The following is a 72,089-nucleotide window of genomic DNA, read 5'->3' on the forward strand; positions in this document are numbered from 1 at the left end:
CTGTTGCATTAGGGTCTTACACTTATGACCACATTTAACATTAATCATTTCATTAAAATTCAAATGGAGATCCTTTGAATTTAAGACTTCAGCATATGAATTTCAAAGAGGGAACAATTCAATTGATGACACAAATCAAGAGATGGTGAGAGTATTAGAATATATATTTTTTAATCACTAAGGAATAATGGGCCATGCAGGAACTTGTAGGAAAGTTCCTAGTAATCGGTGAAACTTCAATTGTAAGAGGAAAATGTGCCTTCCTCATTCTTTTCTGGCAGAAGAATGTGAGGAAGCAGAACCACAGATATCAAAGAAAGAGGAGCCCTGGGGACAGCTGAGGTGCTGGTGAGGAGGGAGAGCACTGAGCAGATGAGGAAGCCCCGGCCCTCCCTGCACCTGCTCCTGACCCGGCCTCGGCTCTGTGGTCCCCGCGCGCCCCCTGCTGGTCCTGAGCGGCACCTGCGCCCGCCCCCTCCGCCTCCCTGCAGGGAGGTTTGTGTCTGGGCTCACACTCACCTCCCCTCACTGTGTCTCTCGCACAGTAATACACGGCCGTGTCCGCGGCGGTCACAGAGCTCAGCTTCAGGGAGAACTGGTTCTTGGACGTGTCTATTGAAATGGTGACTCGACTCTTGAGGGAGGGGTTGTAGTAGGTGTTCCCACTACTACCATAGATATGCCCAATCCACTCCAGTCCCTTCCCTGGAGGCTGGCGGATCCAGCCCCAGCCATAACCACTGCTGATGGAGTAACCAGAGACAGCGCAGGTGAGGGACAGGGTCTCCGAAGGCTTCACCAGTCCTGGGCCCGACTCCTGCAGCTGCACCTGGGACAGGACCCCTGTGAACAGAGAGACCCACAGTGAGCCCTGGGATCAGAGACAGCCTCCCATATCGTCATATCTGCATCCCCGAGACACTCACATCTGGGAGCTGCCACCAGGAGGAGGAAGAACCACAGGTGCTTCATGTTCTTACACAGGAGGTCCATGACTCTCAGAGAGCATTTCCCATGTGAGCTGGACCCTGAATTTAAGGAAATGTGTGGTGGTTTCCTGTGGGTGCCTAAGTGAGGATTTGCATGTGGGTGGTGCCTTTGTATGGAGAGGTGAAAAGGGATGAGAGAGGTCCCAGTCTTTGGGGCTCACCCTGAGAGGAGGATGCTGGCTGTGCCCTCTGAGAACTCAGTTCTCTTCCTGGGGCCTCCCCTCACCAAGCCCAGAGTCCTCTTCTTCCAGGTAGGGAGATGTGCTGAAGGAGCTGGTCTGGGAGATGAGTGTGATCATGGATCAGGGACAGATTTTGGAATAGGTTCAATGTTGTTCTACCCGTGAAGATTTATATGAAACCAACCAAACATCCAGGTTATCTAAAGTGTCAAATCTCCATTCAAAAACATTAGGGCAGCAGCTAAATATATTCGTCACAGTGAACTTATATAAACCTTCATCCATGCAATGTTTATGGTAATTCAGAATATCCATTGTGGTTAGAGGGAATATGTCTGTCCCAGAGAGTGTGTCATTTAAAACAAAAACAAAGCAAAAAAAAAAAAAAACAACAACAAAAAAAAACAAACAAAAAAAAACACCTGAGACCTTCCCTTTTGTGACCATTTGAAGTTTGGGATTCTGTCTGCAGTCTCAGGAGAAGGTAGTGGGACATATCTCCAACCATCTCAATGTGTGATGCTGAGAATATGGCCTGACCATTATACACTTCTGTGTGAATAGATGTAGATTGGGGATCACAGTGACAATTTCAGTCAAACACTATAATAGGTCAGCACAGGAGCATAGTCTCATCATCATGACTAGTGCAATTGCCTTTCCTGAGAACAAGAGAGGACATCTGTGAGCCCTCCCCTCTGAGAGCACAAGGAACTCTGGTTCTTCCCTGACAGGTCACACTTCTGAAACTTGGCTGGAAAATGGCAGTCAAGCCCAGAGTCCTCACCCATATATTTATCATTTCAGGTACACCTGTGTCTGAAAGACTTTCTCCTTCATTGAATTGCATGAACATACCTTAGAGTTTGTGGTATTGAATCTTGGGCATTTGACATTAGTTTGGTGAATTATATAATAAATCTATCTCCATGGATGTGGGTAACAGGAGAGTCATCAGAGGTAGGGTGTGTTTTAACATCAGGACAAACCTGGGCTGTCTTGTTAGGACTGAACAAGTGAGCTGACCTGTGGGACCACAGAGGGAAAGAGACAAAGCCAACATCCAGAGCCAGGTGAGCTCCTGACCTACCAGGTGGTCTCTGGACATTTTGTTTAAACAGATCCAAAAAGACCTTCCTCACCTTCAGGAGAATTATGGACATTGAGGGAAATTGAGATAAATTTTTATTTACAGACAATTATTCATAGGCTTGTAGACATCTATGTGGGTGTGTGCAGGATTGCTAGGATATGCTCATACACAGAACAGAAGAAATAATTCTATTTCATGGAAAGAAAACCAAAGAGCTTCTGAATCGGTAGGTATTTTTTGCCACAAATGTGTCAGGTCACTAGATCATGTGACAATGCTGGAGGTAACACTTCCCAACCTTGTCCTGGAGACAAAATGCAAAACAGTAAAGATTCAAGTGAGATTCCTTTGAAAAATATCAGTAATGAACAGGTCAAAGGAAAGGAACCATTATGGAAAGAGTGCTAATGAAATGAAACAATACATTCCATGTGGAAGTGGCAGGGAAGTTCCATCTGACAGCTCATTTTCACCTCTGCGGGTACCGAGTGCCCCCTGCAGTCCAGTTCCCACCGTGAAGGGAGGTTTCTGTCTGAGCTCTGAGTGAGCTGGAGTCCTCGTGAGCCATTCAGAAAAGCAGCAGTGTTCCAGGGTGTATGGAGTCTCCTGAGTGAAGAGGTGCTGAATATACACACGTTTCACTGCCCTCACTTGTGTTTTATTCTCCAGACTCTCTTGATGTCCAGATTTGAACACGTGGAGTATTGATGCAACTGGTCATGACTGGGAACTTTTCAGTGAAGATGTAGGTAACATATTTGTGTAACTAAATTTGGATTGTGAAAATATTATTATCCAAAATGTCAAAGTCAGTACCTATTAATTTTTTCTTTTTTATATTTTACAGATGAAGGGTTCTTTGGTTTCCCAGGCTGGAGTGCAGTGTCATCTATTAATTTTATAGCATAAAAATGATCAGCCCAATTTATGTAGTCCTGTTATCTCCATCAGGGATTTAGGTCCATGTGGCCTGTGACATAGCTCTAATCACAGAGGGAAGAGCAGTGATTTGTTGAGTTGATGCTACTTTTTCAGAGGGTAATTTAAACAATCAACTCCTCACCTTACCCAGTCTATTTTCAAAACTGTGCAAGACCCTTGGAAATACAGTCACCATTTCTTACATAATGGGAGTTAACTGTGCCATGAAGGTAACAAGAAGACGTGTAAATTTCAAGTCTGGGTAATAAACTGTTCAATTACAAAGCCTGGAGCCAATCACACTCTAGCATCCTGTTTAATTAGTTGTGAATTTGTTTTCAGTTGTTTAGTTCAAGTTCCCATAACTCACTTTTTGTTAAAATAGTTACATATGATAATCTTGAGATATTAAAATGAAATAATTTCAAAATGAACTCAGCTTCCAGGAGAGATGAAAATTCCTTTGTGGTGAAGGGTGTGGAGGGTGGAGACATGGTTGTATACTGAGGTTGTGTTCACAATTGTATTATTTTAATTAGGGAACTTCTGTACATCCCTTATATTTATTAGAAATTCTCTTTGAGAACCTTGATCTAACGTAATTCGTTGATGGATCATACAAAAACAACGAAGCTGAAGGTTATTGAGCAGGAATTGCTATTACAACTTTAGCTTTCCTTTAGAACACATTCCTCTACCTGATGTGAAATTAGCCCAGGTGCACTGATGAGAGCTTATCAATTAATCAAAGACCAGGAAATGGGCACACACGTGTCTGGAACAGGGCATGGCTTTGGGATGTTTTGCAAACAAACTGGCTTTTGACATCTTCTAGAAAGCCCATCAAGTTAAGAATCTCTTAGGAGCACCCACCTACCCCACGCTCTTAGCTAATATAAAGTGGAAGTTGATGCAAAATGAGATAAGATGGAAATTAAAGAAACTGCTGCACCACTGTCTGAGCTCAGCACAGCCGCCTCCTCCCTCAGGGTTTCTGACACTCTCAGGATGTGGATTTCCACACTGTGTCTCTCATATAGTAATGCATGGCCATGTCCTCAGCCTTTAGGCTGCTGATCTGCAGATATGTGGTGCTGACAGAGGTGTCCATGGAGAAGACAAATCGTCCTGTGAAGCCCTGGGCATACGTTGGGCTCCCAGTGTAGGTGAAGATCCATCCCATCCACTCAAGCCCCTGTCCAGGGGCCTGTCATACCCAATTCACACCATAGGTGGTGAAGGTATAACCAGAAGCCTTGTGGGAGACCTTCACCGAGGACCCAGGCTTCTTCTCCTCAGGCCCAGACTGCACCAGCTGCACCGGGAGTGGGCACCTGTGGAGAGGAGACAGGAGTGGATGAGTCTCACATGACTGGCCTGGTTTCCTCCTCAGCCCGGGGACTGGGGAGCCCCTTACCTGTTGCTGCTGCCACCAAGAAGAGGAGCCCCCAGGTCCAGTCCATGGGGAGGAGCTGTGATGTAGGGGCTTCTCCCAAGGAGGGGTGTGGTTGTTGGGTGATGCTCTCAGGGCACAGAGATACTATATTCACCTCAGTGATTTGCATATTCATGAAGGATGCTATTTAATAGCCCAATTCATGACCCAGTATTAGAAAGAGTAAATAGATGACACATGGACGACACAATTGTAGAAGCTGAGGGTTCAAGCCGAAATCCTGTTAGAGGCCATGCGTTCCCTACACATCCCTGAACTCTGTGTTGACAGAGCTTCCCCCATGGGGGAACAAGCTTCCCCAGGACACGCACCTCACTTTGAACCCACATTTGAATGAACCATTTGTAGACCTTAATATCTGAATGCGTTATTTGGGAATGAGTGTGTTTGTCCAATAATTGCACTTATCTGTAAGAAAGGATCTCTTCCCTGACCTTCAGCTGCTTACCATTAAGATATCTTTCAGAGTTTGAAACCACCATTGTAAAAGTGGTTATCGTTACAACATCCAGTTTGATAAATGTTCACAATTGAATGGGATATTTATATAAACATCAGCAGTCCTTGTGAACATTGAAGCCATTAGGTAATTTTTTAACCATTACTTTCCTCTCACCTTGCCCTCTTTTGCAGTCACCAATGTCTATTACTTTTATCTGCGTACATGTGTATGCATTGTTTACATTACAAGACAGAAAATGTATTTTATCTTTATTCTGAGTTATTTTATTTAGGATAATGTCCTTCAACTCTATTCATGTTGCTATGAAAGGCACAATTTCACTTTTTGTGGCTGCCTACTATTCCATGATTTACATATATCATATTTTATCTAATCATCCATTGATTGACACTTAGATAGATTACTTGATTTTTCTGTTGAAAATGGTGTTGCAATAAACATAGGAGAGCAGGCAACATTTTCTGATATAAAAGTTTGCTTTTGGGAGGAATATGCCACTGGGAGGGGTTACTGGGACAAATGGTAATACTAATTTCAGTTCTTTGAGAAATCTCTGTATTGTTTTTCATAGAGGTTGTACTAATTTACATTCTCACCAAGCATGTATAAAGCATTATTTTTTATATGCTTCTCTGCCAGCACCTGCTGTTTTTTATTTGTAACAACAGCCATTCTGACTGGTGGAAGATGCCATATCATGTTGTTTCTAATTTACATTTATCGGATGATTGGTGATGCAGAGTATATTTTCTTATTTGTGTCGGCCACTCTGTGTCTTGTTTTGATAAATGTCTGTTTTTGTCTATTCTTTAATGAAGTTATTTGTCATTTTTAGTTGACTTATTTGAGTTACTTATAGATTTTATATATTAGCCTTTTGCAAGATGAATAGATTCCAAATATTTTTTACCATTTGCAGGTTGTCTGGTCACCATGTTTTCTGTGCAGAAGACCTTTAGTGCAATTAAATCCTGTTTGTCTGCTTCTGTTTTTATTGCATTTGCTTTTGAAGTCAAGTCATATTTTATTTGCTTAGACCAATGTCCAGAGGACTGTTTTTAGATTTTATTCAAGTATTTTTATAGTTTTAGTTTACAAATTTAAACACTGAATCCATATTCAGTTAATTTGTGTCCATGGTGACATGGAAGTCTCGGTTTATTCCTCCACATAAGGCCATCTAATTTTCTCGGCACCACTTATTGAATAGAGGGTTGTTTCTCCAGTGTATATTTTTGTCAGTTTTTTCAAAGAGCAGTTGGTCTTAGATATTTGGTTTTCTTTCTGGACTCTCTATTTTTTTCTACCAGTATCATGCTGTCTTTCTTATTACATTCATGTAGCATAATTTGAGGTCAGTGAATGCGGTGCTTCTAGCTTTGGTCATTTTGCTATTATTTTGCTATTCAGACTCTTTTCTGATTCTGTATGAATTTTAGTATTGTTTTCTAAATATGTCATCAAATATACTGGTCATTTGATAAACGTAGTGTTGAATCTGTACCATGTTTTGGACGGTGTGTTTGTCTCTTTTGCATTCCTATAAATTAATACCTGAGGCCAAGTGATTTACAAGGAGGCTTATTTGGCTTACAGTTCTCAAGGCTGCGTGAGAAGCATGGCACCGGGATCTGCTTTACAATCATGGTGGAAGGCAAAGGGGGAGCAGGCTACGTCACATGGTGAGAGCTGGGACGTGAGTGGGGAGAAGGGTTGCCAGGCTCTTTTTAACAATCAGATCTCATAGTAGCTAATACAGCAAGAATTCACTAAGTGCCATGGGGTGGTTCCCAAGGCATTCCTGAAGGATCTTTCTCCATGACCCAAAACCTCCCAGTCGGTCCCACCTCCAACATTGAGTATCACACTTGACAATGACATTTGGAAGGGAGAACATCTAAACTATATCATTGCAGTCTCGGGCCCAAAATTCTCATGTCCTTGCACTGCAGAATATAATAATATTTTTTCAATAATTCCCAAAAGTCTTAACTTGGTCAGCCTCCAACTCAAATGTCTCAAGTCTCCTCTGAGCCTGAAGGCGACTTCCTTCCATCTGTGAGCTTGCAAATTAAGAAAATGTGAAGTTGTGTATTCCAAGATGCCGTGACGGTGCAGGTGTTGGGTCAATTATTCCAAAAGAGATAAATTGGCCAGAGGAATGGCCAACAGGCCCCCTACACACATGAAACCCAGGAGGGCAGATATTAAATCTTAAAGCTACAAAATCATCTCTCTTAAATTCATGTAATTCAACCAGGGCAGGCAGGGACAGGGGTTGGCTCCCCAAAACCTCAGTCAGCCCATCGCGGTCGCTTTGCTGGGCGCAGTCCTTGGAGCTCCCTTCACGAGTGAGAGCCAAGTGCTGTAAGCTTTTCTAGGCTAAGGGTGCAGGGTGCACGATAAATCAGTTCTGAATCAAGGACAGGAAGTTGTTTTTCCATGTTGTCTATGAGTTTCTGGTTTCAGGCATTATGTTCATTTGTAGTTGATTTTTATGCGGTGTTAGAGAAGACCTGACTGTATTTCTTTTTATGCGGATGCCCAGTTTTCACGCCATTATTGAAAAGATTGTCCTTTCTCTACTGTGTGTCCTTGGCGCACACCATTGGGAAGAGACGTAATGGAGAAAATATATAAGATAAATGCTCCTGATTAACATCAATCTAAAAGTCCTCAACAAAATCTAGCAAATAGAATCCAGAAACACTTTTAAATGTAATACATCATGATCAAGTAGGCTTTACCCCTGGAAGGTAAGGTTCATTCCACATCCACAATTCAGTAACGGTGATTCACCATGTGAGCAGAATAAAAGCAAAAAACAGGATGATCTCAACAGATCCTGAGAAAGTGTTCCATAGGATCCAACATCCACTCATGATAAAAACCCTCAACAGACTAGGCATCAAAAATACCTCAAAATAATAAAAGCCATCTATGACAAACTCAGTCAACATCATGCTAAATGAGCAAAAAGCTCAAACACCTTGAGAACTGGAACAAGAGACGGATGCTGTCTCTCACTACTCCTATTCAATATAACACTAGAAATCCTAGTCAGAGCCATCAGGCCAGAGCAAAAATGAAAGACAGCTGATGTGGTTTGGATTTGTGTCTCCACCCAAATCTCACGTCAAACTGTAATTCCCAGTGTTGGAAGTGGGGCCTGGTGAAAGGTGATTCGATCATGAGGATGTGTTTTCCTCTCTCAAGCTGTTCTGGTGACAGAGCTCTCAGGAGATCTGGTTCCAAAGTGTGTGGCACTTCCACCTTGTCTCTTCCTCTGCCATCCAAATAATGCACAAATAAATTACACTTAAAAGTTTCCTTGTGTTCCTCCGCAATTCCTCCTTCCCAATTATTTTCTTCCCCCATCATATTCTGAGTTGCTCATTCACATTTAATACTTTAGTTTTGAGTTTCATTAATTGATTATACAGGAATTACATAGTATGTGTTTTATTTGTGTGTCTTCTCGCTTGTCATAACTACTTGTGATGCAAACATGTTGAGCATCAACAATGTATTGATTCTAACGACGGATGTTATTACAATAAATTAGCATGCCATTACTGTTAATCATCAGCATTGCTCATTCATCCTCTGTGCCTACATTTCAGAGAGGGCAGGGTCAAAGGATTCCTGGGTCTGGATGCACAGAGTTAATCTGCCCATCACTCTTTCTCAGTCTCTAATGTGGACACTGTCCAGGTATCTTCATTGCAGAAAACATTATTGACAAATAAAACCAGTAAGAACATAAGAAATACATTTCCAGAGAAAACAGACATCTGTCTGTAATCAGTACATTTAGAGCTGCAAACCACTGTTCCTGACAATGAGTCAAAGTTAAGTTAAAATGAAAAAAAAAATGCCTATCTACACCTTGTCAGGAAGGAGTTTTATAATTATCATTGTATTGATATCATTTTGCCACAAAATTATTCAACATTGGATATATGTTCTTGTGTCAGGAAACAGTCAATGTGGAAATGTGTGTACTTATCGGAGTGAAGAGTTCTCATGGAGACATGTTTGTTTGTCTGAGACGAGTCCACATGAGGAAAGGCCTGTTTTCTGAGGAAAGTGTAAATGTAAGGACATATGTGGTGGTCTGAGGGAAGAGTCCGTGTGGGGACCTGTGTGTTTGTCTGAGGGAAGAATCCACATGAGGAAAGGTGTGTTTGTCTGACAGAAGAGCCCACATGCTGACAGGTGTGTGGACCCATCTGAGGGTAAATGCCCACTCAGGGACAGTGTATGTCTGAACTGAGCTGAAGTTTGGGGAAAACTTTTCTCAAACAAGGAAAGAAAAGAATGTTTTGGGTTGTTTGCTTGTAAGGAAGAAAAAACCTGGGTTGTTTCCTTGTCAGGAAGAAAAAGCCTGGGCCACATAGAAAATTGATTTTGTCTTAATTAAAGGTCTTCATGGAATGGAAACATCATATATGCAAGTCAGGAAAATTACTTCATTCTTTGCTGCGTGTATCTCATAACATTCCCACACTCCCAAATACGTTATTAGATAATTTTATAGAGTGTGTGTTTAATCAAGGGGTTAATGAATTGCTAAATATATTTTAATTGTATATATTTAGGTTTATATTTTCCATTACAAAATTATGAGCTTAGACAAATTAATTGTGTCACGTCTCAACCATTGCATATCACTAGAATATTCTTACTCTTCTTAAACTGAGCCTGTTTTACTTATTTTACACCCACCCTCTAAATTCCTAGAATATCCTGTTTACTTGACTATAGTTTTGGCTTTTACAGAATTTCAAACAAATGAAACGATACCGTGTAATTGAAATGACTTCACAGAAGAAAGTGGAAAATGAAGTTGTTAACATAAGAAACTTTGAAAGTGAGGAGATTCTGTAAGTTTTAATTGTAAACAAACCACACATAAGCACTGCATTGTAGTAGATAAACATGTTTCTTACAAGGGTACAACTTCACATTTCTGATGCCACTCTGCATGTATCCTGAAATTGTGCAGCTAAGTAATAAAATGGCATATGGTGGGATGGGGTTCCTCACTTTGCTGTGGGTGGTTATAGACAGTCAAGGAAGGAAGACTAGAAAGGTCCATGTGGTAGCATAGTTGGGTGGAGAGTCCAATGTCTTCTCATTTTTAATGTAATCAAGTTACAGAAGATTAGATACATAAACAGTTTTGAAGTGTCCATAAACATGGTTCATATAAACATGCACATTTACTAGGCCAATTCATTGAGAGGTCCCAGAAGTACTTACACCTCATTAACAACACACATACCCAGTATCACAATATTTTATTTTAATATTATTCTTTAAAATCAGAATCAAGCAATCTTTATAAAAATGGCTAATTCTATGTATGAAAAAGGTAATATAGAAAATGAACTTAGAATTTATTATAATATCCAGGAAACAGGGAAGTGTTCAAAAACAAAAGGATGAGCTGTGCTGTAAAGATGCAGGATCCAAACTAAATGAGCGCCCAGCACCTAATAAAGCTGTGGCAATTTGAACAATAAAAATGAATACTGTAGCATGGATCTTTTTCAGACTATGAAATAGACATCCATAAACCAATACGGATATTAATAGATGATTAAATAAATAAACAATGGGAAGAAGAACACATCTCCTTACAGAAGTGTTCCAAATATCTCAGGAGGATTGTCCTCCAATCAGTAGGTGAAAGGTTAAACACTCACTGAGCTGATTGTGGCCTGAGATTAGAGACATGGGAAAAAAAATCAGTAATAGTGTATTATATAGTAAGACTTCACATATAATGGCAAATACATGATCTATGAATGAAATTTTTTAATTTTTTTGGTCTAAATTTGTGCAAACACACACAGACACACATTTTTCCGCAATACCCACTGACAAAGGCAACCACAGACTGGGAGAAAATACTTCCAAGTCACATACTTGTTAAATCATTTCATTTGTTTTGTTTGTTTTTGTTTTATGTTTGGTTGTTTGTTTGGAGATGGAGTCTCGCTCAGTCGCGCAGGCTGGAGTGCAGTGGTGCGATCTCGGTTCATTGCAAGCTCCCTCTCCCAGGTTCACGCGATTCACCTGCCTCATCCTCTGGAGTAGCTGGGACTACAGGCGCCGCCACTACACCTGGCTACTTTTTTTTTTTTCGTATTTTTAGCAGAGACAGGGTTTCACGGTGTTAGTCAGTTTGGTTTTGATCTCCTAACCTCGTGATCCTCCTGTCTTGGCCTCCCAAACTGCTGGGATTACAGCTGTGAGCCACAGACCGCAGCCAATTCTTTTAATTTGTTAAATGACTTTTATAATCAATATGCAAGTAAACTTACAACTAATCAAAAGAAAACAATGCAGTTAAAAATGAACCAAATGTCAGGAGAGGCATCTCACCAAAAATTATATAAAAATTGTTAAATACGAATTTTTTATTAAGAACATGTGCATTTAAATAAAAATTAGATACCATTACTCGCCTATTAGCATGGTTAAAACTCACAATTCTCATGATAATAAATGGCAATATGAATGTGGAAAAACAAGAAATATCATGCATTGATGGTAGGAATTCAAAATGTCACATGCACAAAAGTGAGATTTGTTGGCATTTTTTAAATAGAGACAAAAATAGAGTTAAAATGTGAATTTGTGTTTGGGTTCCAAAATATTTACAACATTGATTCAGAAATTGATGTTTACAAAGATCGATTCAGAGGAAGTTCTGTATCAGATTTCTTAATTTGATTCATTCTACAATCCCTGAAATTTGCTTATGGAATAAATGTTATATGAAACATCTCTCAGATAACTAAAATCCCCTCCACTCAAGCCCTTGTCCAAGGTTCTGTCGCACCCAGTGCATAATGTAGCTGGTAAAGGTGTATCTGGAAGCCTTCCAGGAGACCTTCACTGAGGACCCAGGCTTCTTCACCTCAGCCCCAGACTGCACCAGCTGCACCTGGGAGTGGGAACCTGTAGGGGAGGACACAGGAGTGGATGAAAGCCCACTTGACTGAACTCAATCCCCTTCTCATCACTGGGACCTTGGGAACCCCTTACCTGTAGGCTGCTGCCACCAAGAAGAGGATCCTCCAGGTCCGGTCCATACTGAGGAGCTGTGCTCTCAGGGGCTTCTCTGGGGGAGGGATGTGGTTATTGGGTGATGCTCTCAGGGCCCAGACATGTCCATATTTACCTCTGTGGATCTCAGGTTATTTGTATATTCATGAGACAGAGCATTTCATAGCTCAAGACCTGATCTGGGATAAGAAACTGGAGATGAATGACACATCAGCCTTACGTGAGTGGGATGCTGATGGTCCAAGCCCTAATCCTGCTTGAAGAAATGGATGCCCTTCTCCGTTTACAAAATTTTGTGGCCAGACATCCTTTCACTGAAAAACAAGCACCCAGAGGACATGCTCCTCACTGTGAACCCGCATTTCATTAGCATGGAGACTACATGGATGATTTCTGGAACCATCACTCTTCATGACACTGACCAGGTGCTGTGACCCCATCCTGGTCCCGTCAGGCACCAGCCACAGCTCATTGGTGACTCTGAGAAAGTGAGTGCTGATGTCCCACGTGAGCGTCCAGCAGGTCCTTCTGAGATCTGCTGGGCGCTCCTGAGACAGTGTCTCCAGCACCTGCCTGGCTTCCTGATCCATCCGGATCTTCAACAGAACCACCATTGGTTTACAGATTTGCCCTGTGATTCATAATTAGAGTTGATTTTCTCATCTCATGGACAATAGGAACCAAAAGATGGAAGAGAACTTTGGAGTTCTTTGTGAATTCACTACTCCAAAAATAACTGGCAAGGAATTTGTGTTTTGAATAAGTCTGGGTTTCATTTCCTACTCCATTTAAGAGAATTTCATGAAGTTTTTATGTACTTTCAGCTCATATCCATAGATCCTCATCTTCACATACTGGTTTCTGACTCACTGGGTCTGTGTACCTGCCACACTCTCAGATCCATCACTGCCCTGTCAAATGCACAATGTAGGCAACATTACCTAACACTGAAATCTGGCATTTTTATTCATAGGAATACAGTGGCTCCCACAATTCTGTATCCATTCAATTAGTAGAACTATTCCTATCCTTTGTATCATCACTATTAAGATATTTATAGTCCTGGAAATTCACTTTAGAAAATAGTTCCTGTTGCCTTAAATTATATGAATGGTTCTGATATAACAGAATATTCAAAGGCACATCAGCAACTTGTTGAACACATAGTTTTTGTTGTTGTTGTTGACAAAGGAAGATACCTGAGAGGAAACTTCCTCCCCATCCTTCTGTACACCTGCTCTGGGGTTGGAACCTGTGCTCGGTGGCTCCGGAGTGCCCCCTCCAGCCCAGCCTTTCCTTGCAATGAGGTTTCTGCAGTGGCTGTGACCTTGACCAGGCGTCTCCAGGGGAGAAGCTCAACTTTCGTCTTTACTGCCTTTTGTGATTTCAGTGTCCCTGGACTATTTACTTACATCTTCCCTAGACTATCTGCCTGGATTTGCTTACATCTTACCTGGATTAACTATTTGTTTACCTCTTACCTAGGCTATTTACTTACATCTTACCTGGATTATTTGCTTACATCTTACCTGGACTATTTGCTTATATCTTACTTGGACTATTTGCTTACATCTTACCTGTCTATGGACTATTTGCTTACATCTTCATACACTCATGGAAGAATGGGGGAGGGATCTGGAATGGCAGATTTGTCTTTCTTCACATAGGACAAGGTACTGGAAAAGTTCTTCCCTGTAGGATCTTTTGGAGAAGGCTCTCGGCATATTTTTCAGTAATTATAACTCCCCTACGTCTGACCCATAGGAAACATATTTGGATTGTATTTTTTCGAAACCGGAGGTTTCTGGAGGGAAAGTCCAGAAGACTGAGGAGTGTACAGCCCTCTGGAACTTTCACTTCACCCCAGTCCACATCTGTCTTGCAGAAGTCTATAGTGCTTACCATGTAAGTGCCCTCAACAACTTGTTTTATATATATATATATATATATATATATATATATATATATATATATATATATATATATGTGTGTGTGTGTGTGTGTGTGTGTGTGTGTGTATTTATGTACATATATCTGTGTGTGTGTGTATATATATACACACAGAAGTGTGTGTGTGTGTGTATATATATACACACACGCTTCTGCGGTTTTTGTTACAGTAAAACAAGTGTCAACTGCCATTCTGGACACACTTGTCTCTCCAGTTTTGGGAGTGGGCAATTTTTGATTGGAATTTCATTCCTTTGATGAATTCCCAGAGGTACTGAAGATCAGATTGTACAGATGCCTCTTGACATAGGAATGAGGTGATGACTTTTGTAATCTTTACATTCTGGAGCAAAGATCAAAAGTACAACCAAAGGTCATCTTCATGTGTTACTGGAGGCAGGATTCTAACCTGATTACATAGATGTGGCACCTGGTCTGACATAAATGAACAGGCAAGGAAACAGAAAAAGGACATGGCACAACTTTTACGAAAAAGTTTCAGCAATTTTAATTTTCTTCTGAGGAAGCTGAAATTGTGAAAGTAAAACAGTGTGACTGGACATGTCTCAGGTGAAGTTGTGTTCCGGAAAGTGTCTCCTGTCCTGGGCCGGATCCAGTAGGTGCACTCAGGCTCCAAATCCTAAAGCAGCGACTTGTATTCCTTAAACAGATGATATTCCAATGAGAAAGCTGTTCTCAGGTGAGCTGCAGAGCAGGGAGCAGGAGACGGAGGTGACCTTGGCTTCCCAGAATTGCTGAAACTTGAAGACCAAGGCCACCTCCTCATAGATGGAGCAGAGATCCACCTATGAGTACATCACATCAGCTTTATCTTCAGGAATCTTGGGCTGTGGGGGAGGTGAAGGAATGTGATTTATTCCTTTCTGCTAACCCAGTGTGCTTCAGAGAAAATGAATTGAAAATTTAATAAACATGCTTTTTGCCATAATGGGGAGAGAATGTGAATAATTCATGGCAATGCCAGTGGTCACTTCAGAGCTGGCAGAAGGAGCAAGTGCACAGCTGAGAGAAGGAAGCGCCCTGCCCCAGGAAGCAGGTGCGCTAAGACCATCCCCTGAAAACTGCCCTCCAGATGCCACGTGTCAGTGGAACCTGGGCCCGTGCCCGGGATTTTGTGCATAGTGTGGAGAGCAGAGCACAGCTCCATTCCTCCTCACTGTGTGACCTAGGATGGGACCTCTTCCTCTGAGATTCATTCTAACTAGGTGTTAAAATCAAATAACAGCAGTAACTTTACTTGTAAATTTTCTGGTAAGAGCCAGTGATGATCAGAATTGTTATCACCGTTGTTGTCCAAACCCTTAAATATCATAAAAACACCTGTGTGACCCCTCGTCTCAGACCTCAGAGGACCACCTCGCAGAGAGCACACTTGCTTTGTTCCTATTACAAGCATGGTATTAGAACTGGAAAGTATGTGTACCTTCTTATAGAGTTTATCTTAGTTATGTTACATTGGATGAAGTCAGAATCTGTGAGAGTTAGAAATTTGGCTGATGGGATATATAACCAAACTGTCGATGGTGTGTCTTCATTTCTCCCTGCTTATTATAGATAATGTGAGAGGACAGAGAAAAATTAAAGAGGAAACTATGGACCAATAGTCAGGTGTTTGATAAACAAAGGAGGTTTTCACATCTTCTGGAAACCCCATTAAATTAAATAAATTAAGGAACTTTAAGACATTTTTCCACATTCTGAATGCATGTATAATACAGACTTAGATTTAAATGCAAAAAGAGATAACACAGAAAATGGAAATTCGGCAGCAGATCATTTTGCCAATAGGCAGATTTAAACTAGTTTGTAATTTTACCTAAATATTCAAAGAATAAACCCCAGATTCAAATAAGAAATGATAAAATTTCAATGATTAATGACTGGTTGAGAGAAGCTTGAACTAACATTATTTTGATGAATCATACATCAATAACAAAATTTTATCCAGTGGTCCAAATTTTCAAGGGGCTGCATGAGTAAATAGTTTCTACCTCTCCTACCTGTGATTTCTGGCAGCATCTATCATCCTCTAAAACCCAGGGACCATTAAGAACAGAGACAGAAGTTTGAATACTATGAAGTTTTGAGAGACCCAAATTACTGCCTGGACTGATTGGTGAGGATGATCTCTATAAGCCTCGTCTTTGAAGAGTGTATGGTGGCTTTTGTTATAATGAACAGGTAGCAACAAAGACAGTCAAGGAAAATGAAGGAGGAGGGGAACATGGTCCAGACAGAAGAACAACATACAGATCTAGAAACTGGTATCAATGAAAAGGAAGCATATGGATTACCTGGAAGAAAATTTAAAGTAAATGTTAGAAACATGTTCAATGAGCTAGTGGCAACATGCAAGAACAATGTGAGAATTTTAATAGAGATAAAACATTTAAAAGATGACTAGGCAAAAATATTGATACCGAAGAACACGATAAGTCAGAGAAAATTTTTAAGAGGATTTTAGACCAGACTAGATTAAGTAATAGAAGAAACAGTAAACTCAAAGAAAGATCATTTGAAATAGTAGAGACAGAGAAGAAAAACTTAAATGAAAGAAATAAAAAAGAGTTAAAGACATATGAGTCAGGAAGCACAGTGAAAATGAAATTATGCATTGAGGAGTTATGCAAAGATAAGACAAAAGGGGTAGTGAAGGAAGAGGGTGAGAGAGAGACAGAGAGAGAGAGAGACAGAGCAGAGAGACAGAGAGAGACAGAGAGAGACAGAGCAAGAGAGGCAGAAGGGTTTTTAAAGAAGTAATAGCTTAGAAACTTTCTAAATCTGGAGAAGCAAATATTCGTCCACGTCCATGAAGCTCTACACATTTTAAATAAGGTAAACCAAATGAGAAAAATCAGAGATAGTTTGAAACCACATTGCTAAAGGAAAGGTTTTTGAAAACGGAAAGTAAAAGAGCAGAGGTAGCAGATTTTTTTCAGTTCAGAATGGAGAGGAATTATGTTCGATAATGTATGGTTTATTGATAGAGATTATGTCTGAGAATTGTATTTCTAGTCAATGTCCTCATTGTGAAAGCATCATAGGAAGAACTTATACAAACCTACAAGGAATATCCTACTACACATAGACTATGTGGAATAGTACAATGTTTCCAGACAACTAACCTGTACAGCGTGTTACTGCACCGAACACCGCAGGGAACTGAAACGTTGTGGTAAGTATCTCTCTATCCAAACACATGTAAATATGGAACATCCTTAGTGAAAATATGGTATTACAATGTTATGTGGCCACAAACATATATGTGGCCTATTGTTGACTGAAACATTGTTAGATGGCCCATGACTGTATTCAAATTGCTGAAAAACAAAGAAAACTCTGCCAACCAAGAAACTTTACCATGTAAATCTTTTTGTAAAATAAAGGATAGGTAAGACCTTTCCCAGAGAAGCAAAAACTAAAGGAATTCTTCAACACTGGGCCTACCTTAAACACCAAAGTGTCTCAACTAGGTCTGCAGAAAAATGACGTAGCTGCATCAGCTCCGTTCTGGCCTCTGCCGTGTGACGGTTTTGTGTGAATTTTCTTTCTGCTCTTTCAGAACCTTTTTTTCTCAACTTCTAACTCCATTCTCCTTTTAATTCTCAGTTTGTTGAAATGATTCATATTTAACTAAGAACACTAAAACCCTTGGGAAAAAAATTCATCTTAAACTCAACAAATTTAATTACCTGTCTTCACTGATGCCCATCTGTTCTTTTCTTGTTTTCCTATGGGATGTGGCCCTTGTTTCTACTTCAGTCCAGTCCTTAATTCCATATGCATGAGGCATCCAACCATCACACACCCAGGAACATCCTGGAGGAAGGGACCCTACCATCTGCCTCATCCGCCTTCAGGTGCACAGTGGCCATTCCTTCAGCTGTTGTATGTGCTTTAGGGCTTTCCATTTAAAAGTGTATTTCACTATCCCCCAAATAAAGTTCGTGGACCTTAAAAAGTGATGTGGTGCTGGGGGCATTGACAGCCAAATTTCATTGTAAGTCTCTTCTGCCCTTGGTAATTGAGGAAGACTGGGAAGAAGGGAACAAAACTCAGATCTCATGTAGCTCCTCATTTAGCAATACATTCAGTGCAAATTTAGAAAGTTGAAGACATAGAGTGATGTTGGTGTGGTTTTCTATGCCATACTAAGGAGAAAGCAGAAGATGATCAGTGATCCGTCTCCATCCAGGTGGTACCCATTGTCCATTAGTTAGGTCGTAATAAAAGATAAAAGACAACTTTTGTGACAAAGCCCCAAGGGCTTCATTAAAACACTTTGGCCAGAAATTGGCCAACAGGGACATGACAAGTCTTTGTATCAGAGCTACTCTTTTTTGCCTACTTTATGTAGAAGTCTGAGAGATGTGCCCAGCCTCAGGGGTCTGATTCTCCATCCAGGGGACAGCGTTAACAGAGTTATGAGTTATGTGGTATTAGTCGGTCTGGGTCGTCATAAGAAGACAACACGGAGTGGGAGGCTGAAGCAACAAATATTGATTTTCTTGCAATTCTGAAGTCTAAATGTTGAAGATCAAGGTGCTGGCAGGGTTGGTTCTTGGTGCGGCTTCTTCCTGGTATGCACTGGGCCACCTTCTAATACACTGCGTCTCCACATGGCCTCTTCTCTGCATGCACGTGAAAAGTGAGAGGTCTCTGGTGTCTCTTCCTCTTCTTATAAAGACAGCACGTCTATTGCATTAGGTTCTCACACTTCTGACCACATTCAACCTTAATTGTATCATTAAAATTCCAATATAGATCCACGGAATTTAAGGTTTAAGCATATGAACTTCAAAGAGGGCACAATTCAATTTATGATACAAACCAAGAGGTGGTGAGAAGCATTAGAATATATATTTTTTTAATCACTAAGGAATAATGGGTCATGCAGGAACTTGTAGGAAAGTTCCTAGTAATCGGTGCAACTTCAATTGTAAGAGGAAAATGTGCCTTCCTCCTTTCTTTTCTGGCAGGAGAATTTGAGGAAGCAGAACCACAGATATCAGTCCTGGGGACAGCTGAGGTGCTGGTGAGGAGGGAGAGCACTGAGCAGAAGAGGAAGCCCAGCCCTCCCTGCACCTGCTCCTGACCCGGCCTCGGGCTCTGTGGTCCCCGCGCGCCCCCTGCTGGTCCTGAGCGGCACCTGCGCCCGCCCCCTCCGCCGCCCTGCAGGGAGGTTTGTGTCTGGGCTCACACTCACCTCCCCTCACTGTGTCTCTCGCACAGTAATACACGGCCGTGTCCGCGGCGGTCACAGAGCTCAGCTTCAGGGAGAACTGGTTCTTGGACGTGTCTGTTGAAATGGTGACTCGACTCTTGAGGGACGGGTTGTAGTAGGTGCTCCCACCACTACCATAGATATACCCAATCCACTCCAGTCCCTTCCCTGGGGGCTGGCGGATCCAGCTCCAGTAGTAACCATCGCTGATAGAGCCACCAGAGACAGCGCAGGTGAGGGACAGGGTCTCCGAAGGCTTCACCACTGCTGGGCCCGACTCCTGCAGCTGCACCTGGGACAGGACCCCTGTGAACAGAGAGACCCACAGTGAGCCCTGGGATCAGAGACAGCCTCCCACATTGTCATATCTGCATCCCCGAGACACTCACATTTGGGAGCTGCCACCAGGAGGAGGAAGAACCACAGGTGCTTCATGTTCTTGCACAGGATGTCCATGACTCTCACAGAGCATTTCCCATGTGAGCAGGGCCCTGAATTTAAGGAAATGTGTGGTGGTTTCCTGTGGGTGCCTAAGTGAGGATTTGCATGTGGGTGGTGCCTTTGTATGGAGAGGTGAAAAGGGATGAGGGAGGCCCCAGGCTTTGGGGCTCACCCTGAGAGGAGGATGCTGGCTGTGCCCTCTGAGAACTCAGTTCTCTTCCTGGGGCCTCCCCTCACCAAGTCCAGAGTCCTCTTCTTCCAGGTAGGGAGATGTGCTGAAGGAGCTGGTCTGGGAGATGAGTGTGATCATGGATCAAGGACAGATTTTGGCACAGGTTCAATGCTGCTCTACCCGTGAAGATTTATATGAAACCAACCAAACATCCAGGTTATCTAAAGTGTCAAATCTCCATTCAAAACATTAGGGCAGCAGCTAAATATATTCGTCACAGTGAATTTATACAAGCCTACATCCATGCAATGTTCATGGTAATTCAGAATATCCATTATGGTTAGAGGGAATATATCTGTCCCAGAGAGTGAGTCATAAAAAAAAAAAAAAAATCTGAGTCCTTCCCTTTTGTGACCGTTTGAAATTTGGGATTCTGTCTGCAGTCTCAGGAGAAGGTAGTGGGATGTATCTCCAACTGTCTCAATGTGTGACACTGAGAATGTGGGCTGACCTTTATACACTTCTGTGTGAATAGATGTAGACTGGGGATCACAGTGACAATTTCAATCAAAAACTGTAATAGGTCAGCACAGGAGCATAGTCTCATCATGAAGATTAGTGCAATTGCCTTTCCTGGGAACAAGAGAGGATATCTGTGAGCCCTCCCCTCTGAGAGCACAAGGAACTCTGGTTCTTCCCTGACAGGTCACACTTCTGAAACATGGCTGGACAATGACACTCAAGCCCAGAGTCCTTACCCATATATTTATCATGTCAAGTACACCTGTGTCTGAAAGACTTTCTCCTTTATTGAATTGCATGAACATACCTTAGAGTTTGCGGTATTGCAACTTGGGCATTTAACATTAGTTTGGTGAATTATATAATAAATAATCTATCTCCATCAGATAAATTTTTATTTACAGAGAATAATTCATAGGCTTGTAGACATCTATGTCGGTGTGTACAGGATTGCTAGTATATGCTCATACACAGAACAGAAGAAATAATTCTATTTTGTGGAAAGAAAACCATTGAACTCATAGATTTGGAGAGTAGAAGGATGGTTCCCTGAGGCTGTGGGGGATAATGGGGGAGATGTGAAGAAAGTGTAGACTGTTAATGAGTACAAAATGAATTTAGAAAGAATGAATGAGACCATCATCTGATAGCACAACAAAGTGATTACAGTCAATAATAATTTAATTTTTACAGTTTAACAAAAAGAGTGTAATTGGAGTTCTTGAAACACCAAAGACAAATGCTTCAGTGGACAGGTACTCCATTTACTATGATGAGATTATTACACATCACATGCCTATATCAAAGTATCACATGTACCCCATAATTACATACACTTACAATATATCCACAATAAACTATAAGTAATTTTTTTGAAAAAGCATAAACACTTCTACTACCATCACAGCTGGGTCTCACCTGCAAGCACCAGTCCTGTTCTGATGTTGACAGGTAAAATCTTATAAAAAATCTGCTATCACAAGTGTATAACACTTGATAGTGTACTTAACCTGCAAGGATAAGTGGTTTATCTCTGTCCAGCTTTGTCCCTGTCTCAGGAAATGAGCAGAGAACTCAGGCCCCTATGCTTTCCACAGGCCAGTCCATTGCCTGAGGTAGTAGAACGCTTCTCCCTCTACACAGATATCAAACATGTACTCATCTTCTTCTGCCATAGTTAGCTCATCTCTGTAAGGGCCACCTACTACCTTGAAGGTTGAACTGCACAATTCCATACAAAATCTGCTGACACAAACGCATACCACAGGGAAATGAGAAACGCTTCCTTATGCTTCCACTATCTGAGCCCTGATGCCTCCACTATCTGAGCCCTGCAGGAGGCAGTGAGCCTGCTCACAGGCCCAGTATCATTACTACAAACATCATTTCAGAAAGCCATGAAGTAGTCTCAGGCGGAGCAAGATGGCCGAATAGGAACAGCTCCAGTCTCCAACTCCCAGCGCAAGCAACACAGAAGACCGGTGATTTCTGCATTTTCAACTGAGGTACTGGGGTCATCTCACCAGGGAGTGCCGGACAATCGGTGCTGGTCAGCTGCTGCAGCCCGACCAGCGAGAGCTGAAGCAGGGCGAGGCATCGCCTCACCTGGGAAGCACAAGGGGGAAGGGAATCCCTTTTCCTAGCCAGGGGAACTGAGACACACAACACCTGGAAAATCGGGTAACTCCCACCCCAATACTGCACTTTAAGCAAACGGGCACACCAGGAGAATATATCCCACACCTGGCCGGGAGGGTCCCACGCCCATGGAGCCTCCCTCATTGCTAACACAGCAGTCTGCGATCTAACCGCAAGGCAGCAGCGAGGCTGGGGGAGGGGCGCCTGCCATTGCTGAGGCTTAAGTAGGTAAACAAAGCTGCTGGGAAGCTCGAACTGGGTGGAGCTCACAGCAGCTCAAGGAAACCTGCCTGTCTCTGTAGACTCCACCTCTGGGGACAGGGCACAGCTAAACAACAACAAAAAAAGCAGCAGAAACCTCTGCAGATGCAAACGACTCTGTCTGAGAGCTTTGAAGAGAGCAGTGGATCTCCCAACACGGAGGCTGAGATCTGAGAACAGACAGACTGCCTGCTCAAGTGGGTCCCTGACCCCTGAGTAGCCTCACTGGGAGACATCCCCCACTAGGGGCAGTCTGACACCCCACACCTCACAGGGTGAAGTACACCCCTGAGAGGAAGCTTCCAAAGTAAGAATCAGACAGGTACACTCGCTGTTCAGCAATATTCTATCTTCTGCAACCTCTGCTGCTGATACCCAGGCAAACAGGGTCTGGAGTGGACCTCAAGCAATCTCCAACAGACCAACAGACAGTCCTTCTGACAGTCAGAAGGAAAACTATCAAACAGGAAGGACACCTATACCAAAACCCCATCAGTACGTCACCATCATCAAAGACCAGAGACAGATAAAACCACAAAGATGGGGAAAAAGCAGGGCAGAAAAGCTGGAAATTCAAAAAATAAGAGCGCATCTCCCCCTGCAAAGGAGCGCAGCCCATCGCCAGCAACAGATCAAACCTGGTCAGAGAATGACTGACGAGATGAGAGAAGAGGCTTCAGTCCATCAAACTTCTCAGAGCTAAAGGAGGAATTATGTACCCAGCACAAAGAAACTAAAAATCTTGAAAAAAGAGTGGAAGAATTGACAGCTAGACTAATTAATGCAGAGAAGGTCATAAACGAAATGACAGAGATGAAAACCATGACATGAGAAACACGTGACAAATGCACAAGCTTCAGTAACCGACTCGATCAACTGGAAGAAAGAGTATCAGCGATTGAGGATCAAATGAATGAAATGAAGCGAGAAGAGAAACCAAAAGAAAAAAGAAGAAAAAGAAATGAACAAAGCCTGCAAGAAGTATGGGATTATATAAAAAGACCAAATCTATGTCTGATTGGGGTGCCTGAAAGTGAGGGGGAAAATGGAACCAAGTTGGAAAACACTCTGCAGGATATCATCCAGGAGAACTTCCCAAACTAGTAAGGCAGGCCAACATTCAAATTCAGGAAATACAGAGAACACCACAAAGATACTCCTCGAGAAGAGCAACTCCAAGACACGTAATTGCCAGATTCACCAAAGTTGAAATGAAGGAAAAAATCTTAAGGGCAGCCAGAGAGAAAGGTCGGGTTACCCACAAAGGGAAGCCCATCAGACTAACAGCAGATCTCTCGGCAGAAACTCTACAAGCCAGAAGAGAGTGGGGGCCAATATTCAACGTTCTTAAAGAAAAGAATTTTAAACCCAGAATTTCATATCCAGCCAAACTAAGTTTCATTAGTGAAGGAGAAATAAAATCCTTTACAGACAAGCAAATGCTTAGAGATTTTGTCACCACCAGGCCTGCCTTACAAGAGACCCTGTAGGAAGCCCTAAACATGGAAAGGAACAACCGGTACCAGCCATTGCAAAAACATGCCAAAATGTAAAGACCATCGAGGCTAGGAAGAAACTGCATCAACTAATGAGCAAAATAACCAGTTAATATCATAATGACAGGATCAAGTTCACACATAACAATATTAACCTTAAATGTAAATGGACTAAATGGTCCAATTAAAAGACACAGACTGGCAAACTGGATAAAGAGTCAAGACCCATCAGTCTGCTGTATTCAGGAGACCCATCTCACATGCAGATACATACATAGGCTCTAAATAAAGGGATGGAGGAAGATCTACCAAGCAAATGGAGAACAAAAAAAAGGAGGGATTGCAATACTACTCTCTGATAAAACAGACTTTAAACCATCAAAGATCAAAAGAGACAAAGAAGGACACTACATAATGGTAAAGGGATCAATTCAACAAGAAGAGCTAACCCTCCTAAATATATATGCACCCAATACAGGAGCACCCAGATTCATAAAGCAAGTCCTTAGAGACTTACAAAGAGACTTAGACTCCCATACAATAATAATGGGAGACTTCAACACTCCACTGTCAACATTAGACAGATCAACGAGACAGAAAGTTAACAAGGATATCCAGGAATTGAACTCATCTCTGCACCAAGCGGACCTAATAGACATCTATAGAACTCTCCAACCCAAGTCAACAGAATATACATTCTTCTCAGCATCACATCGCACTTATTCAAAAATTGACCACATAATTGGAAGTAAAGCACTCCTCAGCAAATGTACAAGAACAGAAATTATAACAAACTGTCTCTCAGACCACAGTGCAATCAAACTAGAACTCAGGACTAAGAAACTCAATCAAAACCGCTCAACTACATGGAAACTGAACAACCTGCTCCTGAATGACTACTGGGTACACAACGAAATGAAAGCAGAAATAAAGATGTTCTTTGAAACCAATGAGAACAAAGATACAACATACCAGAATCTCTGGAACACATTTAAAGCAGTGTGTAGAGGGAAATTTATAGCACTAAATGCCCACAAGAGAAAGCAGGAAAGATCTAAAATTGACACTCTAACATCACAATTAAAAGAACTAGAGAGGCAAGAGCAAACACATTCAAAAGCTAGCAGAAGGCAAGAAATAACTAAGATCAGAGCCGAACTGAAGGAGATAGAGACACAAAAAACCCTCCAAAAAATCAATGAATCCAGGAGTTGGTTTTTTGAAAAGATCAACAAAATTGACAGACCGCTAGCAAGACTAATAAAGAAGAAAAGAGAGAGGAATCAAATAGACTGCAATAAAAAATGATAAAGGGGATATCACCACCGACCCCACAGAAATACAAACTACCATCAGAGAATACTATAAACACCTCTATGCAAATCAACTAGAAAATCTAGAAGAAATGGATAATTTCCTGGACACTTACACTCTCCCAAGACTAAACCAGGAAGAAGTTGAATCCCTGAATAGACCAATAGCAGGCTCTGAAATTGAGGCAATAATTAATAGCCTACCCACCAAAAAAAGTCCAGGACCAGATGGATTCACAGCTGAATTCTACCAGAGGTACAAGGAGGAGCTGGTAGCATTCCTTCTGAAACTATTCCAATCAATAGAAAAAGAGGGAATCCTCCCTAACTCATTTTATGAGGCCAACAGCATCCTGATACCAAAGCCTGACAGAGACACAACAAAAAAAGAGAATTTTAGACCAATATCCCTGATGAACATCGATGCAAAAATTCTCAATAAAATACTGGCAAACCGGATTCAGCAGCACATCAAAAAGCTTATCCACCATGATCAAGTGGGCTTCATACCTGGGATGCAAGGCTGGTTCAACATTCGCAAATCAATAAACGTAATCCAACATATAAACAGAACCAAAGACAAGAACCACATGATTATCTCAATAGATGCAGAAAAGGCTTTTGACAAAATTCAACAGCCCTTCATGCTAAAAACGCTCAATAAATTCAGTATTGATGGAACGTACCTCAAAATAATAAGAGCTATTTATGACAAACCCACAGCTAATACCATACTGAATGGGCAAAAACTGGAAAAATTCCCTTTGAAAACTGGCACAAGACAGGGATGCCCTCTCTCACCACTCCTATTCAACATAGTCTTGGAAGTTCTGGCTAGGGCAATCAGGCAAGAGAAAGAAATCAAGGGTATTCAGTTAGGAAAAGAAGAAGTCAAATTGTCCCTGTTTGCAGATGACATGATCATATATTTAGAAAACCCCATTGTCTCAGCCCAAAATCTCCTTAAGCTGATAAGCAACTTCAGCAAAGTCTCAGGATACAAAATTAATGTGCAAAAATCACAAGCATTCTTATACACCAGTAACAGACAAACAGAGAGCCAAATCATGAATGAACTTCCATTCACAATTGCTTCAAAGAGAATAAAATACCTAGGAATCCAACTTACAAGGGATGTAAAGGACCTCTTCAAGGAGAACTACAAACCACTGCTCAGTGAAATAAAAGAGGACACAAACAAATGGAAGAACATATCATGCTGATGGATAGGAAGAATCAATATCGTGAAAATGGCCATACTGCCCAAGGTTATTTATAGATTCAATGCCATCTCCATCAAGCTACCAATGAGTTTCTTCACAGAATCGGAAAAAACTGCTTTAAAGTTCATACGGAACCAAAAAAGAGCCCGCATTGCCAAGACAATCCTAAGTCAAAAGGACAAAGCTGGAGGCATCACGCTACCTGACTTCAAACTATACTACAAGGCTACAGTAACCAAAACAGCATGGTACTGGTACCAAAACAGAGATATAGACCAACGGAACAGAACAGAGTCCTCAGAAATAATACCACACATCTACAGCCATCTGATCTTTGACAAACCTGAGAGAAACAAGAAATGGGGAAAGGATTCCCTATTTAATAAATGGTGCTGGGAAAATTGGCTAGCCATAAGTAGAAAGCTGAAACTGGATCCTTTCCTTACTCCTTATACGAAGATTAATTCAAGGTGGATTAGAGACTTAAATGTTAGACCTAATACCATAAAAACCCTAGAAGAAAATCTAGGTAGTACCATTCAGGACATAGGCATGGGCAAGGACTTCATGTCTAAAACACCAAAAGCAATGGCAACAAAAGCCAAAATTGACAAATGGGATCTAATTAAACTAAAGAGCTTCTGCACAGCAAAAGAAACTACCATCAGAGTGAACAGGCAACCTACAGAATGGGAGAAAATTTTTGCAATCTACTCATCTGACAAAGGGCTAATATCCAGAATCTACAAAGAACTCAAACAAATATACAAGAAAAAAACAAACAACCCCATCAAAAAGTGGGCAAAGGATATGAACAGACATTTCTCAAAAGAAGACATTCATACAGCCAACAGACACATGAAAAAATGCTCATCATCACTCGCCATCAGAGAAATGCAAATCAAAACCACAATGAGATACCATCTCACACCAGTTAGAATGGCAATCATTAAAAAGTCAGGAAACAACAGATGTTGGAGAGGATGTGGAGAAATAGGAATACTTTTACACTGTTGGTGGGATTGTAAACTAGTTCAACCATTATGGAAAACAGTATGGCAATTCCTCAAGGATCTAGAACTAGATGTACCATATGACCCAGCCATTCCACTACTGGGTATATACCCAAAGGATTATAAATTTTTCTACTACAAAGACACATGCACACGTATGTTCATCGCGGCACTATTCACAATAGCAAAGACTTGGAATCAACCCAAATGTCCATCTGTGACAGACTGGATTAAGAAAATGTGGCACATATACACCATGGAATACTATGCAGCCATAATAAAGGATGAGTTTGCGTCCTTTGTAGGGACATGGATGCAGCTGGAAACCATCATTCTTAGCAAACTATCACAAGAACAGAAAACCAAACACCGCGTGTTCTCACTCATAGGTGGGAACTGAACAATGAGATCACTTGGAATCGGGAAGGGGAACATCACACACTGGGGCCTATCATGGGGAGGGGGGAGGGGGGAGGGATTGCATTGGGAGTTATACATGATATAAATGATGAATTGATGGGTGCTGACGAGTTGATGGGTGCAGCACACCAACATGGCACAAGTATACATATGTAACAAACCTGCACGTTATGCACATGTACCCTAGAACTTAAAGTATAATAAAAATAAATAAATAAATAAATAAAATGACTATCTTTAATGAATAACCAAAGGAGGAGCAACAGTACCATCTAGTATGTAATGAATAATAAGTATTTGTATTACCCAATTAACTAGAAAACCTAAGAAACAAAATTTGTGTCTGTTTTCCTATGGACAATAAACAAAATCAATATGGGCAATAAGTCTAGCCAAAATAAACAGAACATTATGAAACGACTGACTTAGAGAGTTATCTACTGACATGTCTTCAAAACAAAACTAACAAATAACAACACTGTACTATTTCTCATATACAGGTATACAGGCAAAGTTTTCATGACAAATCACAACAAAAGCACACATTGGCAAATGGGTTCTAACTAATTTTAAGAGCTTCTGCACAGCAAAAGAAACTAGCAACTGAGTAAACAGGCATCCTACAGAATGGGAGAGAAGTTTTGCAAACTATGCATGTGACAAAGGTCTAATTTCTAGCATCCATAAGAAACTTAAATTTACAAGAAAAAAACAATGCATTAAAAAGTGGGTAAAATACATGAGGCCGGGCGCAGTGCCTCACACCTGTAATCATAGCACTTTGGGAGGCCAAGGTGAGTGGATCACGAGGTCAGAAGATCGAGACCATCCAGGCTAACATGGTGAAACTCCGTCTCTACTAAAAATACAAAAGATTAGCCGGGAGTGGTGGCGGACACCTGTAGTCCCAGCGAGTAAGGAGGCTGAGGCAGGAGAATGGCATGAACCTGGGAGGCGGAGCTTGCAGTGAGCCGAGATCGTGCCACTGCAACTGCACTCCAGCCTGGCCGAGGGAGCTAGACTCCGTCTCAAAAAAAAAAAAAAAAAAAAAAAGTTGGCAAAATACTTCAACAAACACTTCGCAAAAGAAGACATACATGTTGCCTACAAGCCTATGAAAAAAAGCTCAATTTCAATATCGTTCTGGGACAACAAAAAACTTTATTGATCATACATCTAATATTGGAAATTTAGTTTCCATATTTATGCTATTTCGATGACTCTGCAATCAGTATCTCCCACATGCAAACTTTTGCTGTTTTAAAAATTTTCCTTAATATGAAGTCGGAAATAACGGAATCAAGACTAAGAACTATGTGTCTTTTAAAATATTTGGTTATATACCTGTGCATAATTTATAATACCCGTAGCAGCCTGAGAATTTATGGTTTTAGTACAATTTCACAAGAATTTTAAGGTTGTTAACATACTAGGTTTAAATGGTACTTCAAATTTTGATTAATTTGTTGCCGGGCACAGTGGCTCATGCCTGTAATCCCAGCACTTTGGGAGCATGAGGCGAGTGGATCACTTGAGGTCAGGAGTTCACGACCTGTCTAGCCAAAATGGTGAAACCCCGTTTCTACTAAAAATACAGAAATTAGCTGTGTGTGGTGGGGCATCCCTGTAATCCCAGCTACTCTGGAGGCTGAGCCAGAAGAATCACTTGAACCCGGGAGATGAAGCTTGCGGTGAGCTGAGATCACGCCACTGCACTCCTGCACTTCAGCCTGGGTGACAGAGCAAGACTCTGTCTCAAAAAAAGAGAAAAAAAAAAATCAAAATTTTGATTAACTTGTGATTATTTTATTTCTAAGACAGTTAAACAACTTTCCTTATGTTGAACATTTTTATACTTTGAATGTGGAGATGGGGTGAAGATGTGGGGAAAAGATAATACAACAGTTTGAAATTAAAAACAGATACATGATTTCTTTAACACAACCTTATCATAAGACTAATTCCAATTTGAATATTATCTATTCAATCCAATGATTAAATACAGAAAATAGCAAGTTTAGTTAATATTATTTTGTAGGTTTATTGGCAAAAATAGTTGATCCCTGTGTCAAGTTCTGTAAAATTAATTAGTAGTCAATGATGAAGGTATTCAAACAGAATACTCATTTAATCACTAGTAAATCAAAGTACAATTTACTCATTCTCCGAAATCTGATTTATTTATTAATGCTTTATTAATATTGAAATTGGAAAAAAAATCACTCAGGTATAGGTATATATTAGGTGATACAATTATATTATGTTTTGCTTTATTTGAGACATTCTGTTTTCATTAATTACTAGTCATATAGGGCCTAATATTTTAAAATTTTCCATTATTCAAGTTATTATTCTATCAGATTTTTTTTTCATTTTTATATATATTTTCCAGAGTTGTTATATTTGTATGTTTGTAAGCAAGATAAATAAACAAAATTAATCATAAAAAAAAGAAAGAAAGCCATGAAGTAAAGGCTGTCTATAGGCAAGGAACTCTTACAGAGTCTTTGCCACTGAGAAAACCAAGAACCAAAATCAAAAGACCCACACAATATACATTGTATTCGTATTCTAAAGGGGAAAATAGTTTTCATTAAAACTAAAGTAAATTCAAAAATCATGGGAAGAGAGAATTTAGCCTATGAGAAAGAAACAGAGAAACACTTCTGGAAGTATATAAAAAACAGAGTGTTACAACACCCCCTGCCAAATTGTATTAACTCTCCAGGCAATAAGACTACACAAAATGATATTTTGAAATCTCAGGTAAAGAATTAAAAACACTGATTTTTAAAAACCTCAATGAAATCCAATCGAAAGTTGGGAACAAACACACAAAAATCAGAACACCAATTTAGGAGTTACTTAAGAGTTTGATTTTTTAAAACGAACTCTGGAAATAAAAAAATTATCAAATTAATTATAATTTACAGCTTAAAATTTTAACAATGGACTACATTAAATTTGGGAAAGCATCACAGCTTAAAGACAGGTATTTCAATTTAACCCAGTAAGATAAAGATAAAGAAAAAAGTTAAAAATAAACCCATTGGAAAGTAGAGGATTATGTCAAACAACTGAACCACTGAGTCATAGATTTTCCTGAATAAATAAAAAAGTAAATAGTTTGGAGAACTTATTTGAGGAAATAATTGAAAAACAATTCCTAGTCTTTCTAGAGATTTACACATACAGATAAAAGAGGCCCATAAAACTCCAAAACATTGCATTGGAAAACAGAAGTCACCATTATCTATAATTGTCAGAGTATCTAAAGTCAATAGGAAGAAAATAATTCTAAAATTAATAAAAGTTTCTGATAATCTATAAGAAATCTTACTACACTAATGGTGTATTTCTCAGCATAAACCTGATCAGATAGAAGAGATTGGAGTCCTGATTTCAAACTTCTTAAATTAAAAAATGTGTCAAGAATACTTTTTCTACCCTGCTAGACAAAGCTTCATAAATGAAGGAGAAATAAAGCATGTCTCAGACAAACGAATACTAAGGGAACTCATCAACGCTAGACCAGACATACAGGAAGTCATACATTTCATAGAGAAGGAAAAAATAGTCAAGACACGGAGAACATGTATTTTTTCCAATCAGATGTCACCAAATTTCGTATACAGTATTATGACCTGTGTCATTAGTATAAATTACTAATATTTTGTGTAATATTACAACTGAGAACAATTTTAAAAGAAAAAAGTATATTTGAGAGCACATGAACTAAACTGAATGTATTTTCAATTTTGGTCCAACTATTGCACCTCTAATAATACCCTGGTTTTGAGTGGCGCTTTGGAAAAAATATTTTTTTTTTGAGACGAAATTTCGCTCTTGTTGCCCAGGCTGGAGTGCAATGGCACGATCTCCACTCACTGCAACCTCCGCCTCCCAGTTTCAAGCAATTCTCCTGCCTCAGCCTCCCAAGTAGCTGGGATAAAAGGCATGCACCACCACGCCCGGCTAACCCCCCGGTTAAAATAGAGACCATAAGACTGACAGACTAGACTCTCCATGGCAGTAAGATGTCAAATTGTAAACAAGACCTAAGGCCTTGCCAGACATGTATTTTGCCAAATAAAAGAGGACACAAACAAATGGAAGAACATTCCATACTCATGGAGAGGAAGAATCAATATTGTGAAAATGGCCATACTGCACAAGGTAATTTATAGATTCAATGCCATCCTCATTAAGCTACCAATGATGCTCTTCACAGAATTGGAAAAAAACTACTTTAAAGTTCATATGGATCCAAAAAAGAGCCCGCATTGCCAAGACAATCCTAAGTCAAAAGGACAAAGCTGGAGGCATCATGCTACCTGACTTCAAACTATACTACAAGGCTACAGTAACCAACACAGCATGGTACTGGTACCAAAACAGAGATATAGACCAATGGAACAGAACAGAGACCTCAGAAAGAATACCACACTTCTACAACCATCTGATCTTTGACAAACCTGACAAAAACAAGAAACAGGGAAAGGATTCTCTGTTTAAGAAATGGTGCTGGGAAAACTGGCTGACCATAAGTAGAAAGTTGAAACTGGATCCCTTCCTTACACCTTATACAAAAATTAATTCAAGATGGATTAGAGACTTAAACGTTAGAACAAAACCATAAAAACCCTAGAAGAAAACCTAGGTAATACCATTCAGGACATAGGCATGGGCAAGAACTTCATGTCTAAAACACCAAAGCAATGGCAACAAAAGCCAAAATTGACAAATGGGATCTAATTAAACTAAAGAGCTTCTGCACAGCAAAAGAAACTACCATCAGTGTGAACAGGCAACCTACAGAATGGGAGAAAATTTTTGCAATCTACTCATCTGGCAAAGGGCTAATATCCAAAACCTACAAAGAACTCAAGCAAATTTACAAGAAAAAAACAAACAACCCCATCAAAAAGTGGGCAAAGGATATCAACAGACACTTCTCAAAAGAGGACATTAATGCAGCCAACAGACACATGAAAAAATTCTCATCATCACTGGCCATCAGAGAAATGCAAATCAAAACTACTACAAGATACTCTCACACCAGTTAGAATGGTGATCATTAAAAAGTCACGAAACAACAGGTGCTTTAGAGGATAGGAGCACTTTTACACTGTTGGTGGGACTGTAAACTAGTTCAACCACTGTGGAAGACAGTGTAGCAATTCCTCAAGGATCTAGAACTAGAAATACCATTGACCCTGCCATCCCATTACTGAGTATATATCCAAAGGATTATAAATCATGGTGCTATAAAGACACACGCACATGTATGTTTATTACGGCTCTATTCACAATAGCAAAGACTTGGAACCAACCCAAATGTCCAACAAGGACAGACTGGATTAAGAAAATGTGAAACATATACACCATGGAATACTATGCAGCCATAAAACAGGATGAGTTCATGTCCTTTGTAGGGACATGGATGCAGCTGGAAACCATCATTCTCAGCAAACTATTGCAAGAACAGAAAACCAAACACCACAGTGTTCTTACTCATAGGTGGGAACTGAACAATGAGAATACTTGGACAGAGGAAGGGGAACATCACACACTGGAGCCTGTTGTGGGATGCGGGGATGGGGAAGGGATAAGCATTAGGAGATATACCTAATGTAAATGATGAGTTAACGGGTGCAGCACACTAACATGGTAACAAATCTGCACGTTGTGCACATGTACCCTAGAACATAAAATATATTAATAAAAAAAGAGAGTAGAGGGTGTTCAACTGATGAATAAATTGGTGCATGGAACCATACATGCCGATGATGGGTTGGGGGTGATAGCGTGTGTTCAGAGGTCAGTGACAGATTACAGTAGGGTTGAGACTGGGAAGAGGTGTGATACCAACATGGAGGGTAAATTGTACTTTTGCAGAAGAACTGCAGAACGTAGGATTGGAGTCTTTGCTAGAGAAATCAAAGTTCTGAAAACAGAAAAGTCTTGTGTTTGTCGCTACAATCTTAGCTCTCTCAAAAATACCCAACATAATTAATTTATACCCTACTGTGTGTATAGCTGATCATTTTCTCCTTCAGTATACAGAGGTTATTTGTGATATTTTGAAGCAAGAAGCTGACCTGAGACCTTCAGAATAAACTGATGACTGTGGATAATGAAAAGGCTCCCCCAGGACATTGATTCAGCACCCCTGCCTGTCTCATTCCTTCTTCTCTTTCTTTTTATTATACGCTATCGTGATAAACAATTTTATTTTCTTTAGGTCTGTTTGCTTTTCACACATAGTGGACCCCTTATCTCTCTTTTTCACTCATTTTCTTTAAGCTGTTAGAGAGAATAAAGTGTCAGCTCCCTTATCTGATGCCAGTGTGAAGTTTAAATCACACAAACTCCTTCTCCGGAGTAGAAACGCCCCCGCCCCACCCCCCGACACCACCACCAAATCATTTTAAAGTCCTGATCCAGCCTCCTTTCCTGTTCCATTGAGGAAATTCCAGCTTGGAATGTCTTGAGAGGCCTGCGCTGCTCTCAGCAGACAATAACAGTGTTGGTAAATCTTTCCATGATCACCTGAGGTGTGAGTGTGGCACTGTCAGACTTGACACCCACACTAACCATTGGTGGGGTCTCTCATCCTTTGCATGGGGTCACCTACAATTGGAACTGTGGGCTTGGAGTCCTGACAGTGACCACCAGCGGCCTTTCTTCTCTTGCACTGGATGTGAACTCCCTCTGCCCCAATGCCCGGCATGCACTTTATCCTGCCTGCCGCTCATTGGCCCTTGGAGTTCTGTTGAGCTGGGCTGCAGTGTTGAGTTAAACACCAGACCTTTTCTAGATTTAGCTGCATAATTCACAAGTTTGATAACTTACTGACATTGAGAAACAGGAGTAAGTGACTGGGTGACTCTGCCTTCAGTGCATGTGAGAAATTTTTTCTTTTGTTATGACAAATATTTCTTCTTCACAGACTTCACAGGAAGAACAGGATAAGGAATCCAGAGAAGTGCCCCAGAGGAAACTGTTTTATGGAGAGGAAGCCACAGAGTTGACAGGAAACCAGACCTTAACCTCCATCTGCACCTGCCCTGAGGCTGGCTCTTGTGCTCAATGTGTCCTGAGCGCCCCCAGGTGGTTCTGTTCCCCCTCCAGGGAGGCTTGTTTCTGGATTCACACTTACATTTTTTTTCTAATTGTGTACCCAAAATGGAGAGAGAGTAAACCGTGAATCCATGCATCTCAGAGAACACAGAACAGCAGAATAACACACCCTGTCCCCGCCCCCCACCCCCTCCGCCCACACACACATTTAGCTAAATCTTACTAAAACTGCAGAAAACCAAACGGAAATAGAAATACACACAGGCAAGTGGAGGTGAGCAGAGGGGGGATTCCTTCCCAAAGAATAGAAAAGATGACGACAGCGTTCTTCTAGTTAAACCTTACAAGCAAGAGGAAAATTGATGGTATCTGCAAAGTGTTGGACGAAAAGTCAGCTCATTATTTTATAACCCATGGATGTTCTCTAAAAAGTGAAAAAAAATTATATTTCTCTTTGACAGCATGAGGGGCTCAGTGAATCCATGTCCCCATGACACCAGTGAAAATTATTTTGAAACTTTTGAAAAATTACAGGGTTTGGAAAGGCTCTAACAGCATAAAGTAAGTGAAGAAATATTTATTCAAGAAAATCTATAAAGCTCAGTAAGTCCAGTCATCATATTTGATCTAAGATGCTCTTCCTTCCTTCCACATCCCAGCTCAGCGTGACATAAACTCCACTGCAGAAGATGCATCCAGGAAGACAGGACACCTTCTTCCAGCTCCCACCAGAGGAAACCCTTCCCAGGGGCCAGGACGTTGGCCCTCTGACCCTGCCCACAGCACGTGATGCTGAGGCTCAGTTCTGGACAAGGGCTACTGAGAGCCAGAGACTCACTTCTTCCATGGAGCCCCACTCATGGATGGAGGCTCTGCCCTGGGTCCAGTGCCGCGGGGAACATTGGGTCCCTGGTTTCTAGCTCTGTCCTACGGCAGAGGGTTCCCCCACCAGAACCAGAGTACTGGGAACATGGGAAGCTTCTGCCCAACCCTCCACTTAGAGCTCATTTCCTACGCTGAGGAAGGAAAAAGCTCAACTTTGTCTCCACCTGCAGAAACGGTTATGCGTGCTGTCCCACGGGAAAGGGAGTGCTGGAATTCAGTTATAATGTATGATCCTTAATTTGGTCCTAAACATCCTAACTTCAATAACAACAGAATGTGGAAAAGTTCAAAGCCTGCCAGTGCTCTCAAAAACAGTGGAGGGTGTGGTGGAAGGCCCTTGGAACCAGATGGGAGGATGCACGGGAGATGCAGACTAAACTGCAGGGCTGCTGGCTTGCAGGAGAGAACTGAGGAGGGGGAGAGCTGGGGGATGTTCTCTTGTGGTTGGAAAATATGCCGGACACTATACAAATTAGCCCGTGTTTGTTTGCTTCAGTCTGTGAAGCAATTCAAACCTCAGAGCATGATTGAAAATAGTAAGATTTTTCCATCTGCAAGTGGCGGAGCTCAACATCTGGGCCTGGTCAGGAAAGAGGCAGAGAGAGCCCAGCCCAAACCACTGACACCTGAGGATGACCGTGGTGCTGACAGCTGTGTCCCTTTGATCTTTGAGACTGACTTCTCTCACTTAGCGTCATGTCTGGAGTTCACCGGTAATGGTTTATGTTTTGGTCACTTGTTAATTTTTTATTGCTGATGGTGTTCAATTTACAGATGCTTCCTAGTTTCTCCACCTATTCAAATTTTGAGACATTTATGTTATTTTTAGGTTCTAACACACACATCCACACACACAATATCCTGAATATTTGAATAGAAGTTATGTGTGAATGTAAGATTGTATTTCTCTGAAGCAAATATTCAGGAGTGGGATCTTAGGGTCAGGTGTTAAGGGCATGCTTGATTTTGGAGAAAACTAAAACTTATTTTCCTGAGCATCTGTTTCATTTTGCATTCCCATTAGCAATGATTTAGACTCTAGCAACCTGGCATGTTCACCAGCATTGGTGTTATCTGTATTTCCTCTTAATTTCAGTCATTTTAAAAAGTGTGTACTGGTGTCTCATTGTGGACTTGATTTCAATTTCTCTAATGGCAAATCCTGTTGAGAGCCTGGTTATTTGCTTCTGTGTCGTCTGCACATCGTCTTTGATGAAATGTCTGTACAAACCCTTGTCTAATTTATCCATTGGTTGTTTCCTTTTTATTCACAGTTGAGTTCTGAGGGTTCTTATTATAATTGCATTGGTGGTTATATGACTTGCAAACAGTTTCTCATCTGTAACCTGGCATTCATTTTCTTATGTAACTTGAGTAGAAAAAGTTTTAAACTGTAATGAAGTCAACTAATATCAATTTCATTTATTGATCATATGTTACATTTCAATTTTAAAATCATTGGTCAACTCTTAATTATTGTATATTGTGCCCATTATGTCATGTCTCATCATGCTCCCACCTTCTCCCCTCCCATCCTTCTAAGTCTCCAATGTCTATAATTTCTCTCTACATGTCCTTGTGTACACACTGTTTACTTCCCTCTTATAAGTAATAACGTGTGACATGTGACATTCTGTTCGTGAAGTAATTCACTAATTATATGGTACCTCAATTCTATGCATCTTGCTGCAAAACACAGTTTCATTCCTTACTGTGGCTGGCTAGTATTGAATTGTGCATACACGCTATATTCTTTTATAAAATCATCTGTTGGCGGACACTCAGTTTGACACATGTGCTACTGAGAATAGTTTTATGGTAAGCATAGAAGTGTGGGTATCTTTTTGAAATAATGGTTTATTTTCCTTTGGGTAGTTACCCAGTAGTGGGATTGCTGGACCAAATGGCAGGTCTATTTCTAGTTTTCTGGGAAATCTCCATACCATTCTCCATAGAGATTGTACTCATCCACATCCTCATCAACAGTGTCTAAGAGTTGCCTTTATTTCCCATCCTCACCAACATCTGATAGTTTTGAGTTTTTAATAATAGTCATTGCAACTGGTGGAAGATGATATCTTATTGTGGTTTTAATTTGCATTTCCCTGATGGTCAGTGATGTTGAGCATTGTTTATATATTTATTATCCATTTCTATGTGTTCTTTTGAAAATGTCGCCTGACTCGGTGGCTCACGCCTGTAATCCCAGCACTTTGGGAAGCCAAGGTGGGCGGATCACGAGGTCAGGGGATCGAGACCGTCCTGGCTAACACAGTGAAACTCTGTCTCTACTAAAAATACAAAAAATTAGCTAGGCATGGTGGCGGGCGCCTGTAGTCCCAGCTACTTGGGAGGCTGAGGTAGGAGAATAGCATGAACCCAGGAGGCGGAGCTTGCAGTGAGCCGAGATCGCGCCACTGCACTCCAGCCTGGGGAACAGAGCACCAGACTCCGTCCCCCCCCCCCCAAAAAAAGGAAAATGTCTACTCGTGCCCTTTGCTCATTTTAGTGGGTTTATTTGCTGCTTGTTGCTGTTGTTGTTGTAGATTTGTTTGAGTTCCTTGCAAATTCTTCATGTTAGTTCCCTGTCACAGGCAAAGTGTGCAAAACTTTTCTGTCATTCTGCAAATTGCCTATTCACTCTGTTTTTTTGAAAAAAAATCTTTAGGTTAATTAAGTCTCATCTGTCTTTTTTTTTTTTTTTTTTTTTTTTTTTTTTTTAGATAACAGAAACCTTTCCTGCTGAATCGTTGTCAAACAGGATACAGCTTCTGCTTGCATGAACCACTAGCAGGGGACATGCCATTTATTAGTAAAGAAGAGGGAGGAAGACAAGGGTCTGAGTCAGGTGGGGATAAGAAGCCCAGGCCCTGGCAGGAAAAGGCAGTTCAGCCACTCTTTCCTGTTCTGCAGAGATGGGGAGGGAGCACCACTAAGAAGCAGCCTGGGTTGTTGTACAGGAGGCGCCCTGGGCTGTGTCTCTGTGGTCTCCGTACACAGTAATATGTGGCTGTGTCCACAGGGTCCATGTTGGTCATTGTTAGAACCACCTGGTTTTTGGAGGTGTCCTTGGAGATAGTGAGCCGGCTCTTCAGCGATGGGCTGTAGCGCTTATCATCATCCCAGTAAATGAGTGCAAGCCACTCCAGAGCCTTTCCTGGGGGCTGACGGATCCAGCCCACACCCATACCACTAGTGCTGAGTGAGAACCCAGAGAAGGTGCAGGTCAGCGTGAGGGTCTGTGTGGGTTTCACCAGCGCAGGACCAGACTCCTTCAAGGTGACCTGGGACAAGACCCCTGTGGAGAAAGCATAAGAAGATGAAGCCCACAAAGAAAAGTGCAGATGTTTCACCCCTGAAGTAGTGCTTGACCACAGCACTCACAGGACGGGACGGTCAGTAGCAGGAGTGTGTAGCAAAGCGTGTCCATGGTGGGGCACAGCAGTCACTGAGCCAGGCCCCGTGCTCGGCTTTTCAACCCAGAGGAGGGTGGAGCTGGTGGAGATTTGCATCCCCTCATCTGAGCCCTACTCTATGGGGTGCACTCAAGTCTCAGAACGCAGTAGGGGAGTGCACCTGTGGTGAGGCGCAGTGAGCCCTCAGGTGTGAACGTCCTCATGTGCTCTCCATGGGGGACATCGTCTCATTTCAGGACCGTGGCTCTCAGTCAAGGCTGTGACACTCCTGCTTCCACAGACAGGATCTTCTTGGATGCTCATGCAGGGGACATGCAACCTTCTGGTTTCAGTCCTAGAGGATTAGAGTAGAAATCAAGAGAGCTGCCGTTCTTTCTCCCTTCAAGAGAAATGACGGTGGGCATCTGGGAGAGAAGGAGGCTCCCCACAAGCATTCTGATCAAAATCCTCTTTGATTAGGGGGAAAGTGATGATTTTTTATTAAAAAATTTAAGAGAAAAAATAATAAACATTTACCAATAATTACGTAAAGAAGTGTGTGCTTATCAGTGTGTCCACACACAGCTGCATTCCTATAGGAAAGTTCCAAGAATAATTGATGCTGTCCTTGTGCCCTGTCAGCTCTGTGGAGAGAGCAGGCTGCAGGCATGACTTCCCTTTTCTCAGCCCAAGAATGAGCAGATGCTTTGGACAAGGGAACTGGAAGACTTCTGCGGGAGCAGCTGGCTGACTGGTGCAGCCTTGGTCTGCACCTGCACTGGATGTGGTCTCTGTGCTCACAAGGCCATGGAGACTCATCATCCCAGGTTCAGGGAGTTAACTGCAGAATTATATTCACTTGTGTTTTTCTTAGTAACAGGAAAGTTCTGAGTTATAGAAGATACAGTGGGTGGTCTCCTTAGGGTTGGACGTTGTTGAGCCAAAGAAGACAACCCTAGATTGTAGTCAGAGGTTCCCTGGCTGGTTCCTTGCTCCATCTGCTCCTAAATGGGACTCTGTCTTGGCTGAGTTCTGAGCTTCTCCTGCAGGTCCTCTGCTGTCCACGCAGCCCAGAAAAACGAGGTCTGGGGGTCCTGATTCTGAGATGCCCAGGTCCTATGTCTGGCTCAAAGCCAGAAGCTCAGCCAGTCCTGGGGGCTGGAACTTGGATCTTTCCTATGAGACCTCGCCTATTCACTGAGCATCCTCACAGTAAGGTGACAAGGTCACCTCCACAGACATCACTGCAGGCGATTTTCAGCAAACATAAATGTATTTCGACTATATAATTAAGGAATCATGTTCATTGGGATGTGACTGACATATCCACACACACAGACACACACACAGCACACACACATAAACAGTATGGATATTCATTTACACTTCCCAAAAACTGGACATATTTTGTATTATTCCTGATGTGTTCATACAATTCTGAGGTTTGAATCAAAAACTAAAAGATAACATTTTCTATAACCAAACTTACAAATGAGTAAGATGAGAAAATGGGGTCAGAAAAATTAAGATGGAGTTATTACCTGCAGTCTAATGGTGGTAGGCGCCATAATGGAGCTGTGATGAGACAGGTTTCCAAGTGCTCTAATTCTTAACCCCTCAATTTATATTGGCCAGCGATCTCTGAGAGTGGGGAAGCTAGAGGTCCCCCACATGGGATAGCTCTCTGACTCCATAAAACTTCATTGGGCTTCTCACAGGCTCTGGGATGTGCAGACTCCTACCCCAGATTCTGCACTCAAGCAAATCTCTGCTTCTTCCTGGGGTACACAAGAGATAGTGTGGAAAAGGGCCAGACGTGCTCTACTGAAGGTCTCTGCACTCGGAGAAAAACCAGTGAAAGCAGAAAATGTATGTTCTCAACCCTTTGAACAATAACCATGAATAACTCAACTCTGTGCCAGGACCTCGTGAAAAATTATAAATGAATCCAATTAAAATAAATGTGAAAATTACAATTGTTTGCAGGTGCATATTTGTTCATCTATTTTTTGAATAAAATAAAGTAAAAGCAGGTGTTCTTCATAAAAATCCAAAAACAATGTGTTGACCCTGAGAATGCACCTCCCTGCCTCCTCTTACAGGCAGCAAAATGCAGGTGGATCAGGTTGCCAGCAGCTGCTTTCTGGCATCTGTGGCATGGCGTGTGCTGAGGCCCATGTCCTGTGGTCTACTCTAATGAAAGGACCGACTCCACAGTGATTCCTAAGCAGAGCCATTTCTGGGAGTCATGGGGATCCCCTGAGAGGCAGCACCGACTTGCATAAGACTCAATTATAGACCATCTAGGGAAACTTCCTGATAGAAAGCCTGGTCAGAAACTGACACGTAGATGGTCTACAAAGGAGGGGAGGAACCCTCAGCTTTGGGAATTGCCCAGGGGACTCGTGAATAATCCACCCCTTGTGGTAGGCTCTCCTAACACCTGTATTATGCCATGGAAGCAACAGCTATGTTAGTGTGTGACTGAATAGATGAGACTGTGGTCTAGTCAAGGTGACAGGTAAAAATGATTGTTGCTATTACTGTATTTTATTTTATATTTGGCAGTATAGTCACGCTCATATTACAAATATTTTTGCTACATTTTTTGTGTCAGAAGCTTTTGAACAGGAACAACTTCGCCTTGAATAAGGGCTAGGAAAAGTAAGACTGAGACCTGCTGGGCTACATTCTCAGTAAGTTAAGGCGTTCTTAGTCACAGGATGAGAGAGGAGGTCTGCACAAGATCGAGGTCATACAGACCTTGCTGATAAAGGTTACAGTAAAGAAACTGGCCAAAGCCCACTAAAACCAAGATGGCAACAAATGTGATCTCTGTTCATCCTCGCTGCTCATTATACGCTAATCATAATGCATTAACATGCTAAAGACACTCCCTGCAGCGCCATGACAGTTTCCACTGTTTCTCTCACTCATATCCACTCACACCCAATCTCTCTACTTTTCCATGAATCACCTTCAAATATAGCAACAAAGAAAACCCAGCTCAGCCCCAACTCCATGGTGAGTCCTCTGTGTTCAGGGCTGATCCCCAAGTGGAAGTGCCTTGGAATCCAGGGCTAAGGCTCCTCTCTCAGAGCTGCAGGGTCAGGGTTGGGTTGGTTTTCATCAGCAGAAGGAGGGCCCTACTTGAATGTTTCCTACTATATAGCAGCTCTATGGTGGGCCGCCGGAGGAGTAGGCTGTACCTAGATTAGAAGATGGTGCCCTGCAGAAGTTTGCTGACAATGATGGTATTTGGAAAACGTACTGTCTTATGAAATTGTGCTGTGATAAACACTTTGTCCTGATCACTCTATTATATTTTAAAATATTTGTATATATTATGTTCTGTGGGAGTCAATATTTTCTCCATTTACAGATGTGGAAGTGAACCCACACATGGAGGGGGCTCTGTGTACATCTAGGAGCTCATATCTGGGATGAGTGGACCCCAGTGTCTGGCCCTGTGCTCCTCATCAATGGCTCTGACTTCTCCCTAAACCAACTCCAGGACAAAGCTGGACATGCCCGGTGTGGTTTTCAGAATCTACTTTCGGGAATAAGAGCAAGTGTGATGTCGCCGTACTCCAGCACTCACTTGAAAATATGGAGAGAACTAGGGCCCAGGCACATTCATTTTCAGGTACTTCTGACATTTACTGTATTTTTCTATCTTGCTATTACTCCTTTCTTGTCTAAGTTTCCATTTGTTTGCTTGTAATACATTTTATGAGGCTTAATTGAAAGATAATAAACATATATTTAAAATGTACAATAAATAAACATGATGTAACTGTCATTATCAATAAATTGGACAAGTGAATTTTCCTTAACATTTCCTCTTGTTCTGCTGTATTCCTCCTCCTCTCCCCTTCCCTTCTTCTACCATTTCCCCAGGCAATCACTGATCTTCATTGTGCTAATTTAGATACATTTTTATTTAGCAGGATTTATAAAAATGAAATAACATAGTATATATTCTTATTTTTTTGGCTTATTTTACTCAACATAAATACTTAGATATTTTACCTTGTTGTTCTGTGTATCAGGCATTTATTTATTATAAGTGATTGGTAGTATTCCAGTGTATATATTTACCATAATTTGTTTTTCTATTAAGCAGCTTAAATATATTTGCATTCTTTTAATACTCTTGGTCTTACCAAAAAAAAACCTGCAACTCAGCTTTGAAATGTACTTAAATGGGGAATACACTTTACTTTTTTTTTTTTTTTTAACAACAAGGACATCAACAATAACAGATAAACAGAGAAGATGTTATTTTGCAAATTTTATTTTTATTTATTTAGGGTTTTTTTTTTAATACTTTAAGTTCTAGGGTACGTGTACAACGTGTTACATACATATACATGTGCCATGTTGGTAGGCTGCACCCATCAACTCGTCATTTACTTTAAATACTGGAAGTTTTAAGATAAACATCAAATGGAAAATCTAGGGAAAGGCAAGTTCTTGTAGAGAGTAACAAAGCCAGGGTATGAGCTGAACTGGGGCAGAGTCTGGCATGTAAAACATAGGCTATTTCAAGAGAAACACACACACACACACACACACACACATATATGATTACTTGAAGTCGAGTGTGGTAAGCATGTTGTAGTGTGAATTTCTCAGGGACCACGTACTGAAGAGCTTTTATATCCTCTTGAATTTCTTTTCCCCAAAAAGGGGACATTCACAAAAATCGTTCTTTCCCAATGTGTCTGTCTGTGAGAGAAAAAGAGCCCACACTCCGAAATGCATTGAGATCCACCACCTTTATCCCCACTGCAGAATTAAGATATTACTCTGCAGGAGCAAGCTACAAAAGCCAGTTATCTTAGGGGCACTGGAGTAATCTTTTAGGAACTGAGATGGAAAAAGAGGTCTTCACCTAAGTTTCATTAAGAAGTATCTCCCCTTCTTCTTATTTAATCAGAGCCTTGATATGAAGGTGAGGTCAGTGAATCTGGAAGATAATCACACCAAAATAGAACATTGGCGCTGTGGGAGGGAACAACTGGGGAAAACAAGAGGACTCCATCCCAGAAAAAAGGACAAAAACAGAGAGATGAACATCTCATCTGGAGGAAGTTCAGAAACACTCAGAAGGTCACACCCAGACTCAGGGTCACAGTATGGATGCAGGAAAGTTCAGGAAGTTTCCCTTTATTCTATCGCCTTCAACCAATTTCACAATTTTCAGCTAAATACAACATTTTAACTCACCTGAAGGAGCTGCAGGAGATTCTCTGGAGGAGGGAACAGGTGAAGAGACAGAGCCAAGCAGGAAAGAGAAACAAGGTCTCACTGGAGGATCTGAAGTCTCTGGTGGACACAGAAGAACAGACTTCAACTCGGACGTCCACTGCAAAAGAAAATGTCAAACGTAGCTCTGAGAAGATCCACAGACGCTCCCACAATAAAGGCCCAGCAAAGTCAAACTGCGGTCAAACACAGGCAGAAAATGCATAAAATGAAATAATTCGCCAGTATCAACCGTCCAACCCAACATGTCTGCTTATCAACACAATTATTAAATATATTAACGAGAAATACCAAAGTCACAAGAAACAAATGATCAGAATGAGATTTGTAAATGATGCAGATATTATGCTATCTAATTAAATAAGATATGTAAAGCAACTATAATTCACATGTAAAAATCTCTTAAAGAAACTGGACATAATGCAGGACTAGATAGGGAACTGAGAGATGAAAATACTAAGAAAGAATCTAATGGAAATGTATAAGGAATCAAAAGCAATGCAGGATAAACATTGAGCAAGCTGGGCCGGGCGCGGTGGCTCAAGCCTGTAATCCCAGCACTTTGGGAGGCCGAGGCGGGCGGATCACGAGGTCAGGAGATCGAGACCATCCTGGCTAACACAGTGAAACCCCGTCTCTACTAAAAAATACAAAAAACTAGCTGGGCAAGGTGGCGGGCGCCTGTAGTCCCAGCTACTCGGGAGGCTGAGGCAGGAGAATGGCGTAAACCCGGGAGGCGGAGCTTGCAGTGAGCTGAGATCCGGCCACTGTACTCCAGCCTGGGCCACAGAGCGAGACTCCGTCTCAAAAAAAAAACAAAAAAACAAAAAACAAAAACATTGAGCAAGTTTTAGGCACACTCCTCAGTAGAGTTGGCTCAGCTTTTAAATGAAACCATGTGCTAAAAATGTTACTAGAAATTTCACCAAGCAAATTGCAAATATTGCAAATGAAAAGAGAGTGAAGAAAGTAAACATTAATATCAAATAGTATAGTTTATGTACCTTTTAAATCTGAAAGGAGAAAGTGTAGATACAGAGACAGTATTTGAAAAAATATAGCTAAGAATGTTCCCAGTTTTGTGAAAGACGCTGAACTACAGATCCTAGAACGACAGAGAACTCCAAGCAGAGGAAACACAAGCAGACACGGACACACACACACCACATCCACCACGGACAGAGTGACGTACAATGAAAAGCTCTCACCTCACACACCACATGCACATTTCCTCAAGTTTATACTTTACTTAGCTGTTTTAAACGTATGTGCATTTATAGTATTAAATAGAAGCCTAAAATTAAAAATACATTATTCTATGCGTAAGTTTGTCTTTTTTCACCATGATCCAGTGCATGGTTTGGTTCAAATGAATGTAACTATGTTCTTAGGAAACTCACTATTTCAAATAAAAATGGCATTTATTCCTGGCTCTGTGTTGAATCATTTGTAACGTGTGCAAATAAATCCTTTTTAATTAAAGGATTTTTTTAGATTTGGCACATAATAACTGTTTATATTCGTGGGGTACAACATGATATTTCTATACCTGTGTACCATGTGGTATGACCAAATCAGAACAATCAGCAAATTCATCAGCTTAGATACTGACATTTCTTTGTGTTGGTAGCATACAAAATCTCTTTTCTGACTCCTTGTAAACATACAATGTATAATATATTTTTAGCTGTAGTCACCCTACTGCACTGAAGAACACTAGAGCGCACCCCTCCTGTCGACCTGTAATTGTGCATTTGTTAACAAGCCTCTTCTTATCTCTCAGTCTCCTCCCATTCCCAGCATCTCATAACCACTACTTCATTATTTCCTTCTAAAGGATCAACTTTCTTCATCTTACACGTTGTATGGAGAAAATACGGTATTTATTTGTCTGTGTCTGGCTTGTTTCACTCAACATAATGGTGTCCAGTTCCATGCATGTTGCTTCAAATGGCAGAATTTCATTTGAGTGCTGAATCATATTCCATTGTTTAAATATACCATATTTTATTTATCAATTCACCTGTTGATAGACACATATGTTGATTTCATATGTTAGCTATTGTGAATAGTGCTGCAACAAACATGGGTGTACAGGTATCTCTTCAATATTAGTTTTTTTCTTTTAATTATTTAGGTAGATATATACTCAGCAGTTGGATTGCTGAATTATATGGTAGTTCTGTTTTTTCCCATGATGGCTGGACTGATTTACATTTCCACCAGTAGTCTATAAGAATTTCCCTTTTGATGTACCCGGCTAGCTTGTTATTATTTTTATTATTTACCTTTCTGATAACACACTTTCTTGCAAAGATGAAGGATGAGAAGACATCTCATTGTGAATTTGCATTTTCCTGAATATTAGTGATTTCTAGCAATATATATATATGTGTATGTACTAACATATCTATCTATCTTTCTACCCTTTTTCATTTCTTTTGTTTAGAGGTATGTATTCATGTTATTCACCCATTATATCACATTATTATTTGCAGTTGAGTTCAGATTATTTTATATGCTTGATAGTAATCTATAGTTATATAAATCATTTTATTTTATTTTATTTTATTTATATATATATATATATATATTTTTTTTTTTTTTGAGAAGGAGTCACTCTGTCCCCCAGGCTGGAGTGCAGTGGTGCGATCTCGGCTCACTGCAAGCTCCACCTCCCGGGTTCACGCCATTCTCCTGCCTCAGCCTCCCGAATAGCTGGGACTACAGGCACACGCCACTATGCCCAGCTAAATTTTTTTTTTTTTTTTTTGGTAGAGACGGGGTTTCACCATGTTAGCCAGGATGGTCTCGATGTCCTGACCTCGTGATCCACCCACCTCTGCCTCCCAAAACTGCTGGGATTATAGGCGTGAGGCACCGCGCCTGGCCAATAGTTTTCAAATATTGTCTATTATCTGCAGGTTCTCCCCTCACTCAATTGTTTCTTTTACTGTGCAGGAGCTAAACTTTCTTGAAAGAACCTGGACAGATGTGCTGAGGGGCTGTGGAACACTGGAGGGGAAGAGATGGACACAATATTCAGAATCAGGTGAGCTCTACTCACCATGTGGTTTGGTTTCTGAGTTTATGGTTTGAACAGATGGAGAAGAATTCGTCCAGGCCTTCTGGGAGGTAAAGAATTTGAAGGGAGAACGATATAACTTATTAGTCAAGTAAATGAAAATATCATAATTGCGCATATGTTCTTGTAAGTGGGGGTAGCTCAGCAGTGTGTGTTCATCGCCAGAAAAGAGAAAATGATGTCTGCTGTGAAAATAATGCATAGCTTTTGACATATGTGGTGATCAGTGACAACTGAGCCTGGATACTAGGTCATGTTATAAGGCTAGTGGGAAGACTCAATAGAAGAAAAAGTGTCATAGCAACAACAACAACAAAAATGAAGCATCAAAGATTTAAGTGAAATGGTTTCGAATATTACTGCTAATGAACATGCCAAGAAAATGCAATGAACATAACCAGAAGAATAATTCATGACCACTCGTGGGTCTCATGTTGAGATGATATAAAATTTCCATGTAATGGCTCATCACCACCCTCCTAAGATCATTCAGAGGAAAAGCTAAGAACAGAGTGTGACCTTACAGGAAGTGGAGGCCAAAACATTTGAGGAGAGGGAGAGGCTGTGTTGGAACTGTGAGAAGTAGAAACCTGAACTCTGCAGAGAAGCAGCAGTCATCAAAGGCAGTGCTGAGTCCACTTGAATTTAGTGGTGAATACAGGAAAGTTGGGTTTCTCTGCCCTCATTCAGTTTCTGCTCTCAATGCACTCTTGGAAGCTTGGTTGTGAACATTGGGAATCTTCCTAAAACTCAATCAAGGCAAGCAATTTTTCACTGAAGAAAGTGGTAACCATTTGGGGGTAATTAAGCTTAGGTTATAAAAATTAGTTATTGAAACCTCAATGTCAGTCCCTAGTAATTTATATCATAACATGCTCAGTCCCATCAATGGAGTCCTCTTGTCCTGTCAGGGACGGGAGTGCATGAGGGCACGTGGGGCAGTCATGGAGACCAGGGAGATGGTCTGTTTAGGCTTTCCTGGTCCTTCAGAGAATTGCAGAGTCGTCTCCTCCCCTATTCCCACCAATTTTCATATCTGTGTGTGACCCTGGAGGATATCATTGCCATGTCTCTACATAATAGGAGTCCAATGGGGCATGAAGCTGACATGCTGGGTGTGTCAGTGTAGAATTGGGTGAAGAAACTACCTGCATACATGAACTGTTGCAGTATCCAGGCCTGGAGCCTTTCACATCTAGCCTTTTCATTTTATTAGTGATTTTCTGTATTGTTTAGTCAGTTCAAATGTTCTTTTTTTTTTTTTTGAGACGGAGTCTTGCTCTGTCACCCAGGCTGGAGTGCAGTGGCCGGATCTCAGCTCACTGCAAGCTTCGCCTCCCGGGTTCACACCATTCTCCTGCCTCAGCCTCCCGAGTAGCTGGGACTACAGGTGCCTGCCACCTTGCCTGGCTAATTTTTTGTATTTTTTTTAGTAGAGACGGGGTTTCACCATATTAGCCAGGATGGTCTCGATCTCCTGACCTTGTGATCCACTCATCTCAGCCTCCCAAAGTGCTGGGATTACAGGCTTGAGCCCCCGTGCCTGGCCTCAAGTATTCTTTTAAACTTTCTACTGGAATAGCCTCACACAATAATCTAGAGACATAAAGGTTAAAAAATAACTTATTTGGAAATTAACCCAAGTTCCAGGTGAGGTCTTTGTTAGTTTGTGGTGATAGAGAGACAGGGGAGAAGCATGGCTGGAAACTATGGCTGTGCTCACAAACGCTTCATGTTAACAGGGAAGACTCTGGACATCCCGCTGAGAACCTCGACCTGATATTATTTGTTACGATTCACCCCTCAGAAATAAAACTCTAGGTTAATGACTAAAATTGCGTTACTAATGTAAGATTTCCTTCAGAACACGGTCCTCTATCTGATGTAAAATCAGCCCAGATGGCAGAACTGATTGTATTTATTAGAAATTCCGATTTGTCTAACTAGGAAATAAACATGTTTTAGGGCAGTGCATGGCTTTGGGATGCTTCATAAACAAAAGAGCACCTAACATATTCTGGAAAACCCACCAAAATGGGCAAGTTAGGGAATTCTTAGAAGCGCTCCTTTGTCCCAGATTCCTGGCAAATATAAAGGTGGAAGTCAATGCAAAAAGAGATAACATTTAAGCTAGGAAAGCTGCCACACCAGATCATATTCTCAGAAGATAAAGCTGCTGAGGGAATCACAGATGTTATCAAAAATATCAATGCTTAGCCACTGATCTTAAATACAAATGAATGAAAAAACATCATTATCAACTTTGCTTAGATAATCTGTGCCAGATTATTTCAAATGAATATGTGTTGCATTTCAACTCTACAATTTATAGACAAATTGGTTATCAGATTAAATTGGTTATCTGATTAAATAAACACTCTGAGGAAACAGCAGAGGCTAACTCTTGATGAGGAGTGATGAGCTAGCCAAAAAGTCCTGGAAGAATCCCGACATTGGGACCTAGACAGAAACCAAGCCATAGGGCCCTTTGGACACATTTAGGTCAACTTTCCTCAGTTTCCACCCTTAAGTGGATATGAATGTATTTTATTTATCATCCATCTGTGTTCTCCATGTCTTGAAATGATTCCTTTCACTATGTTGGCCAGGATGGTCTCAATCTCCTGACCTCGTGATCCGCCCACCTCGGCCTCCCAAAGTGCTGGGATTACAGGCGTGAGCCACCGTGTCCGGCCCATATCAGCCCGTTTTTAAAGGAGTTATTTGTTTTTTGCTTTTTGATTTGTTTGAGTTCTCTATAGACTCTGGATATTAGGGCTTTGTGGGATGCAACGTTTGCGAATATCTTCTCACATTCTGTAGATTGTCTGCTTACCCTGCTGATAGTTTTGTTTGCTTGCTTGTTTGTCTTACTGTGCAGAAACTCCTTAGTTAATTAGGTCCTACTTGTCTATTTTTGTTTTTGTTGCAATTGGTTTTGGATACTTAGCCAAAATTTTTTTGTCAAAGCTGATGTGGATGAGAGTATTTCCAAGGCTATCTTCAAGGAGTTTTATGGTTTCAGGTCTTACATTTAACACTTTATTCAATTTTGAGTTAATTTTATGTATGTTGAAAATACATGTCCAGTATTTTCATATGGCTGGCCAGTTGTACCAGCACCATTTATTGATCAGGGAGTCCCTTCCTCGTTGCTTGTTTTCATCAGCCTTATCAAAGATGAGATGATTGTAGGTGAGCAGCCACACACCACTCAGACTGGCTATCACTAAAAGTCAAAAAACAGTGGAAGCTGGTGGGACTTTGGAGAAAAGAGAACACTTATATACTGTTGATGGGAATATAAATTAGTCTTGCCACTTTGGAAAGCAGACTGGAGATTTCTCAAAGAACTTAAAACAGAGATATCACGTTATCCAGCAATTCCAATACTGTGTATACACTGAAAAGTAAGCAAATAATTCTACCAAAATGACACATGCACATGTATGTTCATTGCTGTGCTATTCACAGTGGCAAGACATAGATCAACCCAGATGCACATCACTGGCAGATTGAATATAGAAAATATATACAATATATAATACTACACAGCCATGAAACAGAATGAAATCATGTCCTTTACAGCAAAATTAATGGAACTGGGGGTCTTAATCATAAGCAAATTAATGCAGGGACAGAAAAACCACATACCACATATTCTCCTATGTGGGAGCTCAACGTTGAGTACACATGGACATAAATATGAGAATGATAGGCACTGTGGACTGCTGGTGGGTAGGGAGGGGGTGATGGAATCTGTATTCTAAACCTCAGCATCACTCAATAATCCCATGTGACAAGTCCACACATGTCCCCTCTGTATCTAAATTATAAGTTGAAACTTAAAAAAAAAATCCTTACATGAGAGCTGGCTGGAAGCACCGAGAGGACACTTGTTGTGGAGATGGACCTGCTCCTCACCCTGACTTAAGTGCTGGAGATAAATGTGTGCACATTTGCCAGAAACTCTCAAACTGTACATTGAAGATCTATGCATTTTTGTATATGTTAATTTTATCTCATAAAAATAGACAATTGTAGGAAAATATTTTACATTGAAATTAAAACCTTAATAACATGTATATGAAAATTCAAATAGAAAATGTAAATGTGCTTATTACAAAAATTGTTTAAATGCATTTAGCTATATCTACTAGAATAAAAGCCCAGAAGAAAGAAAGACAAAGGTGACATCTTAAAAAGAAAAATTAATAAACACACGTTTCACAGATAAGTAAAACATGGATAAAATACGTGGAACATTTTATACTATTAGTTATCCAAAGTTAATAAATTATTGATATAATATTCTAACCTGTTTTATCAGGATAAACTACTAATATTTTGTGTAAAATTATACAAAATATTTTTTTGTACAGCAGACAGGAAAATAACAATATTTGTAAGCACATGTTCTAAATGTTAATATATTCTCAATGTTGGCCCAGCTCTTACACCTTAAATTTATAATTATATCATGGGTTTGTTTGGAGTCCTAGGAAAAATTAATTTTAAGAGGTGACTTAAAGGAATCATGTCCTATATGGAGATATTAGTATCTCATCTATACAGAAATTAAAATACATAATACATATAAAGTCCTAATAAGAAACTCTGTTTCATGGAAAAGGGCTTATCGTATTTGTTTCTGATACATTTACTGTTAAAATTACACTTTCACAATGTTTTAGAAAATTAAAGCCAAGCGTGATGAATTGATGTGTGATGTTGCTTGTTTAATACAACAGCGGTGTGAGGATAATGAAGAGCCCTGTTGTCCTGAGGAGATGGCCTAATCTAAGGAGAGGGAGGCTCCAAGTCGTGGCGACTCACACGTGACACCTGCTTCTGCCCGTCCCGCAGCCACTCCCAGAAGTCTTCAGCAGACAGGGGTGTGGATGGGCCCTCAAGATGATCAAAGGAGATCTGGAACTGAATAAAAAGATAATGATCTCAGATAAATTTTAAAAATTAAAATAAAAAAATTTATTTTAAATTCACAAATTATGGTTGTTTATATTTACAAGGTAAGAAGCAATGTTATAATTTGTGAGTACAATATGGAATAACTAAGATAATTAAGAAATGATTAAGATAATTATCATTCATCACCTCAAATTCTTATCATTTATTGTGACAACCACATTTGAAATGACCATTATTTAACAGTAGTTAAATAAACAAATATAAATCAATTGGTGTAAACAATTAAAAATAACCAAAATCAATTATCGAATACTCTAATAATTTACATTTAACTCATCAATAAGTTTTATTTTTAGGACATATTTTTAGAATAATTTTATTATAATGTTTATTGTGAATTCCTACACATATATGCGTAGGTCTGTGTATTTATTCATTTTTCTTTCTTTGTCTTTTTTGTTTTCTCTGAGATGGAATCTTTCTCTGCCGCCCAGGCTGGAGTGCAGTGGCACCATCTTAGCTCACTCCAATCTCTGCGTTCCGGGATCAAGTGATTTTCCTGCTTCAGCCTACCAAGTAGCTGGGATTAAAGGCGCGAGTCAGCACGCCCGGCTAATTTTTGTATTTTTAGTAGAGATGGATTTTCGCTATGTTGCACAGGCTGGATTCGAACTCCTGGCCTCAAGTGATCCCCCCACCTACGCCTTCCAACGTGCTGGGATTACGTGCATGAGCCACCACGCCCGGCCTGTACATCTTTCTATGGTTATTAATTTATGTCCCTATAGCTATGTAGCTGCTGATGTCAACAAATGTTAATAAAACTCTGGAAGTATTGGTGCAAATAATTAGGAATGTTTATTTTATGAAAGTATATGCTTAAATATATATATATAATTTTAAAATTACTAAAATTGAAATACTAACGATAATAAATTCATAATAAATACAGGTAATAAAATATCACAGCCTAGAATGCTCCAGAGTTCTTCAAATACAAACCTGACTTTTACAGGTGAGGACAAAGGAAACCTCCCCTTGCACCTGCTCCCGTCCTCAGTGGGTCCCGAGCGCCCCCTGGTGGCCCCGCGCGCCCCTGCAGGGAGGTTTGCGTCTGGGCTCACACTGACCTCCCCTCACTGTGTCTCTAGCACAGTAATACACGGCCGTGTCCTCCGTTTTCAGGCTGCTCATTTGCAGACTGGCGACGCTTTTGGAATCATCTCTTGAGATAGTGAATCTGCCTTTCACAGACGCGGCGTATTCTGTTGTCGCACCATTAGCATTGTTTCTAATGAAACCTACCCACTCCAGCCCCTTTCCTGGAGCCTGGTGGACCCTAGTGCATGTAGTGATTACTGAAGGTGAATCCAGAGGCTGCACAGGAGAGTCTCAGGGACCCGCCAGGCTGGACCAATCCTCCTCCAGACTCCACCAGCTGCACCTCACACTGGACACCTGCAAACACAGAGACACTGGTCAGAAACTGCCACACAAATCCACTGTTTCTCTCACTCATGTCCACTCACAGTCAATCTCTCTAACTCTCCATGAATCACCTCTTAAAATAGCAACAAGGAAAACCCAGCTCAACCCCAACTCCATGGCTGGTGGTCTGTGTTCAGTGCTGGTCACCAAGTGGAAACTCCTGGGAATCCTAGGCTGGGGCTCCTCTCCCAGAGCTGCAGGGTGAGAGCTGGGCTGGTTTTCATCAGCAGAGGGAGGGTGGTATTTGCATGTCTCCTACTATATAGCAAGTTCTGGGGTGGGGCTCCTGAGGAGAGGACGGGCCCAGATAAGATGACTGTGCCTTGCGGGAGTTTGGTGTCAATGACTATTTGGAAAATATGCTGTCTCATTATAAAATTACGCTGTGATGAACACGTTGAAAAGATCACCTTATTTTATTTTTACATAATTGTGTAAATTATGCTTTGTTGGAGCCAATGGTTTCTCTATGTACAGATGCTTAGTATATGTCTAAGAGCTCATGTCTGGGATGAGTAAGCTCCAGTATCTGGGCCTGTGCTCCTCATCACTGGCCCCAATTACTCCCTGAACCAGCTCCAGGACAGAGGTGGACGTGCCTAGTGTGGTTTGTGGAACCCATTTCCTGTATTGGAAATTTGTGTGATTTTGCTGCATTCTAGCATTCACCTGAAAATATGATGAGAACTAGGGTTCAGGCAGATACATTCCTAAGTGTTTCTGAAATTTAATGGACATTTTTTCTATCTCTCTGTCACTCCTTCCTTGTCTAAGTTTCCATTTGTTGCTTGTAATAAATTTTGTAAGTTTTAGTTACAGGTAATAAACTTTCACATATTTAAAGTGTACAATTAATGAACATGATGTAACCATCATCCTTATCAAGGTGGACAAGAGAATTCTCAGCATTTCCTTTTGTTCTTCTATATTCTTCCTCCTTTTCCTTTTCTTCTTTCTACCATTTCCCTGGCAACTACGAATCTTTATATTGCTGCAGGTTCATTTTATTTTATCAGAATTTATAAAAATGGACTAACATAGTATATATTCTTATTTGTTTGGCGTATTTTAGTTAGCATAAATAATTAGATATTTTACCTTGCAGTTGTGTATACCAAACATTTACTTATTATAAATTCTGGGTAGTATTCTAGCAAACAAAATTTACCATAATTTGTTTTTTATTAAGCAGCTGAACAATATTTACATTTTTTATTATTCTGGGTCTTAAAAATCTACTATTAAGCTTGGAAATGTACTTACAAAATGAATACATTTTTCATATTTTTTAAAACTGCATCAACAATAACAGATAAGCATGGAAGATGGAATTTTGCAAATTTTCTTTAATACTTCCAATAATTACAGTTTCAAAACAAACAATAAATCTGAAGTTTAGGAAGAAGCAAGTTCTTGTAGAGAGGAACAAAGCCAGCGTATGAAATTACCTAAGGCAGAGCCTGGAATATTAAATATAGGCTATTCCAAGAAAAAATAAAAATACATATTGGATTGCTTGAAATAGAGTGTGGTGTTTTGTGGTGCGAAATTTTAAGGGACCCCATACCGAAAAGCTAACCTATCCTCTTGAAATCCTTTCCCCAAGAAAGGGGACAGTCACAAAAATCTTCCTTTCTCAAAGTGTCTGTCTGGGAGTAAAAAAGAGCCCACACTGCTAAAATGTATTCAGGCCCAATTCCCTTATTCCCACACAGAACTAAGAATTTACTCTTGAAAGGAAATCCACTGAAACCAGAATCTTAGGGTCACTGGTTCAACCCCTCAGGAATTGAGATGGGAACAGAGGTCCCCACCAAAATCTATTGAGAAGCAACTCCCCTGTCATTCTTACAGAATCAGAGCCTTAGTCTGCAGGGCAGGGCAGCAGAGCTGGAAGGTGATGACACCGATGGAGAACGCTGGAGCTGCGGGAGGGAGCACCCGGGGAAAACAGGAGGACTCTATCCCAGGGGAAGGGGCGAGAACACACAGCCCAGCATCTCATCTGGAAGAGGGTCAGAAACAATCAAAAGGTCACACGCAGACCCAGGGTCACAACGCCTTCCTAGGAATGTGGACCAAGGAATATGGACCTAGCAATATGGACCCTTTAGTCTAATGTCTTTCACCAATTGGGAAATTGTCAGTAAATAAAACACTGGAGTGCACCTGAGGGAGCCAAAAGAGATTCTCTGGAGGATGAAACAAGGTGAAGAGACAAAGTCAAGCAGAAAAGACAGAGAAGGTACCATTGGAGGATCTGCAGTCTCTGGTGGACATAGAAGGACAGACTTCAGTTAGTTTTTGAAACCTTTATATCAGTCTTTAGTAAATTCTGTGATAAAATTGTCAGCCTCTTCAGTGGAGTCTTATTATCCCCATCAGGGATGAGTGTCCACCTGGGCACCTGGTACAGTTCTAGTCATGGAGGCTGGGGAGACGGTCTGCTGAGTTGTTCCTTTTCCATCAGGCAAGGTCTGCAGAACTGTCTCTGCCCCTTTTCCAGCCAATATATAATATACATGTGTGACCCTTGGGACTGTTGTCACCGTGTTACTGCATGATGGGAGTCACTGGGGGGGGGGGGGCTGGTGGTCAAGGTGACTTTCTGGATGCATCAGTGTGGAAAATTGAGAAAAGAAACTTCCTGGGCACATGAGCTGTCAAATTATTCAGTCCTGGACCTGCTCACATCCAGGCTTCTTGTTTCATTAGGTTGTGATTTTCCTCATTGTTTAGTCAGCCTAGGTTGTCTTTCTTCACTTTCTGCTGAAGTAGTTGCACATAATAATCCAGAGGCATTGAGATAAATAAGGAACTAATTGGATAATTAGAACAAGCCCCAAGTGATGTCAGTTACTGTGGGGTTAATAATGTGGTAGACAGGAGACCTGGCTGGATTCTAAGAGTGTGTTCACATCTATTTTATCTAGATTAGCAAAATATTTTATATATCCATTAGGTACTATTCCCATTGAGACCCTTGATTTAACATTAATTCTTGATGAGTAACCCCTAAATAATACATGTGGTGGTTATTAAGTAATAATTTATATTACCAGTACAAACTTTCATTTGGGATATATTCCTCCACCTGGTGTAAAATCAGCCCATAAGGCAGAAGTTATTACACTTATTAGAGCTTGTCAATTAACCAAAGACCACAATTAAATACAGATGCTCTACAGTAATGCAGAACTGCAAAACATGTTGCAGGTAGAGCATATTTTATTTGCTTTATTTAAATTTTCTGGAAACTCTTTCAAAATGAACAACAAGAAAAGACACTTTTAAATGAATCCCTATATTCTAGAGACCAGACATATAAATTTGAAACCAAATGCAAACAAAGAGAAAAACAAAACACTAGTATGGAAGCTAGAATAATATTCTGGTGCATCATTACATGAAACACGCAGTCTTAACCTGGTTTGTAATATCTAAACATAGAAGGCATTGCCATTGTTCATATCATACAAAATCAACCCCACTCACACTGTTCTGGATACATTGAAAAATGGCATCTTTAAATAAAAAAATGTAAAACCTTCTAATAAAATACGAAAACTCTATCTCTTTTTTTTTTTTAAGATGGAGTCTCGCTCTGTTGCCCAGGCTGGAGTGCAGTGGCAGGATCTCTGATCACTACAAGCTCAGTCTCCCAGGTTCACACCATTCTCCCGCCTCAGCCTCCCAAGTAGCTGGGACTCCAGGCGCATGCTGCCACACTTGGCTAATTTTTTATATTTTTAGTAGAGATGGGGTTTCACCGTATTAGCCAGGATGGTCTCAATCTCCTGACCTCGTGATCTGCCTGCCTAGGCCTTCCAGTGCTGCGATTACAGGCGTGAGCCACCGCGCCCGGCTAAAATATGAAAACTCTCTTGGCCAAGAGTTATCCTACTAGCACTATGGCACTCTTGTCCCTCCCTCAGGACACATCAGTTACTACTCTACGACTCAGAAGCTGTAGGATTCATACATTGAAAAATTTGACCCTCGTTGCTCACCTCTGTCCTGTTGCATGCATGTGTTACACAATATTGAAAGTAATTTTTGTATTATACTCACTTCAATCACCAAAAGTTTAAGGTTGCCTTTTCATGTCATCTTTTAACAGTGTTTTGTGATCTTCAGCCATGGAATTATGTATACTGAAAGAAACATCAGTAAAAAAAATATGCTGTTGAAACATATTGCAATAAATTTTATCAGGCACTAGTGGCCAAAATTCCACAGAAAAAATGCAGGGAGTCAATTCTTGTGTTGATATTTTGCACCTAAAGAATCAGTTCAGACCAGTCGTGGTGACTCATGCCTATAATTCCACTGCTTTGAGAAGCAAAACCAGGGGAATCATGTGAGACTAGGAGTTCAAGACCAGCCTGGGCAACACAGGGAGACCCCGTTTCTTTTTCTTTTTCTTTTTTTCTGAGACAGTCTCGCTCTGTTGGAGACCCCATTTCTGTGAAAGAATTTTTTAAATCAACTGGTTGTGGTGGTGCACCCCTCTTGTCCTAGCTACGCAGGAAGCTGAAACAGAAGGATTGTGTGAGCCAAGGGTTCAAGGTTACAGTGAGCTATGATTGTGCCACTGCGCTCCAACTTGTGCAACAGAGTGAGAGCCTATTTCTAATTATAATAACAATAACTAAGAATATTTCACAATTGTAAGGCTACTCAATTAGAAGATATTAGAGTGAGTATCCTCAGGAATCCTCTGGGCTTCTGATGTTTTGGAGCAGACAGCTCACCTAAGACATTTAGAATAAGCAGATGATTTTAGAGAGTCAAAAGTCTCCACACAAGACATTGGGACAGGACCCTTGTCTAAACCCCTGCACCTGTCTTTCACCTCGTTCTCCTCGTTTTTCCTTTTCATTATTATTTGCTTATTCTTTTAAACAGTCTTCTCATTTTTTGTAGACCTGGTCAACCCATACTCATGATTTTTATAGTTGCTGCAGTAGAATAAATCATCAGACTATTGTTTTGAGCCTGACTGTTGATAAGTTAAGGCTCATTCCTCCATCATCTCTTTTCTTTCTCACACGAGATGAATCATCTAGTTAGGAATCATGGGAACGCCCTCATTTTATGTCATTTGGAGGTTCAAGTTCCACAAACTCCTTTCTGTGAGTGAGAACCCTCACTTTGCCTCCACTACCAAGCCACCGTAGGAACTGTGAGCCAGTCTCCTTTCTTGCTGTATTTAGTCATTTTGGACATTCCTGAGATACGAGCACTAATCTTGGCAGACACATCAAGAGGTAATTAACCTTCCCATATTTACATGGGGGAATGGGTGGCACCCCCAGATGTGAAATCCACACTACATTTGAGTTGAGATCTCTTGGCCTTTGCATTCTTTCAACTAGAACTGATGCTGTGAGCTTGGTGCCATGATTCCTAACCACAGAACACACCTGTTCCCTGAATGAACTCCAGGACAGAGCTGGACATGCCCGGTGTAGTTGATTAACCCCCTTTATGTTATGAAATCATGACGTTATTTTGTTGTATTCTAGTTTTCCCCTAAAAATATATGTGGTTGTAGGGTTTATTCATGTGTATATTCCGGATTCTTTGATTTCTCATACATATTTAATTACATCTTTAATTCAGTCTCGGGAAATTTAAAATTTCTTCAGTTTGTTGAGTGAAGTCCTTAATGCTTTTGTTCTGTGATTTTCTTTTTTCGTTTCTCATATATTTTATTCATCTCTGTCTAACTCATTTTCTACCAAATTATATGTGTTTAAATTTGTAATATTTTAATGAGGTAAAATTAGCAAATAATAGCCATCCCATAATGTGTACAATTTGAAAATAGTGAAATAACCGTTACCTTTCTCAACATAGAAAAAAATCGGCTACCCTCAAAATTTCCTCTTGTTTCCTATAACTCCTGCTTCCTCCACCTTCCCTTCTCACACTATGTCCAGAGTGAACCACTGCTTTTCTTTATGTAACATTAGTTTTCACTTTATAGAGTTTATAAAAGTGGAATAATATGTATGGACTTATATTTGTTTGTCTTATTTTACTCATCATATGTACTTGCGAATTCACCCTCTCTGTTGAGCATATCCAGCTGTACCTGATTGTAACAGTGGGTGTTTTTCCAGTGAATGAATTTATCGCAATTTGTTTACTGATCCAGCTGCTGATTGATATTTGGATTGCTTTCATTGTCTGGGTATTATTTTAAAAGCTGCTACTCATCTTAGAGAAGTACACAGCTGAGAAACACAATGTTCTTCTTACAGCAATATGAGCAGCAGCTAAACTGGAAAAGCTGAAGTTTAGTCAATTGTCTTCAATACATCAGGTAATTGAAGTTATAGAATTCTATGTGTGTGTGTGTGTGTGTGTGTGTGTGTGTGTGTGTGTGTGTGTGAAAGAGAGAGAGAGTTTGTGAGTGAGAGAGAAGGAGGGAAAAAGGGAGAAAGAAGTAAAGGAGATCCTACATAATTGATCATAATTTATGAGGAGCTCAAATAATTACAGGGACTCAGAGTCGTAATGGAACAGGTCCACGTAAGATGGAGAGGACGACTCGATGCACCTACAGATGGTTATATATTTCTATAAATGCCATTTTCTAATAATACAAAGAATCACGTACATGAGAACAAACACAGTGGCGGGTGTCCAGTGGTGAAATATGTTGGTGATGCCAGACCCCATCTCCTGCACCTTTTCCCCCGATTGCACCTGCCTTGATGTGTCCTGAGCGCCCCCCGGTGTCCTGAGCGTCTCCTGCTGTTTCCGAGCTTCCCTGCAGGGAGGTTTGTCTGGGCTCACAATGTCTTCCCCTCACTGTGTCTTTTGTGTAAAAATCCGTGGTTGTGTACTCCTTGCTCAGGTAGCACAGCTGTAGGAAAAACTGTTTTCTGGATGTGGATCTAGAGATGGTGACCGGACTCTTGAGGAATGGGTTGGATTGTGCACTCCCTCATCACCTGGGCACCTGATTCACTCCAGTCCCTTCCCTGGGGGGCTGATGGATCCAGCTCGAGCAGGAAGCACTGGTTGTGATGGGAAATGCAGACATGGCACAGGTGAGGGAGAGGGTCTGTGAGGGCTTCACCAGGCCAGGAGTGCACTGGGAATCATAGTTGTCGGCATGCACAGGTTCTGTACAACATGTTGAAACCACAAATAAGCACCTTTTGAAGAAAATGAAGAACTCCTCATGTGGATGAGAATGAGGAGCTCCCTTGTGCGGATGAGAAGGAGGAGCTCCCTGTGCTGATGAGAATGAGGAACTCCCCGTGTGGATGAAAGGGAGGAGCTGCCTGTGTGGATGAGAAGGAGGAGCTCCCTGTGTGGATGAGAAGGAGGAGCTCCCTGTGTGGATGAGAAGGAGGAGCTCCCTGTGTGGATGAGAAGGAGGAGCTCCCTGTGTGGATGAGAAGGAGGAGCTCCCTGTGTGGATGAGAAGGAGGAGCTCCCTGTGTGGATGAGAAGGAGGAGCTCCCCGTGTGGATGAGAAGGAGGAGCTCCCTGTGTGGATGAGAAGGAGGAGCTCCCTGTGTGGATGAGAATGAGGAACACCCCGCGTGGATGAGAATGAGGAGCTCAGTGTGTGGATGAGAATGAGGAACTCCCCGTGTGGATGAGATGGAGGAGCTCCCTGTGTGGATGAGAAGGAGGAACTCCCTGTGTGGATGAGAATGAGGAGCTCCTTGTGTGGATGAGAAGGAGGAACTCACTGTATGGCAATTTGTGGGTCCCTGAGAGCAAATAGTAGATTCAGAAGTTAGAATTAGACAAATATATGGTCACATTTTTTCTTCAAACTTTCAACCAAATAAGAAAGACAAACTGCTGACAGAAGAATGGGCATTGGGTTATTACCTCTATCTATCATAACGGTGATTATGAGAATCAGATTGACCTGTGATAGCCTAAAGCATGTCGTAATCCTGAATCCACAATTAGACCCGAGCAGTAATCACGGGCAGTGGAGGTCGCCTCACATGAGGAAAGATCTGACTCTGCAAAGCTGCTCACGGGGGTCTCTGCAGGCCCTTAGTTGTACAGGAACAGCTCCTCCCTCAGACTCAGAGTGAGGACAGGTTGCTCTTTATCTGGGGGAGGTGAGGGTTAGTGTGTGGAAAGAAGCAAACTCACTCTAATCAATATCTCTGCACTTGGACAGAAACCAAAGTTTACAAGAAATTATGAACTTGGGGTAAACTAGGAAATTACAATTGTTTGCAGGCTGCACGCTTGCTTCTCCATGTCATCTAAGAGAATCAAGGAAAATCATGTTTTCTTATGTGCATTTCCATAAACGGTGTTTCCACGCTAAGAACACATCTCCGATACCTCCAGCGTCAGAGAGCACCTGGACCAGGAACCCAGCACAGCTCTCTGACATCTATCACCCAGTTTTTGACAAAGAGACACATCCTGGAGCTCCTCCCAAACAATGACTGTGCACAGTGAAGATGTGAAGGTGTGGCTGTTGCTGGGCACATGGAGGATTCCTGATGGGAAACTATGCTCCAGGAGGAACCAATGGCCTTGATGGAATTAGCTTGGACCACACGGTTGTTGCGAAGCTCCATCGACTCCCACCTTCTCCAGCACTCATTGTGAGATTGGCATAGTGGGCTGACAGTGTCTACAGCCTCACCCGGCCTCCTGGGCACTTTTCTGCCACTTGCCTCTCTCCCAGCCTCCACCACCTGCACCTCACACTAGACACCTACAAACTAGGGACGTTTTGGTCAGAAACTGCCACCTGTGATCACTGTTTTTTCACTCACATGCACTCACACTCAATATCTCTAGTTCTCCATTTTTTGCCTTTTAAAATAGGAACAAGAAAACCCAGCTCAACCCTAACTCTATGGTGAGCCACGTGTGTTCAGAGCTGATCATCAAATCGAAACTCCAGGTAATGCTGGACTAGGGCTCTTCTCCCAGAGCTGCAGGGTCAGGGCTCTACTGGTTTTCATCAGGAGAGGGAGGGCCCTATTTTCACTTTCCCTCCTCTGTAGCAAACGCAGAGATGGGAAGCCTGAGGAGAGAGCAGAGCCCAGGGCAGATGTGAGACTCCTGGAGAAGTTTACTGTTGATGGCAGCATTTGGAAAATATAATTTCTTGTTATGTGATTTTCTCTTTAAAATTACTAACAATTATTATTTTATTTCTCTTTTACAGATTTGAAAAAATAGAAATATAACTACACTTATGAAACTTGAAGACATATAAGAGGAGAAATAGAAAACAATAAAAAACTGAGGAGACTTCAACACTTCACCCTCAATAATGTACAGAACATCCAGAGAAACATTCTTAGGAAGCCCGTGGACTTAAGCACTGTTGAACAAACTCACCTAATAGACATCTACAGAACATTCCAACCAACAGCAGCGTGATATGCATGCTTCCCAAGCACGTATAAATATTCTTCATGATGGTTTATATGTTAGATAAAATGACTCTCAGCATTTAAAAAAGTAATGCCAATGATTCTCTAACTTTAAAAAAAATTCATGAGGTGCCCACCTTCTAAACTCTTTCTAAGAGTCTCCAATCAGTGTATTACCAGTAATAGACAAAGGCAAAAGAAGAAAATCACACTTCTGACAAATGTTCTTAGTATATATAAATAAAGTACTCCAAAATCATAGTCAACTAAGTTCTATAGGACTTTAAAAGGAGTCTGCACTATGACAAGCTCAAAGTTATTCTTGAGATGCACTGATCATTCAACATCTTCAAATCAATAAATTTGATGTGCTAAATTAAGAGGATAAAGGAAAAGAATCACCTTCTCACCAGACACAGAAAATAACATTTAAAACATTCAAGATTTCATAATAAAACCTCTAAAAAGTAAGAAAACAAGCATATAACCTGTGCATAATAAAAGTCATATGTAAAGCCATATTTTTATGATACAGAAGAGTGAAAGGTTAAAATAAACCTTTGTAAAAATAAACTTTTTTTTTACAAAGGTAAAAATAAACCTTTGTAAAAAGGCAAACTAAATGTGATGACATCTTACTTCAAGATTTCAAAAGTAATAACAAAAGTAGAATAATGAAAACAGGATAGCATTGGCATAAATATGTAGAAAGAGTTCAGAAATAAACCGATACATCAATGGCAAACTGATTTTCAGCATGAGAACCGACAGTATACAATGGATAAACCAAGTCTCTCCCTAAGAATGTGTTAGAAAAACTGGATCTACACATGCAAAGAATTAAGAACTTTAGGTTAGAATATACACAAAAATCACTCTAAATATTTAAACATCTGGCCTGCAATTGTAAAATTTCCCCCACCCAGAAAATAATATTAACAATGATTTCCTGTATTTCACATTAAAGACACATGAAACAAAAGCAGAATTAAAGAGGTGGAACTACATCGAAACAAAAAGATTCTGCAAGGCATGGAAAAAATTCCAACCTACAGCATGGGAAAATATAATTGCAAGCCACGCATCTGAAAAAGGGTTGATAACCAAAATATACATTCAACATCCGCAACTCATTCGCAAAATCATATTTGCCTGATTGGATAGCGATCAGTTTTTCACCTGAAAAAATTTAAGAACATAGATCTCATGTTAAAGATTCTTCCCTCTGGGTAATGGTGAGTTCCAAGGTACACTTGGTTACAGTAGACTGTAGATACTCACTCCAACACTAATACATGTGGTGCTGTGAATTTACTTAGGACAAGTAAAACGGGTGGCCCTGATTCCATCAGAGCAGAACTGGAGAAAGTGAAATTCCACGGTGACTGAGCAGCCTCGCCTCTCTCTGGGACCTCCAACCTACACTGATTGATGGATGATCTTAGGTACACGGGATATTCCCACCCATCACCAAAACTGTCATCCTCTACGTCTCCCAGAAAAGTGGCATGTCCATCTGTAGCTTGTCAGCCCTGAATAACAGAAAGAAAGAGACTCCAAAATATAATAATATTTATTCTGGGATATATATTGCAATGGAAATATATATGAGTGCATTCAGATGAGTAAAGGAAGATAATGAATTAAGGAATAGGCCAGGCGTGGTGGCTCAAGCCTATAATCCCAGCACTTTGGGAGGCCAAGACGGGCAGATCACGAGGTCAGGAGATCGAGACCATCCTGGCTAACACGGTGAAACCCCGTCTCTACTAAAAAATACAAAAAACTAGCCGGGCGAGGTGGCGGGCGCCTGTAGTCCCAGCTACTCGGGAGGCTGAGGCAGGAGAATGGTGTAAACCCGGGAGGCGGAGCTTGCAGTGAGCTGAGATCCGGCCACTGCACTCCAGCCTGGGCGACAGAGTGAGACTCCATCTAAAAAAAAAAAATGAGGAGGGTGGCATCAGCTGTTTTAAGACAATTATCCTGGGCTAGAAGGATTAATAACAGGGTTGACATCAGTGTAATTTTGAACAGGCAGTTGCGGGGCAGTTATTCTTGGAGAAAAAATTCTTAAGGTTGTAGTGGCCTCTGTGCAAAGTTGTGGTTGTGCAGAGTCTGTTGATGGTAGTTCTTGTTATCAGGAATATGTGTGTTAGAACTCTCCTTCATGGCCTTCCCCAGATTCATTCATTAGGGTTTTAACACAAGTGGCTTCATTTCGATTCTGATGCATTTCACAAACTCTTTCTAACACTACTTCTGAAGCAGATGACTCTGACAGTTTGCATAGGACAGGGTTAATCCCACATTCACATCCCATTTTGATCACATAAGCATATCCCAGTCACTGCTAATGGCCAATTGCATTCCCAGAGGAGCCTACACACAACACAGTGGAGGGTCCTGAGAAAATGAGGAGGGAAGGAAGTTCCATTGGCCTCTCCCACGTGGCTGCAGGAGCCACAGCCTGAGCCCCACCTGAGCTCCAAGAAAATGCCTTGAGCCCTGGAATGTAGACCATGGAGACTATCTTTTTCTTTTTCAGAAAGCAGAAAACTAAAATTTTAAAGGAAGAACGAACACTACAAAGAAAGAACGAAGTCTGCGAGCAAAAGGAGCACCAGGTCAGTGCTGATGCTGATGGGCTTTAGTGTCAGGAGAAGGGTCAGACGAGAAACCTGTGAGCTTCTACATGACACTGACCCTGGCCCAGCCTCTCTATTGCCTGCGATCAGCATCCCAAAGTCTGTTCTAGTCCAGGAATCTCCCTGAGGTTTCTGTCCTGCTTCTGATTGGAGAAAACTCACCAGGCACCCCTGAGCTTCCTCAGGACTGTGATCCTGGTGAGGACTTTTCATCTCTGTAAGCAACAGTCAGCATTTTGTGCATATGAAAATAGGTTATCATAATATATAGTCATTGAAAAATATGTAGAGATGACATTACTAAGCACAGAGTTCTGAACTCAGAGAGGTTCACTAGAGGAACTGTGAAAAGATGGCGTCCCACATCCTGACAGGAAATCAGGCTCCGTGTGCACCGGCCTCTGGGTTGACTCTGATCCGTGGGTCCCGAGCGCCCCCTGGTGGCCCGGCGCGCCCCTGCAGGGAGGTTTGTGTCTGGGCTCACACCGACTTCCCCTCACTGTGTCTCTCGCACAGTAATACACGGCCGTGTCCTCGGCTCTCAGGCTGTCCATTTGCAGATACAGCGTGTTCTTGGCGTTGTCTCTGGAGATGGTGAATCGGCCCTTCACGGAGTCTGCGTAGTATGTGCTACCCCCACCACTATTAATGTATGAGACCCACTCCAGCCCCTTCCCCGGAGCCTGGCGGACCCAGTGCATGCCATAGCTACTGAAGGTGAATCCGGAGGCTGCGCAGGAGAGTCTCAGGGACCCCGCAGGCTTTGCCAAGCCGCCCCCAGACTCCACCAGCTGCACCTCACACTGGACACCTGCAAACAAAAAGACACCGAGGTCAGAAACTGTCAAATGTATCCACTGTTCCTCTCACTCATGTCCCCTCACACACAGAATTTCTACTTCACTCTCAATTACCTTTCAAAAGAGCAACAAGGAAAACCCAGCTCAGCACAAACTCCATGGTGTGTTCTGTGTGTTTAGTGCTGATGGCCGAACAGAAACACCTGGGAATTCTGGGGCTGGGCTCCTCTCCCAGAGCTGCAGGGTCAGGGCTGGGCTGCTTTTCATCAGCAGAGGGAGGGACCTATTTGCATGTCTCTTGCTATATAGCAAGCTCTGGGGTGGGACGGCTGAGGAGAAGGCAGTGCTCAGAGCGGATGAGAGTGTCCCGGAAAACACTGGAGTCAATTCTATCTCTCAGGAAATATAACTTCAGATTATGTGATTGTGCCTTGATAATCATTTAGTATTCATCATCTTATTTAATTTTTACATACTTGTAGAATGTACTTAATGCAAGTGTGAATGTCACATGTTTAGAGAAGATAATTACATGCAGAACGGAGCAGCTGTGCAATGTGTCCAATATCACACATCTGGACAGGGTTAGCCCTATTATTTGTGCCTGTGACGCTAAACACTGGAGAAGTCGGCTCCCCTGAGACCGCTCCAGGGTGGTGTGCGACATGCCTAGAGGGGTTTTCAGGATGTCCCACCTGTCATAACAACTTTATGGAATTTTGCCATTTGTAGTGTTTACCTGAAATACACAATCAGTGTTCACATGCGCGTATTGTCAGGAGTCCGTGATTATTCAAGTGTCAATATTTATCTCTTTCTTGTTTTTTCTCAGCCAATATATTCATTTTTGTTACTGCTTTATTAACAGTCAATTAATAATGGAAACAAATTGATAGTGCAGCATTTGGGAAACGTTGATATATGTGTGCAGTCATTGAGTCAGCACTTCAATCATGCTGTTAGCAATTAAATTAACCTCTATTTTCTTTCTCTCACTTCTCTGTAATTTCATTTAACTACCTTGTTACTCTTACCACCCTTTTCATAGGAAATTCAGAACTTCTTCATGTTAATTTACAATAGTTGCATCTTCTACAATTTATACGAATAAAATCACATGAGATTTACTGTGAATTCATCAGCTTCCTTCACTCACCACAATTATTATATAATATTCTCATGTTCTTATGTGAATGAGGCATGCCTTGATTTCAACAGTTCATCGTATTTTGCTACATTAATATTTCTCAAATTGTTTAACAATGCACCAAATAATGGTTACTTGGTATGTTGTCTCAGTTTCTGAATTTTATTTAGAAATTAGATACTAAGCATTATAATGTAAAAATTGAGAAATTAATCTTATTCTGACCTCGTTAACAAAAATGATGAATAACTACAAAAAATAAACCTTCAACATATCTGAGTTGATGTCACAGAGAAAAAAAAATTCCCTGTATTCTGAGAAAATAGGGGCCTGCAGAGAAAACTAGGGTCCACTTATTAGAGTAACTGAGGCAGGTGCCGCTCATGGCATAGTATTGAAGATAGGAAAAATCTAACCTGGAAAGGTTTCATGAGTTGTTGAGGACGTGTGTGCTAATCTTGTGAGAGTGTGACACTCCCAGCACTTGCAGGTTTTCCTACAGGATTGGGGAACTCCCCAGACAACTCACCCACCTGCTGTCCTGTGGTGTGGACTGGGCAGGAAGAACAGCAACTCCTTTCAATGCTGAATCTCCCTTCACTATATGTGGGAGACATTTATTAAATCTTGTGTCCTTCAGGCACTGGTAGAATCAACTAGAACACAAGGAAACAGAGGACACCAAGGAAACTCTACCCAGAAACACCTCCCATCTCTTTCCTGAGGAATGAAATCCTGAATCTGTCGTGTAAGGACAGTGGGTCAGAAGCTGAGGACACTGATGGAAATCCACTGTGGCTGGGAAGAGACACTCTGACACTGGGGAAGGGAAGGAACAGAAACACTTATAAGGCCATGCTTCAGAGCCAGTCACACCACCCATAGCTAAGATGGCGGCTTAGTCAGAAGGTTGGAGAACGTGCCCCTGTGTCCAAGCCCCTTCACCACACAAACAATCACCAAGTAAAAGTGTCAGCAGGATGCACCTGCCACAGCTGAAAGAGGCTCTCTGGGGGGAATGAAATGTGAAAACCCAAAGCCAAACAGGGACACAAAGGCAGGTATCCCTGGAGGAACTTGAACCTTTTGTGAACAGGAGAAGCTGACTTCAACTCTGATAGCCGTTGCAACCATACACTTGAAATCCAACCCTGAGTAGACTCACAGAAACGTGGTTAATAAAGGCCCAGCAGAATGTAATATGTGATCACCTTCTGGAAGAAAAAAATAAATCCAAGAAAATAAATTATCAGTGAAATGCAAACTAAAATTATACATGCATTTCATTTTTATAAAAATGTGAAAGCAAATAAAATTATGTCATTAAAGAAAATCCTGAGATAATTTGTCAGCAGATTCATATTTCAGGGCACATGTTAGCAAAGTTTCTTTGTGAGTAGCCATGTGATATGCACTCAAAATATAGATCTATACAAAGAAATTAAGATTGTAAAAAAAGGGAAATTCAAGATGAAGTACAGCTATTATCTTTGTAATTGCTATAACATACGACTATATAAAGCGATAAAAATATATGTTATATTTTATATGTAATTGCAAACTGAGGATAAACAAGAAAGAGTGGTGAGAAGGAGGAATTCAAAGCACACAGCTAGATTATCTCTGTACTTCATATCAAGGCCATCACAGTATCTGCATTAGTATCTAATTATACACAATTCTTTTTGTAAACCTTACGGTAACCAATACCATATTTATAAAAATTGAATTAAATAATTAATAGAGAAACAATCATTATGAAATGCTAATTTAAACAAAAAATAACAGAAAAATTAATATCACTTTTAAAACAGAATTTATTATAGTTGATTTAAAAAAAACAAGACCCAACTATTAGCTTTGTACAAGAAAGTTATCCTACGTATTCACAAATAGAAAAGATAAAGATGGGAAAACATGGATTATGAAATCATGAACCAAAAGAAAGCTATAGTAGCCATGTAAATTGCAGACAAAGTGGACATCAAAAAACACTTTTAGGACTTAACAGGGATATTACATAGAACAAAGTGACCAGTTTTTTAAAAGACACACAAAAAAACTTAACAAATGTATAATAGATGAAGAATCCACCATTGGTTGTGATTTACAGAACAAACGTGATAAAAGAAGTAAAGATGTCAGTGAGAGCATGCACGTAAGAGTGCATGTAAGAATTTCCTCTTGAATTTCTCTCTGTTGCCGCCCACACCAGCCCCGGTCCTGGAGCCTGCTGGACCAAGCTGATGCTGCCGTCAGTGAAGGTGAATCCAGAGGCTGTGCAGGAGAGACTCAGAGAACTGCTGGGCTGTACAATTTTTCCACCTCAGGCTCCACCAGGGAACTTCGCACAGGTGTTCCGCAAACACAGAACAGACTGAGAACAGCCCCATGTGGAGCAGCCATAGCTGGACCTGATTCACAAGGGGCCCTGATACTGAGGGTGATGAGGAGGGAAGCCCAGATCAGTGCAGACCCCACGATGCGGACACCGAGGAAGGGCACAGACATGGGGTGGCTCCTCACCAGGGCCTGAAGGAACAGGGGATGAGCTGCCTTTTATGAGGAGGGGAGGGGACACATTTCCATGTCTTTCTTTTTGTGGTCATGGGTGCACCGCTCAGCATTGCTCATCCATCCTCTCTGTCTCCATTTCAGAGGCGGCAGAGTTAAAGGATTCCTGGGTCTGGATGCACAGGGTGAATCTGCCAATTACTCTTTTTTACTCTCTAGTGTGAACACTGTCCAGGTATCTTCATAGCAGCAAATATTATCAACAAATAAGACCAGTAAGAACATAAGAAATACATTTCCAGAGAAAACAGACATCTGTCTGTAATCAGTACATTTAGAGCTGCAAACCACTGTTCCTGACAATGAATCCAAGTTATGTTAAAATGAAAAAAAAAAAAAATGCCTATCTACACCTTGTCAGGAAAGAGTTTTGTAATTACCATTATCTTGAGATCATTTTGCACAAAATTATTCAACATTGGATATATGTGTTTGTGTCAGGAAACAGTCAATGTGGAAATGTTTGCACTTATCTGAGTGAAGTGTTCACATGGAGACATGTTTGCTTGTCTGAGACAAGAGTCCACATGAGGAAATGTCTGTTTTCTGAGGAAAGAGTAAATGGAAGGACATATGTGGTGGTCTGAAGGAAGAGTCCATGTGGGGTCATGTGTGTTTGTCTGAGGGAAGAATCCACATGAGGAAAGGTGTGTTTGTCTGACAGAAGAGCCCACATGCTGACAGGTGTGTGTACCCATCTGAGGGTAAATGCCCATTCAGGGACAGTGTATGTCTGAACTGAGCTGAAGTTTGGGGAAAACTTTTCTCAACCAAGGAAAGAAAGGAATGCTCTAGGTTGTTTGCTTGTCAGGAAGGAAAAACCTGGGTCACGTAGAAAATTGATTTTGTCTTATTTAAAGGTCTTCATTGAATGGAAACATCATATATGCAAGTCAGGAAAACTACTTCATTCTTTGTTGCATGTATCTCATAACATTCCCACACTCCCAAATATGTTACTAGATAATTTTATGGAGTATGCGTTTAATCCAGAGGTTAATGAACTGCTAAATATACTTTAATTGTATATATTTAGGTTTATATTTTCCATCACAAAATTATGAGCTTAGAAAATTAATTGTTTCACTTCTCAACCACTGCATATCACTAGAATATTCTTACTCTTCTTAAACTGAGCCTGTTTTACTTATTTTACACCCACCCTCTAAATTCCTGGAACATCCTGTTTACTTGACTCTAGTTTTGGCTTTTACAGAATTTCAAACAAATGAAACGATACCGTGTAATTGAAATGACTTCACAGAGAAAGTGGAAAATGAAGTTACTGACCTAAGTAACTTTGAAAGTAAGGAGATTCTGTAAGTTTAAATTGTAAAGAGACCACACATAAGCACTGCATTGTAGTAGATAAACATGTTTCTTACAAGGGTACAACTTTACATTTCTGATGCTGCTCCTCATGTGTCCTGAAATTGTGCAGCTAAGTAATAAAATGGCATGTGGTGGAATGGGGTTTCTCACTTTGTGTGGGTGGTTATAGACAGTCAAGGCAGGAAGGC

General features: G+C 41.0%; 2 pseudogenes and 3 gene segments (V, D, J or C); all 5 read right to left on the minus strand.

The window, feature by feature from the left end:
• Positions 1-310: 310 nt before the first annotated feature.
• Positions 311-1,043, minus strand: LOC115897451. The segment is given in 2 exon segments: positions 311-843; positions 927-1,043. Coding segments are annotated over 2 exon segments (600 nt in total).
• Positions 1,044-4,188: 3,145 nt separating this feature from the next.
• LOC104676347 lies at positions 4,189-4,648 on the minus strand (annotated as a pseudogene).
• A 10,097-nt stretch (positions 4,649-14,745) lies between these two features.
• LOC104678930 lies at positions 14,746-19,892 on the minus strand. The segment is given in 3 exon segments: positions 14,950-14,982; positions 19,362-19,685; positions 19,769-19,892. Coding segments are annotated over 3 exon segments (405 nt in total).
• Positions 19,893-38,719: 18,827 nt separating this feature from the next.
• LOC104672283 lies at positions 38,720-39,353 on the minus strand. The segment is given in 2 exon segments: positions 38,720-39,144; positions 39,231-39,353. Coding segments are annotated over 2 exon segments (456 nt in total).
• A 14,229-nt stretch (positions 39,354-53,582) lies between these two features.
• On the minus strand, positions 53,583-54,229 carry LOC104672285 (annotated as a pseudogene). The gene is made up of 2 exons (XR_004057228.1): positions 54,086-54,229; positions 53,583-53,984 (listed from the first exon to the last, which is right to left on the minus strand). The product of XR_004057228.1 is annotated as an immunoglobulin heavy variable 3-72-like (transcript).
• Positions 54,230-72,089: the final 17,860 nt, after the last annotated feature.

This window comes from Rhinopithecus roxellana, chromosome 5 (genome assembly GCF_007565055.1).
Source record: "Rhinopithecus roxellana isolate Shanxi Qingling chromosome 5, ASM756505v1, whole genome shotgun sequence".
NCBI lineage: Eukaryota > Metazoa > Chordata > Mammalia > Primates > Cercopithecidae > Rhinopithecus > Rhinopithecus roxellana.